This window comes from Solanum pennellii, chromosome 1 (assembly GCF_001406875.1).
Source record: "Solanum pennellii chromosome 1, SPENNV200".
Classification (NCBI taxonomy): domain Eukaryota; kingdom Viridiplantae; phylum Streptophyta; class Magnoliopsida; order Solanales; family Solanaceae; genus Solanum; species Solanum pennellii.
This window is the reverse complement of record NC_028637.1, coordinates 19,582,537-19,654,625: the sequence shown is the minus strand read 5'-3', so window position 1 is coordinate 19,654,625 and position 72,089 is coordinate 19,582,537. Positions and strand designations below refer to the sequence as shown.

The window sequence follows — 72,089 nt, the reverse complement described above, 5'->3', positions numbered from 1 at the left end:
AGAAATCTTCCTTCTTCTACTCTTTATCGTGCTGCTAGAGCTTTGACATTTTGTGTCATTGTAGGGTCTAATTTCCTTCTTGTGTGTGCGTGAACACAAGACAAAACACAGGCATGAGAGTTGGAGAAGCAGTTGTTGGGGGAAACCAAGCTCCTCCTCAAGCCCCAGCTGCTGGAGTGTGCGGTAAGTGTGGCCGTTTAAATGAAGGTGAGTGCATGGTAGGTTATTATGCATGATATGGGTGTTAATGAACAGGAGAAGGCTGAGTTGGCTCAAGGATGTGGCTAAGGTATGGTATAAGATATAGGTCAGGATGACTGAGTGGTCTAAGGCGCCAGACTTATGTTCTGGTCTTTGCAAGATGAGACAAAATTAGAGATGAAGGAGTGTATAGAGATTGCCAAATAATTATTCTTGATAGAGTCACCTATGCTGACTTAATAGAATTCACCATGCTTGATTTTGATAAAAATTCGGGTATGGATTGGCTACATAAGTGATATGCTACCATAGACTATTGAAACAGGGTAGTAAGGTTTTAGTTGCCAAATGAGTTAGAGTTGAAATGGGAAGGGCGTGGTTCAAATCCAACATGCCAAATAGTTCCAATCCTAAAGCCAACAAGATATTATATAAGGGGTTAGGAGCCGATGAGAACCTTTCTCACAAAGAGATTTCTGTTGAAATTTTAGATCGCCAAGTGAAACAATTGCGGAATAAGAATTTTGCCACCGTTAAGGTATTATGGAGGATCCACCTTTTTGAGGGAAAAACATGGGAGGCCGAGACCGACATGAGATCCCGTTACCCTCACTTGTTCAGTTCTTGAGGATTCGGTATACTCTTCCTAATTCTGGTTTTTGTTTAAGAAACTCTAAGAATTAGTGCATTAGTGAGTTTTGGTGTTTTAAGCCCATAATTGTGTGTCTTATTGCACTACATGAGTTAAAATGAGTTCATCATTGCATTTATGTTGCTGTTTTTATGTAGCGTAGACATGATTTTTGTGTTGCATGAGTTGTGATTTGCATTAAGTTAAGTGTGATCGAGAAGGAAGTTCCTCAATCTCAAATATGAATCTTCTAATAAGCTTTGAGTAATATGCATCATCCAGAGTAAGTGTGAATAAGATATTCACAAGGAGTAAAGTTTTAAGAATGTTAAAGTGTTTTCGAAAACCACCCTCTTTATTTTAAAAATGATGTGTAGTGTCATTCGGGGACGAATGTTCCTAGGGGGCGATAATGTATCATTCCAGAAAATTACATGTCTAGGGAAGAGCCCAGTATTTCTTTAAGAATGCGTATTGGGGGTACGTAGGCATCCCAATTCCAATATTGAGAAATGCTGGGCATAGTATAGAAAATTGGCTAAGGGGTACTATCCAATTTCTATATAATACCCAAATAAGCAAAATATTGGGTGTGTTAGAAAATATTGGCTTAAAGGGTGTTAGCCAATTTTCTAAAATCAGTAAGCTTGTTTGGGAAATGTACCTGCTATAACGACCTAAGATAAAAATCAAGTTGCATAATAGTAACACATTAGGTACTAGGCATCCAAGTGTCAATCCTAGTACCATATCACATGACCATTTAAAATGATAATGTAGATTAAGCAGTGCCCAAGGACATAGTGAGAATCCTTGGGACCATAAGTAAACATTCAAAATCAACTATCAAGAATAGTTAGTTAGGAAAGTACAACTAACACTTTTGTAAGCACATGTGCAAGACATGTGAAAATCGGCCAAGGGAGGGGACCAACCTAACCGAATTTGGTTAGGGTAGATAGGGGGCAGGTGTGCACATGGGTTCACCCCTAGGGGCCTAACTCTATAACTAACTCTAGACTCTAACTAACTTCTCTAACTATATAACTAACCTAGGACCAAAAGAAATAAACTAATTAGTGCACCCGACAACCTAATACTTAACCTGGTGACACTAACCTAGTAACTAGTTAAAGAGACAACCTAGTACAAAACCTAGGATGGTCCAAAAGGTTGGTTATGGTTCTAACAACGTAAGGATACTTTAGTAATTAACCTAGGTTAATTAATTAATTTATTTAGAAACTTATTTAATTAATTTAAATGGAAAAAACAAAAATCACAAACCAATTTCAAGATTTCGGTTAAGGCAAGCAAAAGACAACCTAGTACCTAACCTAGGATTGTTCAAAGGGTTGGTTATGATCATAAAAACTTAGACATACTTTATTAATTACCCTTGGTTACTTATTTAATTAATTTACCAGCATAATTTATAAATTTAAAAGGACAAAAACGAAATAACAAAGCAATTTCCAGATTTCGGTTTAGACAAGAAAAAGACAACCTAGTGCTTAACCTAGGATGGTTCAAAGGGTTAGTTATGGTCCTAACGACTTGAGGGTACTTTACTAATTACCCTATGTCACCTAATTAATTAAATTAGAAATTAAATTAAAGGGGCAAACAAAAATTCTTACACTAACCTAGTAAAACTCTAGAAACATCCTAGTACTTAACCTAGGATGGTCTAAAAGGGTTGATTATGGTTCCAATGACTTAGGGATACATTTGTAATTATACTAGATACTTTATTATTATACTAGGTCCCTTAATTAATTAATTTATTCATTTAACTAATTAATTTAAATGGTCAAAACGAAATCCTTAGGAAAAATTTTAGATTTGACTAAGCGTTACGTTTTCTTATTCCTAGTCAATATAGGAGGGGCTTTTTAGTAATTAATTAATTAATTTATTATTAACTTATTAAACCTAAGTAGAATGAGTAAATATCAGTTATTAAGACCTAAAAATTCACGATCATTCACTTAGAAACACGAGGCTAAAACAGTAAGTAAAAGACCGAAAGTTTCATCGACTCTCTTAGGAGAATTCAAGGTGTTCTTCAAGGTTTCGTGCAAGGTGATATCCATAGATTAAATTCTACATAAGTTATGAGTTTTATATCATGGAATTATTTCTCAAGGGGACTTTTCAAACGGTTGATTTCATGAACTTCCAAACTAGGGTTGTTCCCCAATGATATTGTTGAATGTCCATCTCCCTAGTTATCCTTGTTTTCGATTCTTTATGTATATAGATGTAATCTTAAACATGTTGTTGATATGTGGTGCTAAATGATTTTATATGTTCTTTATTTTTTAATGAATAATGAGGTCCATAGATTGGATTCGAATGATTTGAGTGTTAGTTACACGAATTAAAGAATGATACGATTCTTACTTGTATTTCGATAATATGAAGTTTGTTAAAAGTTGATTATGAAATTACTTACTGTTGAATTCGACTTGCTTCCTATTTAGGGAATCATTATACATTCATGGGATTAATTTATCTGGTTAGTAATAACGTAATGAAATTTGTTTAAGAGAAAGTTTTGTTTATGCCAATAAAATGACTAACAATGCATTGTCCAAAAAGTTTGAATGAAATTGGATTATAATATTGCTTTCAAAGAATGATGGAGAGAATGTCTAAAAATTTTATGCCTAATCTATGAAATAAGATTGACTACTAATGATTTCATGAAATTATACTTGAATGAATGTTTGTATTATGCCAATAAAATAGCTAACAATACATTGTCCAATAAGGTGATGGGAATTGGCTTATAATGTTATCTTTAAATAATTAAAAAATTGGCTAATGACTTATGTACCAAATTAAACATGAATGAATGTAACTTTAGCTTGTGCCAATAAATTGGCTATGAAGTCATTTCCAAATTGTTTAGGCCAATACTAATTTAATGCCAATCACATATAACAAAAATATTGTAATGACCACTTAAGTATTTCTAAGGAAATTCAATAAATCCATATCCAAGGGCATGCCAATCATTGGGACAAGTCCCAACATGCCCTAAACAAATGAACTATGAACATACGTAACTCATTGAATGAAGTTCTCATCGTCCATAAACGATGATATGAAGCTATCAATTGAACGTAAGCAAGTAAAGTGGGTAGTAACATAATTAAATATGTCTAAGTTAGGAAAGTGACCAGAATGAGGAGTTAAAGGAAGTGATACAAGCCTCACTTACACCTAAGATACTATGTTAAGATACTCATGAAAAAGGGTGTTAGAATGTGTGAGACAAGTCTCATTAACACCAAAGATGTTATGTAAGGATTATTCACATTTCATCAATGTAAAGAAAAGGATGATAATCATAAGTAAACCTCAATCTAGATGCAAGTTTCCATAATGTTTGAGTCAACTCTAGAAGATAAGAAGATAAATGAAGTGAGCAAAGCACCGATAGATTAGCTATGAGGTAGTGCTTGCCTGTGTAAGTCTCATGAGATGAGGCTATTACCGAGGTGGATAAGTAGTCTCCATATGTCTCCTAGGCTTCGAACTATGTATAGCCAACATGAGAAGTAGCTTGTGGTTTCCACGTAAGAGAGCTAGGTATGTTCTGATCTCACCTTGGATTGTGAGATCACCTCTTTTTGGTCTGGGGAACACACTGTATTTCATGTTTAGGTCACATGATCTATGTCGGTTAATGCTCAAAAGAATGTTCTTGGTTCACTTTAGCCGTGAGCCACCCCTTTTCTGTTTGGGGTAAACACTTGATATAGATTCACTTTAGCCGATGAATCACCCCTTTTTGGTGTAGGGCAGACATTGGATTTCATGTTAGCTCACATGAACTATATTCATTTTGATCGGTGAATCACCTCTTTTAGGTGTAGGGAAGACACTCGATTTCATTTTATCTCGCATGATCTTAAGTCAGAATATGTCTCTAAGAAATCAAGAAAGAAAGAGTAGGGAACGTATGTTCAAAGTGATCTATGAATGCAAAAGCTTAAGAATATCAATCGTCAGTGTTTGATACCAATGAAGTTTTCAGCTAATAATGGGCAAAGCCAAATAAAATTGGCTGATGATGACTTCTTATATTATGACAATAAAGGGGAGTTAAATGTAATGGCCAATCAATACCTCAAAACTTCCATAGTATGAAAATTATGAAATATGTGGCATAACCAATAAAGAATGGATTATAAAGTGTTCTTGCCAAACGAATCTACAATGTAAAGAATGAATTATTTACAAGATATTTGCTTGTGCCAAATCAAGATATATGCTTCATTATCTTCACGTTATGAAAATGATCAAAGCCAAATAAGATGGGCTTATAATGACTTCTTATATTATGCCAATAAAGGGGAGCAAAACATAATGGCTAATCAATGCCCTATAATCTTTATAGTATGCAAAGATCAAATAATGGTCATAGCCAACAATCTTTTATATCATGCAAATGATCAAATAATGTGCATAGCCAATAAGGAATTCAAATATTATCCAAGATGATCAAATAATGTATATAGCCAATAAAGATTGGCTTATAAAGACTTCGTGCCTAAAGTAAGCAAGATCATGTTGTTTAATTATATGCCCCATGAACTGTACATATTATGCAATCAATTAAAGAATTGTTATAGACAATAAATATTGGCTTATAAATACATTCATGCCCAATTTAACAAGAATGGAAATTTAAACTAGTGAGTAGGGTAGTCAAATAATTTTCTTAGTCCTTCGGATTACTTACTCGATTCATTGTAGGTATGAGACTACAATGAATCATTGCACTTGTAAGTAAAACTTAGGATATAAGGAGATCATCGAATTAAAGAACAAGAAGATGAAAAATACAAAAAAAAAAAAACTAAGTACAAAAGGAAGAGCTCTGGGGTTCAAGGGGATCAAATTTTCAAATCTTCGCTCGAGTTGTTCTAAAATTATGTTGATGAGTCTAATGTCCTCTGATCACATAGAAAATGAGTTGTGCGCTTTGAATGCATTAAAATAAATCTTATCCCTACCAAAATTCTCAACTAACGAATTAGGAAAGTCTAGTGACTTCACTTTCCAGAAATGGCATGTTGCATAGGAAGAGCTTTCCTTGATCATGCATAGCCTTATGTGTATGTGTGAATACACCCATACTTAGTACAAGTGTGTACTAACCCTATACAATTATATTTTTTATAGGTGCAGGTCAAAGAGAAGATTGAAGAGTCATTGCAGCGGTTTGGACTAAGCGATCTCCAGACCATTTGGTAGGTCCTCTCTAGTTCAAGGATACTAATTCTATCTTCATAGCCTAGTATTTAGACATAGCTAGAGGATGTTGTCCCTAGCGTTTCTTTTTGATTTTTTCATTTTGAAGCTTTTGTATTAATGACGTTTTGGCAAACTTATTATGATATATATTGATTCTCCTTTTTGAATTGCATAATCAATTGTAGATGGTTGTTTAGTTGAGATTATAGTATATTAATTCATGCAAGATTATATGAATTCTATGTACACTTCATTAATGTTTGAAAGTTTTAATCTTTCCGCAAATTTAACTATGAATGTGATAAATGCTAAGAAGAGGCTTGTCTGTGACATCTGAGAGGTTAATGACGCCGGTTGCTATCCAGATTCCAGAATCTGGGTCGTGACAATAAGAGCAAGTGTAAAATAAGCAAACAACGACCGTCTACTGGTAGGATCATGTAGATTCAAACTAGTGTAACATAAACAAATAATTACAACATTATAACGAATCAGTATCAATATATTCAATATTATCATAAAAATATTATCCTAAAGTCAAATAGTTAGTATGTAGGAACGTGACAATTCGATCTCATTTTTATACCGGAATGCGGCAACCGATCCCAGTTAGCATGTCGGAACGTGGCAATATGATCCAAATTAGTGTGCCGAAACTTGGCAGCCGATCCCTATTAAAAATTAATAACATAATAAGATCATACATTCAAGTTATGATTTCATGGTATTAATATTCATTTATCCTAATTCAAAATCTATGATCAATATTGCAACATGGATACATATATAAGTATCATAACGAAGCAAAGCAAGTGTATATCACATAATCATAGAATCAAAATCATCACCTACCTCGAAACAAGTTTGTAATACTAGAAAACTTGATCCTTCTCTTTCCGGATTCAATCTGTTTATTCGTGGTCTACAATAACAATTTATGTATAGATATGAGTAAAGAAACACTAAATTCCTGAAAAACTAACAATCTTTGAACCCTATGAAAACCCATGACCCAAACTAGTCAATTAGGGTTAATTCCACCATGAGATTCCTCAATAAATCCTTCCCCATCAATATTGACCCATTCTAAGATGTTCTACGGATTGAAAAACGAGTTCGGGGTGTCAAAATCTTACCTCAAGCTTCAATAATGGTGGAAAACAAACTGCAATAGAATAGGGGTCTTCTCTTAGCTCAAAAAGTTCAAAAAAAAAAAAAAAACAGGTCGTATTAGGTTTTTACCTACTAATTTTGTACCCGTCATCCTGCTACAGCAGCACATAGCGGTGTTGCTATAGCAGCACTAATCACGCTGCAACGGCATAAAGTGAACTAGTGAGCTTTCCTTTAAAAAATCTCAAAATACTTAATTCCATATCTGCCTCGCCCGCTATAGGGACACCCATCCCGCTATATCCGCATCACTGCACGTCCCGAGGTAGTAAGATCTTTAAGAGAATTTCACTTCTGCCTTTTCACAACACCCTCTTGACTCACTACGCTCAAAAAGTGCCCTTAACCCAAAGATCGATTCTCGATGATCTACTTATCAAAATCTGATTTCGTAAAGTCGTACGAATTTCTTAACGAGTTATCTAACCGATCATGTAAGTAAATCCACATTTAGTCCACCCAATTGCTACCAAATTTCCTCATACTTTGATGACTCTAAATTCCTCAAAATCTGAACAAGGTTGGAAAAATCCTAGTACTACGAAAAAGATTTTTCGGCTCCGATTTTTCCCCATTGACATTTATATAACGAAGAAATCCATTCATTACAAATAAATCCAAAATATTTAATTTATAATTAAAACACCTTAGGGTACTGCAACATTTTCTCTTTATAGATATGATCATTCTATTATTTCATATTTGAAATATATATATGTATATATATATATATATAAACCGACTTTTGAAATGAATGCAATTAAACGATAAGGGTTCAAAGAATTATGAATTGATTAATAGATTTATTGAATTCATATTTCATTTTTTGGTTATTAAAGATGTAAAAATGATGCTTGTATTGTATTACTTTCTCCTTCATTTATTTAATATATTTTCATGATAATTTTTTTTAGGTTTTTTCTCAAATTATTTATGTAATTGTTGCTATTAAGAGCATGTTTATGGTAATAAATTAACGCTCAAGCTATTTGACATATTTTTTCATCAAGAATTTCTTTGTACCCTTTTTCTTATTATAAAATGAAAAATATAACTTCTAAATTTTATGTTTTCCTAATTTAACATATTTATAAATATTAACTACTCATAACTATCATTAGCATGGTGAACTGAAATATCTTCCTCGAGTACATTAGCATAATCTCATGACGGTTATTGAGTAATAGGAACATAAATACTTCCATTCTTTGTATAGCCGAATTTGTCCTTGAGAATTTTCCACTTCAACCTCCAACGCTTTTCCATGGGGAGCCTAAAAAAACACGGGGTTAAACATGTTCTTGCAATATCTTTTGAAAAATACTACTAGAATCCTCTATGTGCAAAAGAAATGACAAATTTAGTTTCATACAAACATAAATAGTTCTTGGACTAAATCAATAATTAACAAGGACTAAAATTGCAATTGCACCAAAAAAAATTGGGAAACTGTGAGCAAAACTAAGATTGATATTAAAGAAAGCAATTATGAGACGACATAATTTATGTGAGGAAGTAATGATTTGGAATCGTACTCTAGTCTACACTTCACTTGGCCCTTGTGAGTTGGTCTTTCTTTTGCCTAGCTTTGTCCCGAACCAATGAGGCACTTAGAAAAAGCACGCAATGGGTACACCTTTCAGTTTTCATGCATTAAGCACGAGATATTTTTTCCATTTCATTAATATTTTCCGATTCCACGATAAGGGTTACAATTAATACAATTACCATAATAAGTTTCAGTCCCAGTATTAGTGACATAGGTTATAAAAATATCAAATAAAAAAACCTAGTAAAAGAAATACGGAATTATCAATCCAGTAGTACAACATTGAATCTTCTTTATTAAATTAAATTAAACAGTAATATAGATAGAATTGTTTTGATAGATATATCTGAGTTGTTTGTGCAATTAGTGTTGGGCAGCGAATCAGGCCTTTCATCAGCTAAAACAAGAAAGAGACGCATTTGAGAAAGTGTAAAATTTTCTTGCGTAAACAAGACAGAGATGCATTTTATTAGGTTTAACATATCTTATTTATTAATATAAAAAATTTGAAATACATGAAACAGACAGAGAGAGAGAGAGAGAGAGAGAGAGAGAGAGAGTAGAGCATGCTTAACTATTTGCAAAATAGAGTTACTTTGCAAAATAGATACTCCGTAGCTAAACAAGTGATCAAGCAATCTTTTTTTCTCATTATGATCAAGAAAGTCTGTCAATCAGAACCCTCTATCACTTCTGCAACTATATTATGCATTGTTGTGCTCCCAACTGCATGAAATATTATGACATCTACAAAGAGCTTTCCATTTATCACTTCAAATACACCAACATCGCCGACTTTTAACTTATTTTATAGCTCGAATGCCTTCCAACAAGAACCAACTTTAGCATTTACTTTTCCGATAGTGCATTTGATAGACCAAGGTCCACTTCCTGGAACACGAAGCACTACTTGCCATCTTTCTCAAGGAAATACTTTATAGCAAACTTTAGTGCTATAAACTACCAAAGGAGATAGGTAAGTAAATTGATTTTGATATAGTACAATAGAATATAGAAAGATGAATAAGAGCACTGCAAAGTACATAAATAATATAGCTTGTATCTTACCATATTAAATGGAGTAGAGACATATGATGGTTGCATAAAAGTGAGAATGAAAAGATTCTTAGATTTAAAAGCTTTTGCTTGTTGATATGTTATACTGCTCTCTTTGTCCCTTACTGTCTTTTTCTGATCGTAAACACTCTTGGATTGCTGCTTCTAAATCCTACGGTCTTCATTAAGATCATTATGTTATTACTATATGAATTTAAGTTATATACATCAACAATAAAATTTCTTTTTACCATTTCCAGAAAGCTACTTATTATAAAACTTTATGACCTAATAATTAACTTGATTGTGCAATTAGATTTACAATGTCGATGCACAAAACTTAATACTCATAGTACTAAATTAACACAGCCAAAAAGATCCTTACTTTGACCCTCTCTTGTGAAAGAAGGTGAAGATGCATCCTCTTCATGTCTTTTCCTTTTCCTGAACTTTCCCTCACCTAGGTTCTTAACATAATGATCAACTATATCAGGAAGTTTTCCTTTCAATTTCTGCCTACTTACAATATCCTCTAGGATATCTACATTATAATGTGATTCGGACGAGTCACTTGTTGCTACATGGTGTTTTGATACTCTCAAATTACACCTTCCTAAAAGAAGCATAAGTGATCGTTATCAAGTAGAGAACCCAACTAGTCATTTGGGTTTGATCCCACGAGGAAAATGATTTAGACTTGACTTCAATTCACAATTATGTCCATTTAGTCAATGTCTTTCAGAAAACAAGTAAATTAAAGGGTTTTCTTTTTTTGAAAAACAAGTTCCTTAAATAGTGTAAGTTAACAAGTAAACTAAAGCATATTTTGAGTTTTATCAAGTTTTGAGAGTAACTAGGGTATATGTGTTCTCCACAGGTTCATAACTCTGTCTTCCTAGCAAAAACATTCATTCCTAACGTTTTACATGCAAAGTGGTATGTTAAGTATCTCCAAATATTATGTTTGACATCTAGAGAATTTCACCCTGTTTCTTGAATCCGGCTACGTGTGTATATGTTACTGACCCTTATCTTTACCTCTTATTATACATCATAATCAATGTATTTCTTAGATACTACTTCACACCAATCGACACTATCCTATTAGATAGTATCACACTAAATCTATATTAATAATTCTTTTCTTATTACTAGCTCTTTGGTCCAGCAAGTAGCAACAAAATGAGTTCTAACGCGTGCGCTCGTTAAATAGACTTCTAAGCGAAAGAATTATCAATCCATGTAAAAATACTATTTGAGAATTGCTTAATTGCTAGTAATACCTTTGTAATTACCCATGATTGCCACAACCCTAGTTGTGGATTAAGTTTCCCATGCAAGAAAGATCACAATTCATAGTTGTGAATGAAGAGATCATGAACTTACTCAACAATAATAAGAAACCCATAAATTCAATTTGAAATTGCAAGAAAATCCTTCAAGCCAAATCCGAAAATTGATTAATGGCCTAAAGTTTGCAAAAGTCAATCTCCGAAAAGAAAATAAAACAATAACATGACTAGCTAACCCCAAAATGAGGGTTTAATGCCATATATATTGAAAACATAGTACTAAATAAAAAGCAATTGAAATAAAGAATGTTTTGTCCATGTACGCGGCTTTAATCGACGACTCCATCGATAGTCCGTCGATTGCCTCCGTCAGTCAGAACTTAGAAATATTTTGCTCCATGGGATAACACCTTCTCTTAATCAGACAATGTACCAGCAGTATAGTCTATCGATCCATCTACAGTCCGTCGATGCTCCTATGTAACTCCATACTTAGAATCTTGAAAAGTCAACTACTGGAACCTTCTCTAAGCCAATCGACGGTTTACCAGTACGGTCTGTTGATCAATCGACGGACCGTCGTTTACTCTTGTGGTTTCACACTTGGTCAAATTTCCTTGACTTCTCGTAAAGTCTGAACTGCACATCGAGGGTCAGCAACTACTGTTCGTAGATCAAATGAAGGGCCGTCGATGGCCTTCATAGGTCATCTTCTGCAGTTTTCAGCTGTCTTCTGCGCTTTCAACCTGGACATCTTTCCTGCAAAACAAAACATAAAACTTGTTAAAACTACTACAAAAAGGCTTTAGACACACAAATCTTAAGTAAAATTCATTGAAAATACCGTGAAACCATGGTACATCAACATCGTCAGCTTAAATTTGTTGTTCGTTCTCAAGCAATACACTATGACTCAAAATAACATTTGTACAGAAGTATACTCTTTTAAGCTCTAGCAATCACATAACTGTCAATCCCGACTCTTTCTTTAATTTAGTGCAGGCTTACACTCTCAGGTTCGACAATCTAACTCATGCGGATCACATCATGACAAAAACTGACCATACAACACACACTTCTACTGTTTTGCGTCTCACCACTAGTGCCCTTACTTCAAAAGAAATCCTAATTTTGACACAGTGATTATGAATATTGGGTACAAGGATCTTTGTTTCAACTCTTGCGCTCAAGAAAAAGTTCAAATACAGTTAGTACTCTTTGCCATAGGATTGACTTTATTTTCAGTGCTTAGGTTCACCACACTAGACTCTAGGATCATGTTAGGACTTTCTTGGCTTGTAACGCAAGCTCAGGGTCAGGTGTGGTACATTTGGATACATTTTTAGTGACTTTTTGCCCTTTTTGTATTACCGCTACGCTTCCTACCTCATTTCATTGCCTTAGACCCCCCTATTTCTCTTCTACTCTTTTCTTTGCCTTTTTCCCTTTATTTTGGATGTGACTTTTACTTCTTTCGAATGTTTTTCACTTAAAACTCTTTTATCTTTTATTTTTATTATTTTTATTCAAAACAATTGATAATTTCAACAAGTCACATCTTTCTCTCACTTAAGCTTTTCTTTTCAACATCAAACTCTTTCCATACCCATTTTTGAGTTCTCACTCATAATAGCAAACCTCAACTCTTGACTTTTCCATGAGTTGAGGTAATACTCGAAGTCAGATCAGGGCTGAAAAGAGGTCACCTACTACATTAACCACCCTCAAGTTAGTCTTTTGTCTTAAATCGAGGTGCACATGTCGAAGGAGGGACTAAGGCAAAAACATTATAACTTAAGAAGGTGAGTTGGTAAAATCAAAATAAAAATTGTTCTATTACAGGCTCAACATGTTTGGATAATAAAAAGGGATAATACTTCATTTGGTTCACTTCTTTTAGGCTAGATATTGCCTATTTCAACAAAGGTTATATGATCACTTCCTAGCTTCTAACAAAGATTTCCTTTGCAAGAATAACCGGGCAAGTTCTAGCTAGGTGCCAATTGTTTGAACACTCAAAATTTCCCCACAAACTCGTGACACATTATTGCACTATCAGATTATCAGATTTCCATGTTCAGGTTTTAATTGAAGGTCATGCAGTGGGTGCCTATTTTTGTCATGTTTAGAACCAACACATTCAACGTATCTTAACCTATTATCCAACCTCAACAATGGATATGATATCATTTTTATTCGTCATCATGCATTGCATTACATACTTCATAGTTCTTTACTTCGTACTTCATAAGACATGCCGCTTCAATAGAAAATTAAGCAGTCTCTTGGGGAAAAAGAACAAAAGCAACAAAACACCAAGAGAGGATTATGAAATGGGTTAGTCAGACTTCACCCTACCACTAACTTTCCATACCCCACCCCTAACAAATTTTTTTGGAAATTTTCCCCAATGCAATAAGAATAAAGAAACTGAGTGGTAGGTGAAGCAAACGTGTGGCGCATAGCACCGAACAACTATCTACACGTGGGTGGGTCCGATATCTCGGAATTCACTAGATCAACATTTGGGCCATTCTCAGTAGTATGAAAATCAACCTATGCACCATCAGTAGTTCTCCTCTCATCGATCGCCGGTATCAAATTGTATGCCCCAACAACTATCTCCAATGCTCTCTTCTGACGTATCTCCTCATCTACAAAGGAGGCCCTTTTAGCCCGCTCTAGCTCAGTCTTCTGTCTTTTTTCTCATGGGCCTCATCATCGGCCTCAGTGGTGTGGATGGAGCGGTGCCTCTTTGTATGGACACGATGCTCAGGATGTGGCTAAGCATGGACATAGAAGAAGTCATCAACCACCGAGTCCTCTGCTAGCTTGGTGGGAGCAGTCTCTGGCGCAGTCGTCCTCATCTCCAAGATGGTGTTGATGTTGGCTCGCAAGCTTGCCAACAAGTCTTGATGGCAGTGAGATCAGCAGTGGGGGCTGGGCGTGCTAGAACCCGTAGCTCAACAACATAGAGGCATTTGTGGACCACCTGAATATGCTGCTCATTCTTTTTGGCCACCCGCTTCTCTATGCGGTTCTCTTCCTCAGTAATGGGTTTCAACATCCAAGGCTGAATGTGCTGGAGCAGACTGGCCATCTGCGCGTCTAACTTGTGAACTTGAGCTATAGGTATTGTGGTGTAGATCTCGACAAGCTGGGGGCATGTGAAGAAGATGCCGAAGTGGGGATAGCAGGCTTTGGTGCGGGAGGGTCAGCCCCTTGGGCTAGCTTCACTGTGTCCACCAAGTTCTCGCTCATGGAGGTACCTCAATTTTGGGCCCTTTGCGAGGTGCTGCTACATTAGCCTCATCCTTGATGAGGCCTATATCCAAAACCCCTTTGGGGGATGAAGTGTATCACAATGCTAAATTGTCACTCCGGCGTCCTCGCACAGCCGGAAGATAAGACATAGAAATGGTAAGTGGAGAAGGTCTTGAAGGCCTTCTCATGGATTACCGCTAAAATCAGCCTCGCAAAATCTATCTCTAGCCCAGCTACCACTGCCAATACCATCACATCCCTATCCCATGTAACTACAATATCAACATATGTGGGAGATAACCGGTGATGAACCAATAGCCAGCAAAATTTAGCCACAAAAGAAAGGGTAGCCTTCTTGATCAGCCCTTGGGGATCTATTATCACCGCCTCACAGTTCTCCACACTTCTCTAAAACTCACCCCTCTTTACTATATTCAACATGTAGTTGAACTCTGAAGTATATTGGGTCCATTGTTACACGGTGGCGTCGTCGTATAGGAAGAGATAGATGGTAGACTCGGATATGTCATCCCGGTAGCCCTGGACTAGTGTAGAGGTAAGAGGGTCCTGTTTGGCAGGTATTGTCCGTCTGTCTATGGAACATTGGGGAGTAGCTACATAGGAGGCATAGTACTCCCGGACGATCTCTTTACTATAAGTGTCTAAATCCCATGACATCAAGCCAAATTTGAGCAGATTGAACAGTCTGTGCTCCTCAAGGATCGTGTGCAAACTCCTCGTGAGGACTCAACGTTTCGTTGTAACCTACTGGGTCATCATCAACTTTTCATTCAACATCTTTGCATCCCTATACACCTAGTATTGAGTTTTGACGCATCACGTGTTTGGTTTATCAGCAACAGGTGCGGGGTCATCTACTCAAAGTGCGGGTGAAGACTGGTTTGGTGGTCTTGGTTCTCTGATGTAGTGGTTCCCTAAGAGGTGGAACTGGAAGCATTGGCTGCTTTTGACTAGATTATTAGGCCATCCTTGAAACAAAAGCAAATTTGGAACAGGATGCTGAGCCTCCTTCAAAATTTTATAGTATTTTAGGCGAAACTCATCAAGCTCATTTAACCCATTTAGTCTTTGTTCTGCTGCTTCAATCCAATCCAACTTCAGTCTCTTCATTTCCCACATCGCCTTTGTGCTCTAGCTTGACCGGAAAGTGACACGTGTTTCTATATACAAATTTGGTATGGATACATACCTATGGGAGTCTTGTATGCAATGCGCTAGGCCCAAAGAGCATCATCAAGCCTTCTTGACCAATCCGTTCTATTAGCATTCACAGATTTCGCCAAAATTTTCTTGATCTCATGATTGGACACCTCAACTTGCCCGCTAGTTTGTGGGTGGTAAGGATTAGCCACATTATGGAGAATACCATATTTCTCCAATAGCCCTTTGAACAATTTATAATAGAAGTGACAGCTACCATCACTAATAATCGCACAAGGTGTACCAAATATGGAGAAGATATTTTTTTTCAAGAATACGGTGACACTCCTTCATTCATTGTTAGGAAGCACAATTGCTTCCACCCATTTTGATACATAGTCAACCGCCACAAGAATATACTTCATCCCTTCTGAACTAACAAATGGGACAATAAAGTCAACGCCCCATACATCAAATAGATCGATCACCTGAATAGGATTCAAGGGAAGTTCTTACCTCTTCGAATTCCTCCATCTCATTGGCAAAATCATGAGCATCTTGGTGAATGGTTGACCAATAATACCCACATTGCAAGATCTTATCCACAATACAGATACCACTATGGTTCCCACCCACAAGAGAGGAATGACACACCTCCAAAACACACATAATCTCCTCCTCGAGTATCAAACGATGAATTATCCATCAGGTACACCTCCGATATAAGTAAGTCTTATCCTAAAAGAATCTTTTTTTCACATCATGCATGAACTCTTTCCTCTAGTGGAACGTCAAGTCTAAAACTACTATATCACTTGCAAGATAGTTCACAATGTCTGCAAACCATGAGATCAAATCCTGAGACGCGGCTAATACATGTTCATCTGGGAATACATCATCAATTTCAGCCTTTCCTCCCAATTAAGACTTGGGTACATCCTCCAATCTATACAAGTGGTCAGCAACTTGATTCTAAATCCCCTTTCTATCTTTAACCTCGAAATCAAACTTTTGCAGCAACAATACCCATTTAGTCAACCTTGGCTTTGCATCCTTCTTTGCAATCAAGTACCTCAAAGCAGAATGGTCGGTACGCACTATGAATCTCGTGCCAAGCAAATGGGAGCGAAGTTTCTCGAATGCAAACATCACTGCAAAAATTTCTTGTTCTGTTACCATGTAGTTCTTTTGGGCTTCATTCAGGGCTTTACTCGCATAGTAGATAGTGTGAAGGATGTTATCCCTTCTCTGTCCCAATACCACACCAAGTGCTACCCCACTTGAATCACTCATCACCTTAAATGGCTCACTGCAATTTGGTGAAATAATAATGGGCATAGAGACATACTTCTCTTTCAACTCTCTAAATGCTTTCAAATATGATTCATCGAAATAGAACTTGCATTCCTTCTTGAGCAATTTGCACAAAGGGTGTGCAATTTTCGGAAAATCCTTTATGAACCTCCAATAAAAGCCAACATGCCCAAGGGAACTCCTATCACCTTTGACAGAGATGGGTGGAGGGAGTCTCTCTATTACCTCCACTTTGGCTCGATCAACCTCTATCCCCTTCTCTGAGATGCGATGACCCAAAACTATGCCTTCTTTCACCTTAAAGTGAAACTTTTCTCAATTAGTACCAAATTACAATCCTTACACCTCTTGAGCGGCTCATCCAAATTATTCAAACACCGCTCAAAGGAGTCCCCAACTAAAAAAAAGTCATCCATGAATACCTCAATAGTGTCCTCCACCATATTAGAGAATATCAAGATCCTAAACGTTGATAGGTAAATGGTGCATTACATACTCCAATGACATTCTTTTGAATGCAGAAGTCCCACAGGGACAAGGGAAATGGTCTTTTCTTGATCTTCTAAAGCAATAAAGATTTGATTGTATCCCTAATAGCCATAAAGGAAATAATACCAACCGTTGCCTGCAAGTATGTCTAACATCTGATCCATGAAGGGCATAGGGAAATGGTCCTTCTCAGTCCTACCATTCAACTTCCAGTAGTCCATGCAAGCTCTCCAGTCGGTCATTAGCCGCATCGGAACAAGCTCATTCCTTTCATTAGGTACTACAGTAATGCCACCTTTTTTAGGCACACACTGAATAAGACACGCCCAACTGTTGTCCGCAATAGGATAAATGATCCCCGTATCTAACCACTTGATGATCTCGTTTTTCACTTCTTCTTGCATAAGTGGGTTCAACCTTCTTTAGTTCTCAATACTCGGTTTATGATCTTGCATGAGTTGGATATTGTGGTAACAAATGCCGGGAGGATCCGAATATTATCCACAATAGTCCAACTAATGGTTCGCTTGAACCTCTTCAACACCGCCACTAAGCACTCTACTTGTTACCCATTCAACTCTAATGCAATTATTAGCGGCAAAGTGTCATCTCTACCCAAAAACACAAAACGCGGATGAGGTGGTAGGGCCTTAAGCTCTTATTTTGGGGTCTCCACAATAAATGGTCTCGCAGGCAGAGAATCGCGATGCTTCATAAGCAACTCCAATTTCTTCGGCTTTGACCGATACTCATTGCGTTCAAGTGTAGCCACCAAAGAATCTATCTTTTTTATATCATCACTGTCAAAATTAATGATGACTGCTGCTAGTGCCTCAACACCTAGTCGCTCTTCAATTTTCACTTCAGCTACACTATCAACCCAGTAAGATATAAGAAATATCGTTTAGATCTCACCACTCTTCATTATGGACCTACAAATATAGAGAGTTTCTTCTTCATTGTTCAACCTAAATTTCATCTGCCCCTTTTTCGTATCTACTAATGCACACCCAGTGGCAAGGAATGATCTTCCTAGAATAATGGGGACCTCGAAGTCAACCTCACAGTCAAGAATCACAAAATTTGCTGGAAATATGAATGACTCCACAAACACAAGCACATCATGAAGTATACCAATGGAAATCTTCATAGTTTTATCGGCCATCAGTAACCGCATCATAGTAGGCTTTGGGTCACCCAAGATTAATTTCTTGTAAATGGACAGAGGCATGAGATTGATGATCACCCCAATATTAGATAATGCCTTTGCAAAGTGTAGCAACCCTTTCGTACATGAAATAGTGAAGGCATCCAAATCTTCTTTCTTATCCACAAGAGATCTTTTAGCAATAACACTACAATGATGTATTCCGTCAACGTCCTCAAAACTCACCGAAATTTTCTTTGTCATCATATCATTCATAAACTTAGCATAACCAGACATTTGCTCCAAAGGTTCTATCAACGGAACATTGATGGAAAGTTGTTTCAACTTAGTGATAAAGCGCCAATCGTTACAATCTTCTGTTTTTTTCACTAATCTCTCTGGGAATGGTCGTGGAGGTCTAGGATTGGGGACCACTTCCTCAGATAACTTTGCTTCTTTTGGCGGTGCATCACCCAACTCTCCACTAGATTCTATTGCCTCATGTTCCTTTCTAATATCTTCTTCAACTACAGACGACATAGGTGGATCAATGGTCTGCTTACCACCTCGAGTAGTGACTGTCATGCAATGCCCATCGTTCTGAGGATTCTGGATAGTGTTTCTTGGAAGAGTGCCAGGCTTGCATGGGTTCATAGTAGTAGACATATCACGACTGGGGAGCACCTTCTAGATGCAACCGGCATTGCTGTACTCGAAAAGGACTAAGACTAGACTCTTAGCATTCATCATTACAATTCATAGGTAAAAAAATGCAGAAAAATTTGAAACATTATACATATTGAGGTGTACATAGACCTCTCTCATTCTAAACATATATACATATGGAGTATACTTAGACTCCTCACATAGGAAGCTTACATAGGCTTGTCGCATACCTAACATAATCAATATATACAGAGTTAGTCTTATAATACCGTCTGATATTAAACCATCTACACGAAGAACAATATTTGGGCATACCCCTTACAAAAGTATATATTTCCACTTAGGGATTACAATAATTGTCTTTAAGAATAAGGAAGCAATGATCGTATTTTAGACTATATCGATTGTACTAAGGTAGATGAAAAACACCATCCTCGAACTTTTATGACCCACCAGTACTTGGAGGAACAAGTCCAAGTATCCTTGCAAAGTGGCCTAGAAGCTCTTCAATGGTCGGAACCTACAATGTTGGGAAAAAATGGAAGAAATATGGTTTATTACAATATGCATGTACTAAGTATGATTCCAATGAATAAAAGCATCATTGCATGAGAAAAAGCACAATTTAGTCAAAACCATGATTTGTGTTTAATAACTGAACATGCAAATTTTTAGAACATTATAAGTCAACCAGACATGATACTAACCTAACACATCATCAACCTAAAACAATACTTGTGCAATGCCAAGAATAGAACCCCAAAACCTTATCCAAAACTAAGCATCACATTAAGTAACTTATCACATATATACAACATAATCTCATAGCTTATCACGACATGCTTGATACATAAGCTAGTATATACTTGATATACATAACATGAAATCAACTTACTCATACAAGAACACTAATATTACCATCCCTTAGTAAGACAAGTACCATACCCTACCTCACCCTATGTAATAACCTTTAAGACAATCCCTAATAACAATTCACATACTTGACTTATTCATTTAATATATTACATTAGGAAGATACTGAAATAACAAACATGAGACCATGTGAGGTCCATCGAATCCGATGTAGACCAAGTTTGTTTGTGTAATTGTTGAAATAAGGCATTAAGTGTGAGTTAATATCTATAATTTGGAACAAAACTGACCCACGACTCAAACCTTTCAGACAATAGGTCGGGGTCCGTGGGTAGTTGCACAGAAATTTTTGTACAAGTGTAGAACCACTTTGTGGACCACGATCTTTCATTCCATCGACACATCGTTATACACATCTATAATTCCTACTTTAGAGACCCAACTTTGAGTACTCTGACCTACGGAGGGGACCCACAGACTTTTGTTCCATCTACATATCGTAAGTACCTACCATGGATCAATAGTTCATCTCCTTGAAATTTTTTTCTAAGTTTGTGTTTGGGCCATATTCTTGTTCTAAATTAATTCATGAGTATTGTTGCACTATTTTGGTACTAACTAAGCTTCCACATGTACCATTGCCTCGAAACTAGTTCCAACCTATGCCCCCAAGGGAGAATAAAAATTATTTGTTCCCTTTGGAGGTCTAATCATGGACAATGCTGATAAAAACTGATATACCGTGAGTTTCGGTTACCATCGATTCATTTCACTTACTATTTGTGATAGTCCAACGCCATTTTGTGTTAGTTTATGTGTTTTTGTTGTGATTTCTGGAAATAAACTCAGGCATAAAGCTAAAGACGGTGCATAAATTGACACTTACAAAGGCATCCTACGGACCGTAGGATGAATCATGTTCCATAAGTAAAGGTCGTAGAAGGAACATGCATGGCAGTGTTGAAGCTCTAGGAAATCTTGACCAAGTGTAGAACCAGGATAGTGAATAACGTAGCGTAGAATGACATAGAGACCATATTATATCTCCTTAGAATTTATCAGAGAAGTTGTTCCACTCCCTGAAGCTGAAATAATTTAAGTGTGGAGCGATGGAGTAGACCTACGGACCATAATCTCAATAACGATTTGTGTTGTTGGATCGTAGAATCTGACTGTGAACTGGTCACATTTGAAGATTAAAAAAATTAGTTAAGTCCTAAACCACGGAAGGGACCTATGGATCGTCACTCGATTTATGGACCGTAGGTCTGCCTCGTAGAATGAAGAAGTGTCCTACATTTTTATTTCCTTAATTAATTTCCTTTTTAATTTAGGAGTTTTTTTCTATAAATAAGGGATGTAAAACCCCGTTTTGGGGTTGTTCAACATTATTCTGCTTTTAACTTTTTTTTTGAATTAAGATGGAAACACTTGGAAATTATTGATTCCGAAAGCTCATTAGTGAATGTCTTTTACTTTGAAATTCAAGTTGAGATTGTGGGTTTATTCATGTTATTAAGTAAGTTCATGAGTCCTTCATCTAATAATATGAATTGTGTTCTTAGTAATATGGGTACCTAAATCCATAACTAGGATTGTGTGAACAATGAACGATGAACAACATATGAATAATAATTAAGTAATCTTTGAATAGTGTTTTGCATGCATTGCTAATTCTTTCTTGTTGAAGTATTCTTAACGGTACGTAATGTTAGAACTCCCCTTCTTGCTACTTTTTTGACATAGAAGGTCGTTAATAAGAAAATAATTATCAACATAGATTTAGCATGATACTATTTAATAGTCTAGTGTTGATTGGTGAGATGTGAAAATTAAGTCATACATCGATGCAATGTCTAATATGAGGTAAAGGTAAGGGTTAGTAACTTAAACACACGTAGCAGGACCAAGGTGCGATGTGAATTCTCTAAATGCCGGACCTAGAATTTAGAGATACATAACTTATCACTTTGCATGTAATACACCAGGAGAGGGTCACTAGTACTAAGATTACAACATTATGAGCTTGTAGGGAACATATGTCACACCCGAAATCTAGACCCCAGACGATACCGGCATCCTTGACCTCTCAGAGGTCGAAGACAAGCCTACATACGTCATCCTTACTTCATCTAGGTTAATTTTAGCGAAAGATTTGAACTTTTCTTTTCGTAACATATATGCAAGTAATTCTACTTAAATTCATATACGTTCACCATCAACCATCTAACATTAAGAACATCAAATGAAAGAAACAATTCAATACATCATTAAGTGTATACTTGCCAAAATGCCACCAATACGATGTCTGAAATAAAACAGGAAAGAAACGGTAGTGGAACATACTCCTCTAGCTCAATCATATAATTAAGCTAGAATATAATGGGCAAGCGTCCTCGAATGCATGAGGGCCTACCTATTCTGGATGAATGCTCCACGTCGGATAGCTTCAGCGTCGATCTGTAAAATCTAACGTCGTCTTGTGCCTGCACCTAAAAATGTAGAGTTATATGGGATCAGTACACACTTGTACTAAGTATGGGTATATGCAAGCACACACCAAGGACATGCATTAGTAAGAATAGCTCTTTCCTAACAACATGATTTATGAAAAGTCAAGTAAGTGCACTTGCCAAATTGGGATTAGGAAAGTCAAGGAACTTGTCAAATTTGAATTAGGAAAGTCAGGGGACTTGCCAAATTTTGTTTAGGAAAGTCATGACATTAAAGTAACATGCATCATCATACTTATCATTTTGCAAACAGCACATAACATGTTGCACATATCATATCACATAGTTCATATCATTATTTCATATGCCATGAGACCTTGGGATCATGGACTTGACATTAGGACTTCCCAAAATGAGGTCTTAACATATGAGACCTCAACTAGGGAGCCTTCTTTAGCAAACGCAGAGTTTGATTCATTCATTCATGTGTACTTCATTTTGTTCATTCATATACTAGTGTAACTACTAGTCATAACTAGGATGTAGTTTAAGACTCTCATCGGGGTTGTTGTGCAATGATCAAGAATAACCAAGTGTCATTACTTAAGTCTATCTCACCTCTTGATTATCCTATCCTAACACCTTTGGTATCATTCATTTGAGTATGTGGATCATTTGAGGCTGGCCTCATTCAATTTTTGGGAATTTTAACTTTAACCGACACATATCATGTGAGCATCATGAAATCCAATGTGTCATCCCTACACCAAAAAGAGGTGGAATCACCGGCCAAGGTGAACCATAACATGCTAGCGTATATAGGGAATTGATCCTTGCTATATCCCTATATTGGTTGTATAGGTTCAAATACTAGGAGATATAAGAAGACCCATACCTGGCATGCCGGACAGTCTCATCTTATGAGAGTTATGTGAACCTCCGCCCTTCCCCCAAAGAAAACATCCCCTCTGATAGCTACCCTATCAGTGCTTAGAATAAAGTTCCATTACATTCAACTCATACATCATGGAAGCTAGCTTCTAGTATGAGGACATGATATCTCAATAGATGATTTCCCATCTCATCATTACTATTAAGTATACATTAATATCAATACTTTTGTTAGAGTGTTCATAGAGACTGGTCTCTTCTTTAGCTTTATTCTCCCATAGGTGAGTACGTTTTGGTAACATTTACTTAGGATCATTAGAGATTGTTCTAATCTTTCACATTAGCCTCTTATCAGGTTGTCACCACATTCATTATCTTTAGCACATTTGCTCTTTATAATTACTCACCCTTTTTTACGTGAATGTTCATTTCATCATATGCCAATGGACTTTGCCATTTAGTGTGTTCCACACTCTTACTTAACCCTTGTAGGAGTTCATCATTTCATTACATACATCTTATATTTAATTACTTTTAAACGTATGCTAGACTTTTGGGTAATACATAAAAGCCATGAGGCTTCATTCATAGTTGATTTAAGTGATTCATATCTTCCTATGATTTTGTGATAAAAGACATGCATTTTGTATTTATGCCAAGATCATCGATTTAGATATATGTAGGTAACAATATTTGAACATTTATTCACGTATGACTTATGTATCAATACGGAAATTGGGCAAGGGAACCCGATTTCGAATCCCTGGACAACACTTACATTTTTTATTTATTTTAGTTTAATCTACTCGGCTTGGGGACCCAAGATCGAGTCCCAACACCTACTCTTCATTTTCCCTTTTTTTCTTATTATTTTGTTCGTTTGGGACCAAGAGGATGTGGGATCTAACCCCCAAACCCCATTTTCTTTTATTCTCTTTTTCCTTAAACCATTTTCGTTTGACCGAGAGGGTGTGGGATCCAACCCCCACAACCCAACTTTATTTTTCTGCTTAATTCCTTTTATGCTGCCTAGAGTTCGTGGGTTCGATTCCCACATGCCTCAACTTTTATTTTTCTTTTAACTCTTCGTTAAGTCTGACCAAGAGGTTGTGGGTTCGATCCCCACACCTCTCATTTTTATTTTTTCATTATCTTTTTTATGTTTTGGTCAAGGCACACGGGTTCAAATCCCAGATGCGACATTCTTTTTCTATCACTTTATTTCTAATATTTTTAACATGGTGAGATCACGGGTTCAATTCTCCGTGACCTCACTTATTTTTAATTCATTTTATATATCATGATACACCACTTAGCTTGGCCGAAACTCATCAAAAAAATGCTGTAAATTATGTACGTTTTCAGCCATTTTCATCAACGTTTACATGTTAGTTCATAGGGTGATCCATGGATCATTTAGTACAGTTTTAGGTGCATTTTCATGGATTCATTTAGCTAATTGATTCCCTTCAAATAATCCACTTTATACTTCATATGAACATCACGATTTTGTACAAGTTTGTTCACGTAAGAATACAACCATAACATGTAATTTTCAAACTTCAAACCAAGAGTATATGTCACGGCTACACATTGCACACACATAAGCACATAATTTTGCACAACATGCTTAATATTCACATAACTCCGAAAATACATACGTGAACGTAATCATCACGAAAACACATTACATCCCTAATTTCTACCAGCAAACATACCCTACCTAAATAACGATGGGAGCTAATGACAAGGATATGCAACGGGGAACAACCCTAGTATTCGGAATAGATTCATCTTAGTCGTAAGGGTCTCTTGGGAAAGGGACCAAGACTAAGAAAACCCATACCTTTTCAGCCTTGACAACCAGCCACAATCACACGTCCTGACCACGCCCAAACCTTTCTTCCGAGCCTTGATTCTGGTTCACAAGTGTGTTCTTTACGTGTAATGCTAAGGCGTAGAACCAAGAACACGTTTAGACCTACACCTTCTACCATACAACGCCTCAAACGGTGCCATCCCAATGCTGGAGTGATAGATATTATTATACGACAACTCTATCAAGGGCAGATGGTCATCCCAGCTACCCCTAAAGTCAATCACACACGCCCTCAACATATCCTCCAATGTCTGAATGGTGCGCTCTGCGTGCCCATCAGTCAGAGGATGAAAGGCAGTACTAAGCTTTACCTGCGTGCCTAAGTTCTTCTGGAAGGATCTCGAGAATGTAAAGTGAACTGAGCTCCCCTCTCTAAAATAATAAAAAAATCCTATGCCATCTCACAATCTCTTCAATGAAGAGTCTGGCATAATCCTCGGCTTTGTAAGTAGATTTCACAATGATAAAGTGGGCAAACATAGTCATCCTGTCAATAATAATCCATATGGAGTCATGCTGTCTCCTAGTCTTTGGAAGACCAACCATGAAGTCCATATTAATGGCCTCCCATTTCCAAGTAAGAACCTCAATAATCTGAGTAATACCGATAGGCTTTAGATATTCTGCCTTAACCTGTTGAAAATTAGGACACTTGGCCACATATTCAGCAATGTCCTGCTTCATGCCCTCCCATCAATAAATCTGCTTAAGATCATGATACATCTTGGTGGAACCTGGATGTACTTAATATCTTGAACCATGGGCCACAGAAATGTTCCTGGTCCGCAAATTATCCATATCTGGTACACATAGCCTGTCCTGGTACCTAAGTATGTCATCATCTCCCAAAGCAAAAGATTCATTCATCTTAACCAACACTGAGTCCTTCAGCTCTATCTACACAGGATCAAGATGATGACCCTCCTTGAGTTCAACTACTAAGGATGATTTAGAACTAGGATGAACTGAAACACCCCCACTAGTAGAATCAAATAACCGCACACCCAGTCTGGCCAGTCTGTGTATATCTTTCACCAACTCATTCTTCTCATCCTTACGTGGGATGTACTTCCTATGCTCATCCTACTCAAAGCATCAGCTACAACATTAGCCTTACATGGATGGTAGTAACATTCATGTCATAGTCCTTGAACTGCTCCAACCACCTCCGCTAATGTAGATTCAACTCCCTCTGTGTAACACTTACTAGAGACTTTTGTGTTCTGTGAACACATTCACATGAACTCCATACAAGTAGTGCCTCTACAATTTCAGTGCAGACACCACAGCAGCCAACTCCAGGTCATGAATGGGATAATTTTTTTCATGAACCTTGAGTTGTTTGGACGCATAAGCTATCATCTTACCACCTTGCAAAAGAATACAACACAAACCAACCGTAGATGCATCATAATAAACTGTGTGGGAGTAAGAGGTTTTTGCCAGTTCTTAACAGCCTCTGTCTTCCTGGGATCTACCACCACACCTTTGTCGGACACAACATGACCGAGAAAGGTCACTAATTTAAGCCAGAATTCACACTTGCTGAATTTGGCATACAACTGATGTTGTCTAAGTACCTGCAAAGTTAGTCCCAAATGTTGTTCATGCTCTTCCTTTGTCTTAGAGTAGATGAAAATGCCATCAATGAATACTATGATGAAAGAGTCAAGGTATTCACGGAAGACCCTGTTCATCAGATCCATAAATGCAGCAGGTGCATTCGTGAGACCAAATAACATAACTAGGAATTCATAGTGTCCATAAAGGGTACGAAAGGTTGTCTTTGTGATATCTCCATCCCTTACCCTGACCTGATGGTACCCTGAACGAAGATCAATCTTCGAAAAAAACTAGACCCTTGGAGTTGGTCAAACATGTCATCTATTCTAGGAAATGGATATTTATTCTTGATAGTGACTTTGTTGAGCTGCCGATAATTGATACACATTCTAAGGGTTCCATCTTTCTTTTTCACAAACAACACTGGAGCGCCCCAAGGGGATATGATCGGCTGAATGAAAACCTTATCAGTGAGATATTTTAACTGCGGCTTCAACTCTTTGAGTTCAGCTGAAGCCATTCTGTAAGGAGGAACTGAAATTGGCTTAGTATCAGGTTCTAAGTCGATACCAAATTCAATCTCTCGAGGGGGAGGAACTCCATGCAAATCATCAGAAAATACATCTTGGAACTCATTCACTACAATAACTGAGTATATGAAAGGAATGTCATGATCTAAATTATTAACACCAACAAGATGACATAATAACCCCTTCGACATTATTTTATTGGCCTTAAGATTCGAAATCAAGGGATTAGGATGACTCGAGTTGTACCCCTCCCACACCAGCTATTCATTATTAGGGAAACAAAATCTCACAAACCTACTACGACAATCCATACAAGCATAACAACTATGAAGCCAGTCCATGCCAATAATAACATCAAAATCATGTATTGGTAACTCAACCAAGTCTGCACACATGGTCTTACCACATACAACTATTGGGCAATCCTTGTATACTCTATCAGTTCTTACATTTTCTCTTAAAGTTCTACTAACCACTATAGGCAATATCTCAAAAGTGAGGGCAAGTAAAGAAGATACAAAGGAAAGCTTAGACCCTGGATTAAGTAATTCACAAACAGAAGTTGAGAATGCTTGCAACATACCTGTGACCAAATCAGCAGACTTCTCCTGCTCCTCTCTTTCTTCAGGGCGTAGAACATGTTCCTCTAAGGAGGCTCGGCTACTACTACATCTTGTTGATTAGGCCTAGGCTTAGAATTACCTCCAGCGTGACCCCTGTTCTGTGGGCAGTCCTTAATAATGTGCCCCCTCTTACCGAAACTGAAACAGGCACTAGTGCTCTTTCTGAACTCTCCACTGTGAGCACGGCCACACTTAGCACACTTATTTTTGGGACGCTGCATATCACCTTAATTTCCCTTCTTGGTCTCGGGTATGTCTCCTCTAGGTGTTGTACTTCTCTGAAAGTAAGAGTTCCCTGAACTCATTTGCCACTTTTTGAATCTGGGCTGCTCACGGACGCAAAAATTATTTATGTTGCCTCCATTGCTAGGACTTGCCTGATTATGAGGCTTAGGCCTCCTAGCATCACGGACACCCCTCTTCTTCCGGATGTCCTCCACCTGCTAGACATGCACCATCAACCTGGAGAGGTCTATGTTATCGTGGAGCATCGCAGCCCGACACTCCTCCTCCACATCTCTGGTGATTCCTAAAAGGAACCTACTCATCTCATCCCTACTGTTAGATACAAGGGAAGTAGCATACCTGGATAGTTTAACAAACTTCAGGGAACACTACCTAACTGTCATTGATCCCTGCTTAAGGTTGATAAACTCCTCAACATAGGACTCCCTCATCTCCCTGGGGAAGAATCTCTCCAGGAAGGCTGTCTTGAAAAGCTCCCAAGTTAACGAAACTCCGCGCAACGCTCGGCTATCCTGCCACATCTTGCACCAAGTCTGTGCAACATTCTTAAGCTGAAAGGAAGCCAACTTAGCTTTATCTGTATCTGTGGCCCCCATGGCCATCAAAATCTTATGTACCTCGTCCACAAACTCCTGGGATCTTTTGAAGTCTTGGATCCCGTGAAAATAGGAGGATTCATCCTAGTGAAGTCTCGTAGCTTGTAAACCATGCTACGATCCGGTGGGTTTTCCCTTTGAATATTCTGCCAGTTGACCTGGTCACTCATGGCCTGGGCCTGCATAGTGATGGCATGTGCCATCTGGGCCAGAAATGCCCGCACCTCTGCATCAGTCAACCCATCAGGGATAACCGGCATAGCCACTACTTCAGCTAGAGCTTGGGGTGAAACCTAATTGTCCCCAGCAGCCGCTCCGCCTCTCCTCTGACCAATGTTTCTCCTAGTATTAATTCTCTGAAAACAACAAGGAATGATGTTAGACACGCTCATAACATCAAGAAATCAGACATTAGGAAAAGGCCAAATCAGGTCAAAAGAAGGGAATTTTCCAACGCATCATATAGTTTTTAATTGAGGATAGTGGTGTACTTAACTACCATGACTTAGAAACTATTCAATGTAGTTGATGTGAACTTATTATCTTCGGAATTTAACCTAGTGCTCGGATACCAACTTTTCATGCTCGGAATCTAGACCTCATACGAGAACGACATCGTCGACCTTTTAGAGGTCACAAACAAGCCTACGTACGTCATCCTTAGTTTATCTAGGTTAATTTTAGCGGAAAATTTGACATTTTTGTTTCGTAACATGAATGTATGTCATTCTACTTAAATTCAAATATGTTTACCATCAACCATCTAAACATTAAGAATATCAAATGAAAAAAATAGTTCAATACTGCATTAAGTGATGCTTGCAAAAATGGCACTAATACAATGTTTGAAATAAAACGGGTAAGAAATGCTAGTGGAATATACTCTCATATCTTAATCCTATATCTAAGCTAGAATATAATGGGCAAGTGTCCTCGAATGCATGAGGGACTACCAAATCCGGATGAATGCTCCACGTCCGCCTGCACCTGCACCCAATAATGTAGAGTTGTATGGGATTAGTACACACTTGTACTAAGTAAGGGTATATGCAAGCACACACGAAGGACATGCATGAGTAAGACTAGATCTTTCTTAACAACATTATTTATGGAAAATCATGTTAGTGGACTTGCCAAATAAGGTTTAGGAATGTCATGCCATGAGAGTAACATGCATCATCATACTTATCATTTTGCAAACATCACATAACATGTTGCACATATCATATCACATAGTTCGTATAATTCTTTGATATGGCATGAGACCTTGAGATCATGGACTTGACATTGGGACTTCCAAAAATGAGGGCTCAACATATGGGACCTCAACTACAAAGCCTTCTTTAGCAAACGCAGAGTCTGCTTCATTCATTCATACGTACTTCATTTCATTCATTCATATACTAGTTTAACTACTAGTCATACCTAGGATGCAGTTTAAGACTCTCATCGGGTTTGTTGTGCAATGATCAAGAATAACCTAGTGTCATTATTTGAGTCTAGCTCACCTCTTGATTATCCTATCCTAACACTTTTGGTAGCGTTCATTTCAGTATGTGCATCATTTGAGGCTGGCCTAATTCATTTTTTGGGAACTTTAACCTTGACCGACATAGATCATGTGAGCATCATGAAATCCAGTGTGTCATCCCCACACCAAAAAGAGGTGGAATCACCGGCCAAGGTGAACCAAAACATGCTAGTGTATATAGGGAATTGAACCCTGCTAGATCCCTATTTTTGTAGTATAGGTTCAAAGACAAGGAGATATAAGGAGACCGATACCCGGCATGCCAGACAGTCTCATCTCAAGAGAGTTACGTGAACCTTCTCCCTTCCCGAATGAAGCCATCGCCGCTCATATTTAGCCTATCGGTGCTCATTATAAAGTTCCATTACATTCAACTCATACAACATGCAAGATGGCTTCTATTATGAGGACATGATTGATCAATAGAAGATTTCTCATCTCATCGTTAGTATTAACTATACATTAATCTCAATACTTTTGTTAGAGTGTTCATAGAGACTGGTCTCTTTTTTAGCTTTACACTCTCATTGGTGAGTTCATTTCGGTAACATTTACTTAGACTCATTAGAGATTTCTCTAATCTTTCACATTAGCCTCTTATCATGTTGTCACCACATTCATTAGCTTTAGCACAATTGCTCTTCATAAATACTCACCCTTTTTTACGTGAATGTTCATTTCATCATATGCCAATGCACTTGGCCATTTAGTGGGTTACACACTCTTACATAACCCTTCTAGGAGGTCATCATTTCGTTACACACATCTTAGGTTCACTTACTTTTAAACGTATGCTAGACTTATGGGTCTATACATACAATCCATGAGGCTTCACTCATAGTTTGTTTAAGTAATTCGTATCTTCCTAAGATTTTGTGATACAAGACATATGCATCTTGTATGTATGCCAAGATCATCGATTTCGATCTATGTAGGCATCATTATTTGAACATTTTTCACGTATGACTTATGTATGAATACGGAAATTGGGCAAGGGAACCCGATTTTGAATCCCTTGGACAACACTTAAATTTTTTATTTATTTTAGTTTAATCCACTTGTCTTGGGGACCCAAGATCGAGCCCCAACACCTTCTCTTAATTTTCCCTTAATTTCTTTATTTTTTAGTTCGTTTGGGACAAAGAGGATGTGGGATCGAACCCTTACAACCTCATTTTCTTTTATTCTCTTTTTCCTTAAACCATTTTTGTTTGACCTAGAGGGTGTGGTATAAAACCCAAGAGCCCCACTTTATTTTTCTGCTTAATTCCTTTTATTCTACCTAGAGGTCGTAGGTTCGATCCCCACATGCCTCAACTTTTATTTTTCTTTTATTTTTTCCTTACTTCTGACCGAGAGGTTTTGGGTTCGAACCCCACACCTCTCATTTTTATTTTTTCATTATCTTTTTCATGTTTTGGTCAAGGCACATGGGTTCGAAACCCACTTGCCACATTCTTTTTCTATCACTTTATTTCTAAGATTTTTAACATGGTGAGGTCACGGGTTCGATTCTCAGTGACCTCACTTACTTTAATACATTTATATAGCATTTTATATCAACAAGATGCTGGAAATTATGTATGTTTTTCAGCCCATTTTCATCAACGTTACACATTAGTTCTTAGGGTGATTCATGGATCATTTAGTACATCTTTAGGTGCATTTTCATGGATTCATTTAGATAGGAGTTTCCATTCAAAACAGCCACCTTATACTTAATATGAACATCAAGATTTATACAAGTTTGTGCAAGTAAGAATACAACCATAACATGTCATTTATAAACTTCAAACCAAGAGTATATGTCACGGCTACATATTGCACACACATAAACACATAGTTTCGTACAACATTCTTAATATTCACATTACTCCGAACATACATTCATGAAAGTAATCATCACTAAAACAGATTAAATCCCTAATTTCTACCACCAAACATACCCAACCGACAAAACGATGGGAGCTAGTGACAGGAAGATGCAACGGGGACAACCCTAGTTTTCCGAATAGATTCATCTAAGTCCTAAGGTTCTCTTGGGAAAGGTACCAAGAGTAAGAACCTTTTCAGCCTTGACAACCAGCCACAATCACACGTCCTAACCCACACCCAAACCTCTCTTCCGAGCCTTGATTCTTGTTCACAAGTGAAGTTCTTTACGTGCAATGCTAAGACGTACGAATTTTTTATTTTTTATGGATGCGTCCAAGAACACGTTTATGACGGTAATATTATTTTATTTTTCTGTTTTTGAATGGTAAATTAAAGCTGAAAAAGGTTTTAGGATTAATAAAAAGAATTAAGAGTGGGCATGAAGCACACTCCTAGTGGCAGTCATGCGCCCCTTTTGTGAAAATTGTTGTTGACTTATTCAACACAACTAAAATGGTAAAACCAGATTAATAATATATATATTAAGTTGTTATTATGCCCATCCTTATTTTAATTAATTTTAATCAATTAATTTGTACCTCATTATGCCTCCAACTCGGCTCGAACCCGAATGTGGAGGTAAGGTTAATCTCGGGTTTGACCACCAAAATTTGACTTATTTTGACTAATTAATAACTTTATTTAATTAATTAAATATCAGCCTAGGGTAATTACTACACTACCCCTATTCCCAAAATTACCTTTATACCCCTAGAACCCTTAAAACCTAGGGTTAACCCTCTAAGTCTGGTTAAGACTCATCCGGGTGAATCCCAGTATTCGAGTACACTACATGGCAGGACCCAACCTTTCCTAGCTCAACTAACTCCCCAAGTTAGTTGGATTGGATGTCGCAAAGTTTCAGAGGTCTGGTTCTACGCGCATCAATCCTTGTGAACCCGGTCTAATCATATGCATTCTAGACACATTAAGCATTACTTAGCATATCCATATTTAGGGTTGTTACAACACATATTCCCTATTTCTTCTCTCATATTGTTAACTACTAAATTTAAATTAATACTCACTAATTAAGTACACAATATTACAAATTTGTTACACAAATACCCTCCTTTTTAACTACTTGATTTTGAAAATACTTTCACTAAACGAATATAATTGTTAGTTGAATTTTAAGTCTAAACCATTTTCCTCGTTGGATCAATTCCAACCTACAATTTGGGTTCTTTACTTGATAACGATTTCTTATACTTCTTTAGAGAGGTGTAATTGGAGCGCTTAAAATTTTGGCACCACTGCTGGAGAATTTGGCTTTTAGATTAAGTTTACTGACATTATTGAACTTTAGTAAACAATTTCCTAATTTAATTTTTCATTTTTTTTTTGTGTCTCTCAAGTTCTAACTTCAGTGTATGCCAAAAACATAGAGTCAAGGAGAACCACTCACTCCCTACGATCCAACCTCGACCGAACACTATAGCGAGTGAATAATTAGAGAATACATGTTAACCCCATCATAGCGGAATTTAAAGTTGATGATTAGAGACAAAATTGTATTGTGGTTGTTGATAATAATCATGCTAGAGGTGAGAATCAATTAGGAGATTCGTTGAGGTTACTAGCATCGCGCCAGCCACAGCCCCAAAACAACTATAGGGTAACTTTAACATTGCCGACTCTGATGGACCTCTTGTCATACCAATTCTAAAACTGGTTAACACCTTTGTGGTAACTAGTAGCTTGATACAGATGCTCACAATGAGAGGCTTATTTGAAGGGTGATGTCCGAAGGCCCTTATGATGTCCTAGTCAAGCTCAGGGTGGTTTGCAAAAGTTGTGTGAGGAAACCATATTGGGACATTCATTTTATCGGGCTGCGAGTATTTCCTCTATCACTGACCGACAATGCAGTGGTTTGGTTTAATCAACTTCCATACAACTCAATCTATACATGGAACCAATTGATTTAAGCATGCTTAGCAATGTTTTTCCCAATGTCAAAGAAGTTGACCAAGAAGGATAAGCTAAGTAACTTCATGGCATTACTTGTATAATTCATGAGTAATTCTTGGGATCGGTTCACTGATTTCATCAAAAGGATTCCAAGTCACCGCACCGTTGATGAATCATTAAAAGAGTATTTCTACCTAAGACAGGATGACAACAGTAAGGCGGTGCTCGACACTATTCCTAGGGGTTCTTATGGAGATTGTACCTTTAAGAAAATTGCAGAAATAGACAAAATCTCCCATAACAACAAATCTTGGAGCACTAGGAAGTCGGATACTTAGAGAAATGAATTCATAGTCCAAGCTACAGGTAACAAATCAGCAGAGTATATACATAAGAAGATTGCACAAATGAGAACAAAGTTGGGGTTGGTATTGAAGCATGTAGGCGGGAGTGCTGAGAAGGTAAGTGTTGTGAACTATTTGGCTAGAAGTCCACCACCCCCTGATGAGTATTATTATGAGAAAGATGCATATGCGGTAAATGACCAGACTAGGGGGTTTCTGATCTAACGCCCAAGTTTCCAACATGGATAATTGGAGCCAAGTTCAATGAAATAATGCTCGGAACTATGGAAATTACCACTGAAAGGGTCAATATGTCTGAGATAGAAGCTACAATTGCGATAACAACTACAACACGACCAACTATTAAAATATAAACCATGGGTTGAGCCTTATGTTCCTTCATAAAATAGAGACTCTGAACCTAGGGAAACTTGAGGTAACACATCGCATATTGAGGATATGATGCAAAAGATGATGAGAAAGTTCGACGCAACTGATGAAAATGTTAAGGATATGCGGAATGACTTTTTTGGTATAGGTTAAAAAGTTGACTCCCATGTAGTACCTATAAAGTATCTTGAGCAACAATTAAACATTTATCCACCACTGTCAGCCACGCCAACCTGTCACTCTTCCGAGCAACACTATCAAAAATCTAAAAAATAATGGACATTGTGTGGAAGTCACAACTCGTGCCTAAGCAAACCATGGATCCTCCAATGCCATCAGAGGTAGAAATTGGTGGTACTAAAGATGTAGATGTGATTGATAATGAGAGAGAGTTCGATAATGTGACCGAGAAAGTGTTTTTTGTAACTGAGAAAGTGGTGCCCATACCTTGACCTCCACCTCTTTTCCCAAAAAAATTAGCAAAGAAGACCAAAAAAGGAAAATATCGCAGGTACATTGCTATGCTAAAACAACTTTCCATCAATATTCTGTTGATAGAATCTCTAGATCAAAATCATGGTTATGCAAAGTTTATGAAACACATAGTTACAAAGAAGAGATCTGTGAGTTTTGAAGATGACAAGAAGTTGCAACATCGTAGTGCTATTGCTATAGTTTCTCTTGTGAAGAAAAAGAATAATCATGGTTCTTTCACTATCCCTTGCACCATCGAATTATTGTATTTTGACAAGGCATTGTGCGATCTTGGTGCTAGCATTAACCTCATCCCATTGTCAATTTACAAGAAGTTGGGATTGGGTGACGACGATGTGCCTATAAAAGTGGAGTCATATATCTTTTTGGCCAATTTTGTTATTATACGCTGTGAGGATCACTTTGAGGTTCCAATTATCCTTGGGAGATCATTCCTTTCCACGGGGCATGCTTTGGTTGACATGGAGAAAGTACATATGAAGTTAAGACTTAACAATGAGGAACCAATGTTTGATTATTTTAGATCCACAAAGAATAGTGGTGATCTATAATAGGTATCCGCTATAACTTATAGAGTTTAAAGTGGTTGTGAGGTGAAAATCAAGGAGAGATTGGGCGTTGAGGCATTAGAAATAGTAATAATGAACTTTTTGAGTGATTTTATTGAAGAGTATGATGAATTAGCGACAACACTTGATAGGTGTGAATATCGGGCAAAGGCAAAGAAATTGGACTTGGATATGAAAAATCAGGAGATTCCATTAGCAATGTAGTCTCTTGAAGAGGCACCTAATTTGGAACTCAAGGATCTATCCCCAGATTTGAGATATACATTCTCGGGTAAGGATGAGACACTCTTATGCATTATTGCGACGGATCGTAATTGGCCACAAGTCGAGTGTTTGGTATTAATCCTAACGAGGTTCAAGCAAGTTATTTGGTGGACTTTTGCAGATATTATCGGGATTCCTCAAAGTATTTCCTCTCACAAAACTCAACTCATGTCGGGTCATAGGCCTAGTATTGAGCATCTGAGAAGATTAAATCCACTTATGCAAAAGGTATTGAAGAAAGAAATTACCAAATGGTTGAAAGCTAGATCATCTACCTTATTGCAAGCAGTAGTTGGGCATGCCCTGTTTAATGCGTGCCTAAGAAGAGTTGTATTAGTGTGGGCCCATATTAAAGAAACAACCTTGTTCCAATGCGATTGGTGACCATATGGAGAATTTGCATGGATTACCAGAAGTTAAATGCTCGGACGGAGAAAGACCACTTCACTATGGCCTTTATGGATCAGATGGTGGATAGACTTGAAATAAAATGATCGTATTGCTTCCTTGATGGGTATTTGTGCTACAATGAAATTTCTATTTTTCGGAAGACCAAGAAAAAACCACCTTCACTTGCCCTTATAAGACATTCGCCTTCAAAAATATGTCATTTAGGTTATTCAATGCTACATCAACATTCTAGTGTTGCATGATGTTGATTTCCTCCGACATGATTGAGGACACTATTGAGGTATTCATGGATGATTTCTCGATGGTTGGTAACTCTTTTGATAGATACTTGGACAATCTGGCGGAGGTATTGACAAGGTGTGAAGATTGTAATTTGGTGCTAAATTGGGAGAAGTGTAACTTTATGCTGAAAGTAGGCATAACGTTGGGACACTCGATCACTAAGAAGGTACAAAAGTAGATTAGTCAAAAGGGGAGGTAATAAAAAATCTTCCTCCACCTATCCTGATAAAAGGCTTGAGAAGTTTCCTAGGGCATGCACGTTTTTATAGGAGAATCACAAAAGTTTTTTTTTGAAATTGCACATCCATTGTGCAAGCTGCTTGAAAGGAGAGTAAATTTGACTTTGATGATGCTTGTTTCATAGCGTTTGAAGAGTTGAAAAAGAAGTTGGTTTGTGCCCCCATCCACTACACCATTTTTGGCCTACAGCAACACCACGTAAGTGTAGACTAAACTAGCAAAAAGTGTGGCCTTTGATAAAAGGCTACACTTTTGGACATTCAGCAACACTTTTTAGGGGCTGCCCAAAAGAAGCGTAACCTTTGACATTAGGCAACACTTTTTAAATGTTGTCATCTTTGGCAACACTTATAAAGCGTAGCCAAATAGGTATAAGGGCACGCTTTGAAGACGTGCATTAGCAACATCTATTTTTTGTTCGACTACACTTAAAAGCGTTGCCTTTTCAGATTTATTGGTCACACTTAAAAAGTGTTGCCTTTTATTGGTCATCTATTGCAACATTTATAAAGTGTAACTTTATATCTCATCTATTGCAACACTTATAAGGTGTTACTTTATATGTCAGCTATAGCAACACTTAAAAATTGTTACTTTATATCTCATCTATAGCAACACTTATAAAGTGTTGATTTTATATCTCATCTAGAGCAACACTTACAAAGTGTAACTTTATATCTACCTAAAGCAACACTTACAAAGTGTAACTTCAACATTTATAAGCCTACATGTAGCACAAATATATATAATATATTTACATACATACAAGTGACCTAAAACACAAAATGAACTAATTAATCATTAAATTGAAGCTAAATATTTCAAATAAACTTCGAGAAATATTTCATGTACAACCAAAACATAGAAAGTGATTGCTTAAAGATCTCTAATATCAACAAGTTCCAAAAACCCAAAAGTGTCATTCAAACGTATATGACAACAATACAAAAATTTCTTCATCTTTTGCCACAATGGATCGAGTTTACTTCTGGCCAAATTCAAATTCAATTACCTGCATTTTCCTGCACATTTAAAATAAAATTATAAGTTTGTGAATTAATTGTGGAAGTGCATAATCAGATAGAATTCTCTGTAAGACAACCAATCCAAATCTAAATACAATTTCAATGTAAAAATTACACATTATAAGGACTACAACATTTGTGCAGTCTACTGTTGTTGGCTCTCAAAAATTAAACTTCAAAAGTTTAATTTGCAGTCTTCTGTTGTAAACTTCAATGTAAAAATTACACACAAGTAGTTCAAACAAACCAGTGATGACCACTGGAAACAAGGTTCATAACATAGTTTAGAAGTGTCCACAAAAATCAATACATAACAACATGACATGATATTTTCAAAGAACTGCAGCATAGTGCAGCTGCTGAAGGAAGATGGGGAAGTCTGACTAAGTGTGGGGTTACGGAGTCCACGACGGTCCGTCCTGCAGGTTCGTCATGAAGATCAGAGAAGTAATCCCAATACCCATATTCCAAGAGTTTAAGTGTTTTGGAAGGAAGACCCTCGACGGACCGTCGTGTCTGTGACGATCCTTCATACTTGCCGTCGAGGGTATTGAAGAGAGCAGCAGAAGAAATTGCACAAGTGTGGGACGACGAAGTCCATGACGGTCCGTCGTGACCACGACGATCCGTTGAAAAACCTCGTTTTTGAGGTTAGACTCCGCATTGTTAGACGCTGGATTATTAGTTAGACTCTGTAATATTATTAGGTTATCTTGAGACTTTTATCATTGAGTGTTGGTGATTTTTGTTGTTTAATCAAGCGAACTTTCGGTTCATCATCAGACTGCATCTCTAGTGCATACAAAAGAGGCACAAACATCATCATACTGCATCTCTAGGGCAAGGTTCATCATCAGACAGTGAACAAAAAAGACAAAAACAAAAAATACAGACAAGAGAAATGTTTAGTAAGAAGAGAAGGAATGCTATAAAAAGACACAAACAAAATCTTGAACAAGGTAAAGATTTAACAGACAGTGAACCAAAAATAGAGGACCAGGCTGCAAGAAAATCCCCTGCAGATTTTCCTCTCCAATTTTCTCTGCCTTGTCTGTAGTTTAAACAAGTAACCATTAAGGATCTATCAAACATAATAAATCTACCCACAAGATCTTCTATTAATGGTCAAGCTCTAGATGGTTTCTCTACCCTACAAAGGTAAAGGTTTGCAAACCATTAAACTCTATACTAATAACAATAGTATTATAATTGTGTAGCATGTAGACATTTTAATCACAGGCTGCAGTACATTAATACTAACATCCACAACCACCTAGCTAACAGACACCAATATTAATAAAATAGCAATAGCTTCATAAAGGTTCAGACAGACCATTAAAAGACCAACTACAATATCCTTTACAATGAGCTGGATTCAGAAGCTAAAGGTAGAAAATAGTGTCATCATTTTTTAATTGAACACCATTGGCATCTGCCATAAAACATAATGTGTTAGCCACATACTCCTCAATTGCACAATACTAGAAGAACAGTTATTCAACTAACGATTCGAATGCTTAAACCAAAAACAAAAACATTCTTAACAGTTATAAATTGGTGGACTAAACTTAGACAAGTAAAAATAAGTTTTGAATTTCATTACCAAGAACACCAACTAAACTAGAAGAAAAACAATATTGACACTATTAACAGAGAATTTGAAATACAAAATACCTTTTGAAGAACCGAATCTTGAGCTGACCCCGAAGAATATGGAAGATTTGTGCCTCTTACAGCTTGTGCACTACTTGCATCAATAGGTGAAGCAAGGTTAGATCCAACACACTCTGGTATATCTTGAAAATTCAATCCAGGGTTGTTTTGCAGCAATTGAGTGAATAAATGTTGCATTTCTTCTCTCAATTCTTCCTTTAGAGAAGTGATTTCATCGGCATGCTTTTGTTTTAGATTGTTAATTTCCTCATCTTTCTTCAAAGAACTTGTTGTCACTGATCTACCATAGCACCTAACTCGACCAGGCTGCTCCTTTCCAAACACTGCCCTAAATGCATCATCAGCTGTTTCCACAGAATTTTGGCGATTTTGAAGTTCAGCCTATTGAATAAAATTGGCACCCATAGTGGATTGTAAGTACTATTTCATTTCCAATCCTATGATAGCGATCAAGCATTAAAACATTATGAAAACTTTTCGTAAAAAATAATTAAACAATGTCGACAAATAATTGATATCTCCTCGAACTTGCACAAGAAGAAGAAGAAGAAGAAGGCATACGTGATTAAAATTTAATGTAGTCAAACTCCCCACAATATAAATGTTAAGTCTGAATAAAGTTCACTAATAATCCTCTTTGAAAAACTTACTATTGCAACTTGGGTATCAGCCTGGATTTCCTTTCCCGTCTTGGTACGAGTTGCAATAAATATTTCAGGCTTTGATGGTTCTTCGTTGTTGTCTTTGGCTGCACGCTACAGATTATATCAAAAGAAATTTTAAAAAATCAGTAAGTTCTTATAAAGTACAAAAAAATGAAAATCAAATTTTGTATGAAATGTCAGCTAAGTATTACCAATGCCACGCGTACTCTAGCAAAATTAATAGGTCCCATTCGATGCCTCCACTTTTGTTTTTTCCTGTTTTGAGAATTCATCTCGCATATAGCCTATTGTTGAAAACAAAGAGATAATTGAATTGATATGTATAAAAAGAATAGATATGACACATAATTAGTTGATGAGTGGAAATGCACCATTTTAACCTTACTTGAACAGTTGGGTGTTTCCAATACTCGATCAACTGGCGGAATTGATTATGTGGAACGCCATTAGGACATTTTGCTAGCATATCCTCAAGGGTACTGTTTTTATCTAAAAACTTATTTGTAATTTTTTGCTTGTGTCGCCTCCAAGCATCACGAAGACCAGTCATCACCCACTTCTTTCCTTCTACTGGAAGTAGAAATTTGGAATATGCAAAATAAAATAAATTTAGTTTCAGTAAGTAAAAAAAATATGAATTCTCAAGAGTGGTTGTTTTTACATTGACGTATTCCCACATGCGCTTTTTAGTATCATTTGGCACCACATGCCAACTAGTGTACATCAAGCTGATGAATCTAGGATTCCTTGCAATTGTTCCTATAAAGTTGCTTAATTGTGACACTATCTTATTAGTTGGTCCCACCGCTTGTCCTTTATCAAATGTCACCTCCTTTCTTTCTTACAAATTTCTTGCATGAATATACTTACATGTTGTATGTCCTCGAACTTTTTTTGGCTTCGACATTTCTAGATTGATGTAACAGACATGAAATAAAATATTTCTTTTATAATGAGTTCTAAATCTTACAAGGTTTAAAACATACCTTTTGTACTACAATCAATGTCAATTTCCTCTTCTTGTTCCACACGATCATCCAATCCTTTGTTATGTTCATTAATAATAGGAGTATGCATAAATTCGACATCACTTGTTGTGTTGTTGTCACGTTTTGTTTCATCATCTTTGTGTATACCTTGATCTTTTAGAAACTGATCAAGAGTACTAGCTGGTATGACCGGCTTCCTCTTTACCTATTTTCAATTCGGTAGATCAAGAATATCATGTCGTGCCTCTCCATTACCTAGTGTTGTTCCAGTCGCATGTGCTGAAGCAGTAACATCTTATTGAATGACTTATGGAACCTAGAATTATTCATAGGAAGTTTAGTTCCATTATCTTGAATGGACTCTTCAAATTGAAATAACCTCTGTTTAGTTTGTCCTTTCCCTGCAATCATACGTGAGGTTCTAAGCTCTTCCCTTGAAGACGATTGAATGACTGATTTGTGCCCAAGAAATTTACTCTTTCCTTGTTGTGGAATGAAATCCTCAAAATTCTTTCTTTTATGTGATATTGGAGCCTGCTCTTTCTTAGCTTTATCATTGCGTTCATTTGCAAGTTGTTCTCTCTTAATCTTGAATTTTTTGGCCAATTCAGCACTTGATTGGTATTGCATATCAACATCCAGATTCTTCAATGGACTTTGAGCTTTGTTTGGATTCAAACCCTTTTTCTTTAGCATTGTTGATTGATTCATTGTTTTTGCTTTGTTTAAATCTCTTCAATTTGTTTCCCAATAGTAAGTAAACCTAAAAAATAATAAGATTGTTTAAGTGAAAGAAGTAGAAGCAATGTAATTTTGATATAAGGTTCACAGATGGATAGCTTATTATAGTAGATTGCAACATTTGAGTTTCTAAAATTTTCAGAATTTCTATAATTTCCAGAACTTGGAAGAACTACCTGAACAAACAGTAAAACAGGATGGATTCAAATTGGAAGAACTACATGAACAAACAGAAAAAATTGATAACATATGAAACAAGATATTTCAAACAACTGCAGACGCGACTGTATGCCATTATTATTGTTCCCTAGTTGAACAAGTTTGTTAGCTATTCGCGTCACATGCCCAATGTTTCCAATCCTGGGTGGGCTTCTTCCCTCAACAGAGGCCGTTGGCTGCATCCACATTTAAAAACTAGAGAGCTTCTTATTACTTAAATTAATAAAAGGTAAAGAGTTGTACCTCTCTCGGAGCAACAAACTCGGGACAACGACCAAACCAGAAGCAACATCAAACTACAGAGTTGAATGCCTCTAATGCCAACTGCCTGATAATAAAATGAAACCAGAAAGTATATAAATAACAAACAACCAAATCAAGCAAAAATCAGCTAGAAGTATAGGTTCCTCAATAAAATAATAATCAGATAAGAAGGCAACATATTACATTCCACAGATTAGATATATTAATTCATTTTAGCAAAAAAACTATTATATTACAAAAACAGTGAGTGAGCACTATATGATCATCACAACAATAATAAAACTTATGGTGTGTCTTATTCAGACTCTTCTTCAGATTCGACTTCATCATAAGACTCATCTTCATACTCATTTTCAGACTCGTCTTCAAACGCATCTGAAAACTTATCTTCATACTCATTTTCAGACTCATCTTTGAATTCATCTTCAAACTCCTCTTCATACTCGACTTCAAGTTTTTGATTGACAAATTCTTCCACAGGCACATCAATGATTGTTTCTGGTAAATCAGTCCTTGTTAAGAGTACTTTACCATTATCTTTTGGTATAGATGGACCCTTCGAATGTTCAGATGGCTCATTTTCATAACTTTGTGGGAGATTAGATTCAACTTCATCACCCATGTTAAAAAAGTCTCTTGGAACAGTCTTTACAACATAACGTTTATCTTGATCATATGGATCTTGCACATAGAAGCATTGGTGTACTTGAGATGCAAGCACAAAAGGCTCTTCCTCAGAGCATCTCTTGTTAAAATAGACATAAGTAAGGCCATAAAAATCTTTTTCAACCTCATACCAATCACACTTAAATAAAACAACCTTAAAATGGCTGTAATAGTTTAATTTAACAATATCAACTATTCTACCATAAAAAGTCAAATCTGCAGCAATCGGATTTTTATCCTTTGAGCTTGCAAAGCTTGTAGTTGAGGCAATTAGTGTAACACCACTATTTTGTGTTTTACGCCTTGCATCACGCTGCCTAACATGGAATCTATATCCATTTATGAGATACCCAGAATATCTTTTTGCAACAGAATTTGGTCCTCTAGACAATTGTTTTATCAAATCAGGCACATCCTCTTGCAAAGCACGAGTTTCAAACCATTGAGAGAAGTTTTGACAATGATTCTTAGCTTTACTCCATTTAGATCTTCGTGACTGATTATTAACCTCTTGCTCATGCTCTCTACAAAATATTTACTATATTTGTTAAAATAATAAATTAAATAAGATAAAAATTAATTATACAAAAGGAATGCTATATTCAAATTAAGGTACCTAATATATTCTTGAACATCGTCACAATTTCCCAATAAGTATGCATGTGCCTGACTTAGTGACTTGTCATCTAAAATGATTGTATCAGTTTTCTTTCATCCTAAAGGAACTCCTTTTTTAGAAAACAAACTCACAGGTTCTGCGTCACTTGGGTCACATTCATCATTGTTTCGCGCTCTCCTATTAAATCTGGTATGCACACCCCGATGCAGATATTTTGAGAATAAATTCATGCAATCTATTCCCACTCGTGTCTATGCTATGCAACCTTCCTGAAAACGCCTATTGCGAATGTATGATTTTAATGTACCCATTTCTCTTTCAGTGGAATACATCCATCGATTTTGCACTGGGCCGCCTAATCTCACTTCATTCACCAAATGAATAGGCAAATGAATCATGATATCAAAAAATGAAGGAGGAAACATTCGCTCCAACTGATTTACTGTTTCTATGATCTCTACTTCTAAGCAATCCAGTTCCTCAATTGTGATTACTTTTTGGCACAAACGATGGAAGAAGGAACTTAGATGAATCAAAGGAATAGCCACATGATCAGGAAGAATGCTTTTAATTGGTATTGGAAGAAAGTAATGTAACATGAAATGAGCTTCATGGGTTTTATAATTAGACACCTTTCTTTCATCCAAGTGCACACACCTAGATATATTGGAGGCACTACCATCAGGTAGCTTGGCTGTCTTTAAAACTCCACAAAAGATGGATTTCTCTCCATTTGTCATTGAGAAGCACGCCTTTGTAAACTTTGTTCTCTTACTATCTTCTGTATCTTGTGGATGAAGGTTCTTCCTGATTCCCATATCTTTCAAATCATACCGTGCTTTTGCATGATCCTTTGTTTTTCCTGAAATATCCAAAAGAGTTCCAAGTATGCTATCAACTATGTTCTTCTCTATGTGCATTACATCAAGGTTGTGACGTAACAAGTTGTGCTGCCAGTAAGGTAATTCAAAAAAAATTGACCTTTTTTTCCATGGGCCATCATTTGATCTCTTTTTCTTCTTCCCAAACACATTTTCAAAATCACGTAAGCTATTAAGAACATCAATTCCCTTTAAAGGAGCTGGAGGAGGCCTAAATTCAGTTTTTCCATTGAATGATCTTTTGTTTGATCTCCATGGATGATCCATCGGTAGAAAAACACGATGATCCATATAGCACATTTTCCGACTATGTTTAAGATAGCGAGAATTAGTGCCATAGTTACAACAAGGGCAAGCAAACTTTCCTTTTGTACTCCAACCAGATAACATAGCATATGCAGGAAAATCACTGATTGTCCACATAAGAGCTGCCCGCATTTGAAAAGTTTCATTTCTGGAAGCATCATATGTTTCAACCCCAGAATCCCATAATAATTTTAACTCGTCTATCAATGGTTGTAAGTAAATATCAATGTCATTTCCAGGTGATCGCGGTCCAGGTATAAGTAAAGAAAGTATGGAATATTCAGATTTCATGCACATCCAAGGCGGCAGATTATAAATCATCAACATAACTGGCCATGTGCTATGTGATATACTCATGGTTCGAAATGGATTGAATCCATCACTTGACAAGCCAAGTCTCACATTGCGACAATCTTGTGCGAAATCTGGATGCACCCTATCAAAGTCTTTCCATGCTAGACCATCAGCGGGATGCCTTAACTTTCCATCTTTAGAACGTTCCTCTTCATGCCACCTCAAAGAATCTGCCGTCTTTGAGCACATAAATAGCCTTTTGAGTCTAGGAATTAATGGAAAGTGTCTCAAAGTCTTTGCAGAAACTCGATGTTGTTTTTTTGAAGACTCAAGCTCACTATCAACTTTAGGAGCTTGAATATATCGTGAAGCTCCACAAGTATGACAAAATTCGTCATCCTTATGATCATTCCTGAACAACATGCAATCATTTGGACATGCATCAATTTTATCATAATCCAGACCAAGATTCTTAACCATAGACTTGGTTTTATTGTAAGACTGAGGAATGTTCAACTCGGGCATCGCCTCTTTTAATAACTCTAGAAGAGAAGTGAATGATTCATTGCTCCATCCATGTAAACACTTCAACAAATATAAGCGAAGTGTGAATGATAATTTAGAGAAACCTATACAACCAGAATATAATTCTTGGTTTGCCTCTTCAAGTAAGCTATAGAATTTCTTGGCATCTTCATTTGGACCATCATAAACTCCTCCAGCCTGTGCAACATCTCTAAATTGATCATTCAACAACCCATCAATATCATCACACGAGTAATCCATATCATCATCAACATTCAACTTGATATCCCATTCCCCGTGATTGATCCATCTAGTATAGCCTTTAACGAATCCATGGCATATTAGATGATCATACACTACATTCCTTCGGTTCCAAAGAATATTACAACATTTCGCACATGGACACTGAATTTTCTCTCCATGAGGATCTCCGTAAGAGTAATCAAAATCTAGAAATGATTCAATGCCATCAATATACTCTTTGCTATACCTTGCTAAATTCATCCAATCCTTGGATGGGATATGTGAACTCCTAGAAGAATATATCAATATTTAGTCTTTCAGCAATAATCATTAACCAATTAACAAATAAGTTTTAAAAGTCACGAGTCATCTATCAGAATCATGTGTTATGAGATGATAAAAGTTTCTTACCTAGTCATGAGGCTTTCGCTATGTCAAATCAAACCATTAATCCTCCACAAATGTTTTTCAATGTTGATGATACTATAAATGAAAAATAAGTACAATTAATAGGATATACATAAATCTGTCCATAGATAAATGTGGAGATTTTGAGCGATGAAATGCAGAAGAGACTACCTACGGAGCTTGTGACGGTCCGTCGTGCCTGTGACGGTCCGTAGGTGGCAGCGTAGTGCAGCTGCTGAAGGAAGACGCGGAAGTCTTACCAAGTGTGGGGTTACGGAGCTTGTAACGGTCCGTCGTGATTGTGACGGTCCGTAGGTGGCAGCGTAGTGCAGCTGCTGAAGGAAGATGGGGAAGTCTGACTAAGTGCGGGGTTACGGAGACCACGATGGTCCGTCGAGTGTGTGACGGTCCGTCCTGCAGGTTCGTCATGAAGTTCAGAGAAGTAATCCCAGTACCCATATTCCAAGAGTTTAAGTGTTTTCGAGCGAAGACCCTCGACGGACCGTCGTGTCTGTGACGGTCCGTAGGTGGCAGCGTAGTGCAGCTGCTGAAGGAAGACGCGGAAGTCTTACCAAGTGTGGGGTTACGGAGCTTGTAACGGTCCGTCGTGATTGTGACGGTCCGTAGGGGGCAGCGTAGTGCAGCTGCTGAAGGAAGACGCGGAAGTCTTACCAAGTGTGGGGTTACGGAGCTTGTAACGGTCCGTCGTGATTGTGACGGTCCGTAGGGGGCAGCGTAGTGCAGCTGCTGAAGGAAGACGCGGAAGTCTTACCAAGTGTGGGGTTACGGAGCTTGTAACGGTCCGTCGTGATTGTGACGGTCCGTAGGGGGCAGCGTAGTGCAGCTGCTGAAGGAAGACGCGGAAGTCTTACCAAGTGTGGGGTTACGGAGCTTGTAACGGTCCGTCGTGATTGTGACGGTCCGTAGGGGGCAGCGTAGTGCAGCTGCTGAAGGAAGACGCGGAAGTCTTACCAAGTGTGGGGTTACGGAGCTTGTAACGGTCCGTCGTGATTGTGACGGTCCGTAGGGGGCAGCGTAGTGCAGCTGCTGAAGGAAGACGCGGAAGTCTTACCAAGTGTGGGGTTACGGAGCTTGTAACGGTCCGTCGTGATTGTGACGGTCCGTAGGGGGCAGCGTAGTGCAGCTGCTGAAGGAAGACGCGGAAGTCTTACCAAGTGTGGGGTTACGGAGCTTGTAACGGTCCGTCGTGATTGTGACGGTCCGTAGGGGGCAGCGTAGTGCAGCTGCTGAAGGAAGACGCGGAAGTCTTACCAAGTGTGGGGTTACGGAGCTTGTAACGGTCCGTCGTGATTGTGACGGTCCGTAGGGGGCAGCGTAGTGCAGCTGCTGAAGGAAGACGCGGAAGTCTTACCAAGTGTGGGGTTACGGAGCTTGTAACGGTCCGTCGTGATTGTGACGGTCCGTAGGGGGCAGCGTAGTGCAGCTGCTGAAGGAAGACGCGGAAGTCTTACCAAGTGTGGGGTTACGGAGCTTGTAACGGTCCGTCGTGATTGTGACGGTCCGTAGGGGGCAGCGTAGTGCAGCTGCTGAAGGAAGACGCGGAAGTCTTACCAAGTGTGGGGTTACGGAGCTTGTAACGGTCCGTCGTGATTGTGACGGTCCGTAGGGGGCAGCGTAGTGCAGCTGCTGAAGGAAGACGCGGAAGTCTTACCAAGTGTGGGGTTACGGAGCTTGTAACGGTCCGTCGTGATTGTGACGGTCCGTAGGGGGCAGCGTAGTGCAGCTGCTGAAGGAAGACGCGGAAGTCTTACCAAGTGTGGGGTTACGGAGCTTGTAACGGTCCGTCGTGATTGTGACGGTCCGTAGGGGGCAGCGTAGTGCAGCTGCTGAAGGAAGACGCGGAAGTCTTACCAAGTGTGGGGTTACGGAGCTTGTAACGGTCCGTCGTGATTGTGACGGTCCGTAGGGGGCAGCGTAGTGCAGCTGCTGAAGGAAGACGCGGAAGTCTTACCAAGTGTGGGGTTACGGAGCTTGTAACGGTCCGTCGTGATTGTGACGGTCCGTAGGGGGCAGCGTAGTGCAGCTGCTGAAGGAAGACGCGGAAGTCTTACCAAGTGTGGGGTTACGGAGCTTGTAACGGTCCGTCGTGATTGTGACGGTCCGTAGGGGGCAGCGTAGTGCAGCTGCTGAAGGAAGACGCGGAAGTCTTACCAAGTGTGGGGTTACGGAGCTTGTAACGGTCCGTCGTGATTGTGACGGTCCGTAGGGGGCAGCGTAGTGCAGCTGCTGAAGGAAGACGCGGAAGTCTTACCAAGTGTGGGGTTACGGAGCTTGTAACGGTCCGTCGTGATTGTGACGGTCCGTAGGGGGCAGCGTAGTGCAGCTGCTGAAGGAAGACGCGGAAGTCTTACCAAGTGTGGGGTTACGGAGCTTGTAACGGTCCGTCGTGATTGTGACGGTCCGTAGGTGGCAGCGTAGTGCAGCTGCTGAAGGAAGATGGGGAAGTCTAAGTGTGGGTTACGGAGTCCACGACGGTCCGTCGAGTCTATGACGGTCCGTCCTGCAGGTTCGTCATGAAGTTTAGAGAAGTAATCCCAGTACACATATTCAAAGAGTTTAAGTGTAATGGAACGAAGACCCTCGATGGACCGTCGTGACGATCCTTCATACTTGCCATCGAGGGTAATGAAGAGAGCAGAAGTGTGGGACAACGAAGTCCATGACGGTCCGTCGTGGCCACGACGATCCGTCGAAAAACCTCATTTTTGAGTTAGACTCCGCATTATTAGACGCTGGATTTTTAGTTAGACTCTGTAATATTATTAGGTTATCTTGAGACTTTTATCATTGAGTGTTGGTGATATTTGTTGATTAATCAAGCGAACTTTCGGATTTTACTCTTTCTCATAGAAGTAAGTTTGAGCGTATCACTCCCTCTCTACCCCTTCTAGACTTGAAAAATATATCCTATATCGTCTATCTCTAAGGCATATGATTTATTTTCTATGTAGTGCAACTCAAAATACAAAGAAAGTTTAGCAAATTCATACTACGAGGTGATCCCAAAACAACTAAGAAATATTCAACTAAATTTTCTAATGTACACTTGAAAATGCAATAGAGAAACAACAAAATGACTTCTAACACTTCAAGGCATGTAGTCGAAAAAAGAAACATTTTACAAGCAAATAGCTACAAGACATAATCAATGTGGTTAACAAAGGAACAAACCAAGCTTAAGGTGAGCACAACTATGAACTCAGGAAGACTAAAAAAACAATGACATTAAAACAGACAATGGAGATATGTGATTGCAGGAAACAACTTGTTGCAGTCTGGTTAGCAGGGATATTCAAGTTGTTGATAATCTCGGAACATAGATTGTTGTCATTGCATTCCAGCAGAGAATTGGTAAACAAAGTCACACACATGTCGCACAGTCATGCATTGAAAATGACCATATTATGAAGACTTGGAATGTAGGAGTACGACTTACATTTTGAGGATATATACTAAAATCAACATCCCACCAACAGAGCATTTCAGATGCCTATATCATTCCTATGCTGCAGAAAGACTGAAAGAGTCATATAATTTATATATTGTTCAAATTGACTATGTCTAACTTAGGAATAGTTGTTTGAATAGGTTTAGCTTCTTTAAATTTTTTCTTGTAAAGGGAGAATCTCCCTAATTTATGTAATCTCTCTATGTGCTTAGTCTTAAAATACAAACTCATTGTATAGGTTGAGTTGACTAACCTTAGGAGGTAGGTCAATTCGTATCAACAACACAACAATATCAAAACACTAAATTAAAATTTATGACATTCAAAGATACACAAGAATATCAAAACCTAAAAGCTATAATAAAGACTCTTAGAGATAAAATTTCATACCTTACAAACACTGTTGCAACAACCCAAGACGTGAGGCGTGTTCATGTGTGAAACATTTTGTTCATTTGTGAAATCCGACGGAACAGCTCGTTAACAAAGAATCTGTGATGAAAAGAGCAACTAATCAACAAAAAATATGCGACAAAAATCACTTTCTTCAGCTCTTCGATCTTCAACAAGGAATCTGTAAACAATTTTGACGGAAAACTGTAAAGGAAATCGTATTTTCGTATTTGGGGAAAAACCGTCTTACACTAACAAAGCTTGGAGCGTAGAATCAGTTTGTCAACATCTGCTCAGCTCAGCTCCTCTGATTTTCAGCTCCTCCGATTTTGGAGAGTAGAATCAGTTCAACTCCTTCGATTTTCAACTCTGCTTCAGTCTTCAGCTTCCTCTCTTCAGCTCCTCCGATTTTCAGCTTCCTCTCTTCGATTTTCAGCTCATTCAGTCTATTTGAAGTTCTTGAGAAAAGAAATCGTGCGTATGTTCTTGAGCGTAAAAATTCTCAGCTTCCTCTCTAAGCCCCAATTTGTTTTTCCTAATATTTTAACAATTATTTTTTTGGCCAATAAAAATGGGAGGGAGACTAGAAATGTTGGAGGGAATATAATATTTTGGTGAAATTTTTTTAGGCCACACTTCTAAAGTGTTGTATTTACAATTATAAAAATAGGACCCTTTAAAAGTGTGGCCATATATATAAATAATTGTTGCCATTAATTTCATACTATGACAACACTTAAAAAGTGTAACCTATACCATTAAAGGGTACACTTTACAATTGTTGCCAATATTATTGTTGCCAGAACATAAAAATTTAGGCTACATATTAAAAGTGTTCCCAAAAATTTTTTAGGCAACACTTTTCAAGCGTTACTCAGATTTAGTGTGGCCATAGGCCTAAAATGGGGTAGTGACCATTATTGCTTCAAATTGGGGGGAACCGTTTAATGTCATATGCGATGCAAGTGGGGTGACACTTGGTTTGATATTTGGTAAGAGGAGTGAGAAGATACTTCACCCCATTTACTACGCAAGCAAAGCTCTAAATTCAACACAACAAAAGTACACGGTTACAAAGTAAGAGCTTCGTGTTGTGGCATTTGAATTCGAGAAATATCGCTCCTATTTTTTTTTGGGACTGTGGTCATAGTGCAAAGAGACTATTGGCGTTTAGGTATTATATGGACAAAAAGGATGCAAAACCACGATTTATTAGGTGGGTGTTGTTATTTCAAGATTTTTATTTTTTGATAAAATACTGTAAGGGGACAAAGAACCAAATTATTGATAACTTTTCTACATTGGAGGATGAACCTTTACTCTATATTGGTGATAAGGGTAAGATCAATGATATGTTCCCAGATGAAAAGGTATTGGCAGCTTTCTACGACCTCATTCCTTGGTTTGCCAATTTTGCAAATTATTTGGCAAGTGATTTGGTACCTCCGGACTTGTTGTCTCACAAAAGGAACAAGTTTATGCATGATGTTAAAAAGTTCTTTTGAGATGAGCCATATTTGGTGAATACCATACTTATCAAGAAGGTTCTTAACAAGATGGTTAATGCAATGCTTACCTCCATCACTTATAATTTCTCTTGGAGTACCAAAACGAATAAAGATATGCTTCTTGATTAACTTGATCACAACCCTTGAGTCATTAGAAGGAGAGCGACATCCTCAACCCATTTACTCACATAATCTACTATTACAAGAATATATAGGTTTCCATTCAATGGTGGGAATGGACCTATAAATTCAATACCCTACACGTCAAAGATTTCCACCTCCAAAATATTTTCTAGGGACATCTCATGTCTTCTTGAAATCGTACCCAAACTTATGCACCTGTAACGACCCTTCACAAAAGCAATAGAATCTTTAAACAACAAGGTCCAAAAGAAACCAGATTGTAGTACCTTATGAGAAGTGTGCTCCCCTCTATGATAACTTCCATATGGGCTTCCATGAAAACTCTCAAGGACTTTGTGAACCTCAGCCTCAGGAATGCACCTTTTAACTACCCACTCGACACCTTGCTTGAACAAGAATAGTTCATCCCAAATGTAGAACTTTTCATCATGATTTAGTTTTTTCTTTTGTTTGGAAGTTGCACCCGGCGAGTAATCTTCACTCACTATTAAGTTCACAATGAACACATACCATGGCACTTGCGAGGTATCCAGAGCCATCAATTGTTCATCTACAAACTCTTCCCATATTTTCTCACCCTCATTGACCTGTGATAAGTCCTCCAACCAAGATAAGTGATGAGTTATCTAATTTACAGTACCATTTCTATCTTTGATCACAAGGTCAGATTTTTGAAGAAGAAATATCTAAGGAATCATCCTTGGTGTAGAATCCATCTTATTGAATAGGTACCTAATAACAGCATGGTCAATGAAAATAATTACATTAATGCCTACCAAATTTTCACACCCTCAAAATGAGCTAGGTTGAATTAGATCTCACATGTTGGTTATGAGTTATTAAGTCCTAAAATGAATAATTATGGTGTTTGAAGGTAGTGTCTAAAGTTTGGAGGTCAAACGTCCAAGACATTCGAAAGTTTAGCCTTGAAATGTGCTTCTGTGTCTTAGTTTGTCTTGGCTTGTTTTATGTGTTTTGGGGGTTCAAATTGATGTGAGAGGTTACTAACATGTAAACTTGTGTATTTGGGTTGGAAACATTTGGGCACGACTCCCCGTGGACCGACCTAAGGGTCCTTGAAGAGGACCCAATCCTTGGGCTAGCAAGCTGCCCAAGGCAGCAGAAATTGTTCATGGTGGGAACCAATCCGCGCCACGGACATGGTTCATCAAGGGCCAAAGGTTGATCTGCGTCGCGGACACAAGGCAGACTCCACAGTTTCGTAATTTAATTTCAAAAATCATGTGGGAAAAGCTCCGCGTCGCTGACTTGTTTCTTGACGATGATTCAATAAATTTAAGTTGAGTTTGACTTGGTTAAAAGTTCTTATAAGTGTAGGGTTTTTTGGTTATTTTAGAGACTAGTTGTTGGAAGTGATTTAACCTTTTTAAACCCTAATTCACCCTTCAAATCAAAACCCTCAAGTCAAAAACAAAACTTTGCCATCTCTTCTCTCCAAAAACCTCCATTGATGAAGCTTGAAGCTCCAAGGAAGAAGATAGATTTTCCATATTTTTCTCCATCAATCTTGTCGGCTTTTTTTTTTCACAATTAAGGTGTGGTGCTTCATCCTTGAATTCTCTTTCTTTAAGGATCCAATTTCAATGGTTTTCAAAGATGATCAAAAACATGAATTCTTCTATTTTGAATTCTAGCCATGGACTCTTGAATAAAATGATTTGAAACTGATTTATGATATAATTGAATGATTTTAGATCAAAATTCCTATGAATCCATGAAAGTCATGAAATTCTAATTTTTTCTATAATGTGGTTGATTTGATCAAGACTTAATAGTATTGAATTCTTATGTAGATTATGTTGGTCTATTGAAATATGTATGAATTATGGTAGAATTGTATATAGAATGTCGTAATTTGATGATTTTCACATTGGGTCTTGTTGTATCAATTATATATTGTGATTATTCGTTTGTATTGGTCACCATGGCTATAGGTAAGAGCTTTTATGGATTGAATTTGTTGAATTCGCCATGGATTGACGATGTTTTTGTCATAATGGTGGTATGTTGACCAAACCCTCTCTATATTGTGTAGTATAGGTATTGAATTGTGTTGATTGGTATGGTCATGGTATGGTCATCTTATAGTGTCGGTGCTTATATGTTACACTTGTGAAGAATATGGCCTTGTCGGTATTACTTTTAAAAAATATGATATTATCATGTTAGGACTTGTGAAGTTGATGAAGTGAAGTATGACTTTGATTATGTATATATGTAAAGACAAAGCATGTGTTTTATTATTTGATTATATGTGATCATGATAGGCTATAGTGATGTATTTAGGTGTGTATACTTGATGTTGAAGTATGATGCTTCCTAATTGGCTATAAGAGTATTGTGATGGATTATTTTGATGATTCTATAGAAGTGTGTACGGTTACATGCAAGTATACTTAGTTGACCGTATGTGCTACATGAATAAACTTGTACATGTGATAATATGTTAATGAAGTGTTTCTTGTGTTAATAGACCTATGTAGCTACTTGAAACATGAATAATATCAATATGACTCTTGACTTACTAGGCTAAAGAACCTTTGAAATGAATGTATACATATGAATGTAATATGATCTTGAATATAGTAAAGAAGGTCATTTATGTAACCTTTTAGAAAGAACGGTATGATATCCTTGAAGTTGAAAGTCGTAACAGTATCCTTCTTGTGTGAATGGTAGACTTAGTGTTGGATGACCGAAACGACATGAAATCATCCTTAGGAAAGTCAATGAGCTATCACAGTAACTAGTTTAAGGCATCCCTAGGGGACCCTCTCTGGTAAGGAGTATTATGATTTAGTTATGAACAATATAAAGTAAATCTTCATACAATTCTTGATTGAATTATTCTATGAGAGAAAAGGATAGAACTGATTGAGTATGCTTGGTAGTAGCTCTATTTAAGATCAGATTAGAGTACAAATAAACCCTCGATATTCCTTAACCATGTGCCTACATTTGTCCTAGTTCTATCATTGGCAAGTAAAACACCCTATATCGGAGTAGGGTTGAATCTGGATTCCATGCCTAGCTAGTATTTTCTATGTCGGTTATTTCCTATTCTCATCAAGTGGGATAAATGCTAGTGTTGGATAAGTTCTATGAAGTTTAGGAAGTTGAATGGAACAATATATAGACATCGCACGAGTAGGCTTTGAAGATGTTAGTATGTAGGTTCCCTAGGTCATCTCCAATACCATTATGTGAAACTCCTTAATTGTTGATTGTTGTAACAACCCTAAAAATGGATAAGATAAGAAATGCTTACTGTATCTAGATGACTGGGTTCACACGGATTGATGCGCGTAGAACCAGACCTCGGAACCCTTACTACAGCCAACCAAACTAACTTGGGGAGTTAGTTGAGCTTGTAAAGGTTGGGTCCAACCATGTACGGCTCTCGAATACAAAGATTTACTCGAATGACTCTTTACCGGACATAAAAAGGGAAAATCATAGTTTTTGAGGGTCTAGCGGTAAAATGTTCTTTTCCATGCTAAGGGTAGTATCGTAATTACCCTAAATATATAATTAATTATTTAATTAATAAGGTGGAGGGGCATTTTGGGGATAGAGAGCCGAAAATTGGCTCTTGTAGTGAAGTCTTGCTCCACCCGGGTTCGAACCTAGGTGGAAGCAATGAATTAATTTTTTTTAATTAAGTGGGTAATTTAATGAAATTAATTTACATTTATTATTTATTAGCTGATTTAAAATAAAAGGAAATCAAATTTTTTATAATTAAATAAAACCTTATTTGACTAAATCCTAAACTAGACTTCTAAGCCTAAGAAAACTCTTCTCCCACGCTCATCTCTCTCTCACGTCTCATTCACGCTCTCTCTCTGCCAAAGTAACTTTTAAGAACAGAAAAATAAACCAAGTTCTTCACACTTGAAGAACTCACACGAAATCACAAGAAAACAAACGTTAATCACACGTTAGGGAAAGGGAGGTTGTCCGTCGACTGGTGCTGACATTGAGAGGACTTGATCGTGATGTTGGGTGAAGTTTTTGGGCAACAAGTCGAGGTTTTAATGTCAAAAAGGTATGATTTCTCTTCTCCCTCGGTCCCTTTCCCAAGAGACCCTATGGTTTAGACGAATATATTCTGAAAACTAGGGTTGTTCCCCATTGCATGTCCCTGTCACTTGCTCCCATTGAATCATTGGTTGGTTATGTTTGGTGGTAGAAAACTTGGGATGAAACGTGTTTTCGTGATGATTATGTGTTTATACGTATGTTTGGAATTATGTGAATTATTATGATGCATTTCCGATATTATGTGTACGTGTGTGTGCAATGTGAACCGTATCTATGTGCCTCGGGTTAAGGCATTAAAAATGTGATGTTGTGGTTGTATTTCATGTACAAATGATTATGTAATTTGTGATGTTCCTATGAGTTGAAATGTGGCTGATTTGAGTGATAATCTCTTGACTAAACGAATCCATGAAAAATACACCTAAGAACGTATTAAATGATCTACGAATTACCCTATCAATTCACGTGTAAATGTTGAAGGAAGTGAGCTAAAAAACGTGAAAAAATTTCCAGCAAATTACAAGTTAGTTTCGGCTAAACATAGATGAACAAATATGGAATTTTAAATTAGTGTAAATTAGGTGAAGTTATTAGGGATCGAACCCGCGACCTCACCCGTGAAAAGCACTAAAAAGTGAATAAAGAAATGGGGTTGAGGGGGGTTCGAACTTGGGTACTCCTTGATGGAAATTAATATATGAAATTAAGAATTGAGAGAAGTGGGATTCGAACCCAGAAGCTCTCAATCAGAAGTTAAGGAAAAATGAAAAGAATATAATTGTGAGGCATGGGAATCGAACCCACGACCTCAAGGCAGTAGAGAAGAGTAAGAGAAAATGAAAAGAATGAAATGTGAGGCGTGGGAATTGAACCCACGACCTCAAGGAAGTAAAGGAGAGTTAAGAGAAAATGAAAAATAAAAGAAATTTGAGGCGTGGGAATTAAACCCACGACCTCTAGGCAGTTGAGTCGAATTAAAAGAAAAATAAAGAGAGGCTGTGGGGGTTTGATCCCACAACGTCATGGTCCACTTGAGATTGTCAAGGAAATGAATAAAAAAATATAAGTGGTTGTGGGGGTTCAAACCCACAATCCCTCGGCCAAGAAAGAGAATTTTCAAAGGATAGAAATAACAAGGAAATTGTGATGTTGGGGCTCGATCTATGGTCCCAATGTCATGTGGACTGGTATTAAATAAAAAGAAAAATGTGAAGTATTGTCCAAGGTATTTGAAATCAGGTTCCCTTGCCCGAATTCTGTATTGATACATAAGTAATACGTGAATTAAATATTCAAGAATAATGCTTCCTACTTAGGTCAAAATCGAGATCTTGGCATACATACAAGATGCATAAGTCTTGTACCACAAAATCATAGGAAGATATGAATCACTTAAACGAACGATGAATGAAGCCTCATGGCTTGTATATATAGACCCATAAGTCTAGCATACGTTAAAACATATGTAAATCTAAGATGTATGTAATGAAATGATGTAACCCTAGAAGGGTTAAGTAAGAGTGTAAAACACACTAAACGGCCAAGTGCATTGGCACATGATGAAATGAACAATGAAATGATGAATTGAACAATGAAATGATTAAATCAACAAAGAAATGATGAAATGAACAATGAAATGATGAAACACTAGAAAGGTTAAGTAAGAGTGTGAAACACACTAAATGACCAAGTGCATTGGCATATGATTAAATGAACATTCATGTAAAATGGGGCAAGCAATAATGAAGATCAAATGTGCTAATGTTAATGAATGTGGTGACAACATGATATTAGGCTAATGTAAAAGATGAGAGCAATCTCAAATGAGCCTAAGTAAATGTTACCAAAACGTACTCACCTATGGAGTGTAAAGGTAATGAAGAGACCAGTCTCTATGAATACTCTAATGAAAGTATTGAGATTAACACACTTAATACTAATGATGAGATGAGAAATCCTCTATTGATCTATGATGTCCTCATACTAGAAGCCAAATTCAATGACGTATGAGTTGAATCTAAGGGAATTTTATACTAGAGCACCGATAGACTAGCTATGAGCGGTGATGCCTTCTTTCGGGCATGGGTCTCCTTATATCTCCTAGTCTTTGAACCTATACTACCAATACAGGGATATAGCGGGGTTCAATTACCATGTACGCTAGCATAATTTTGGTCACTTTGGCCGGTGATTCCACCTCTTTTCGGTGTGGGGGAGACACTGGATTTTATGATACTAACATGATCTATGTTGGTGAAATTTAAAGTTCCCCATGAATGAATAAGATCAGCCTCAAAATGATACTTATAATGAAATGAATGATACCAAGGAAGTTAGGATAGGATAATCAAGAAGTGAGCTAAACTTAAGTAATGACACTAGCTCATTCTTCGTCATTGCACAGCGAACCCAATGAAAGTCTTAAACTACATCCTAGGTATAGCTGGTGTTTAAACTAGCCTATGAATGAAATGAAATGAAGTATGTATGAATAAATGAAGCAGACCTTTGTTTACTGAAGAAGGCTCCCTAGTTGAGGTCTCATATCTTTAGCCCTCATTTTTGGAAAGTCTTGATGTCAAGTCAATGATTCCAAGGTCTCATGGCTTGTGAACGAATGATATGAAAAATGTTATGTGCTATATGCAATATGTTATGTGGTATGTGCAAGATGTTATGTGTTGTGTGCAGTATGATAAGTATGATGGTGCAAGTTACTCTCATGGCATGACTTTCCTAATCCAAATTTGGAAAGTTCAGTCACTGTTCTAATTCAAATTTGGAAAGCTCACTAACTTTCCTAATCCCAATTTTGCAAGTCCATTGACTTGACTTTCCATAATAATGTTGTTAGGAAAGATCGATTCTTACTTATGCATGTCCTTGGTGTGTGCTTGCATATACCCATACTAGTACAAGTGTGTACTAACCCTATAAAACTCTACAATTTTAGGTGCAGGCACAGGTGGACGCTAGAGGTACAGGTTGACGCTGAAACTATCCGGACGTGGAGCATTCATCCGGACATGGTAGGCCCTCATGCATTCGAGGATTCTTGACCATTATATTCTATCTTAATTATAGTACTGAGCTAGTGAAGTATTTTCCACTAGAGTTTCTTTCTGTTTTTGTTCAGACATTGTATTGGTATCATTTTTGCAAGGATACATTTAATGTTATATTAAACTATTTCTTTCATTTGATGATCTTAATGTTAGATGGTTGATGGCGAACAATTATGAATCTACTAGAATGATTAGTATGTATGTTAAAAAACAAAAGATTTCAAATTTTCCGCTAAAATTTACCTAGACGAAGTAAGAATGACATAAGTAGGCTTGTCTGCAACCTATAAAGGTCAACGATGCCGGTCTCGTCTGGGGTCTAAACTTTAGTTGTGAAAAAATTGTATCAGATCACTAGGTTGAATTTCGAGGATATTAAGTTCACATCAACCACATTGAGTAGTTTCTAAGTCATGGTAGTGAAGTGCACCACTATCCTTAATTAGAGACTTCATGATGCGTAGGAAAATTCCTTTTTCTGATCTGATCGTGCCTTCTCTATTGTCTATCTCTTGGTATTAAGAGCATATCTAACATCAACTCTTAATATTATGATAATATGAATACGAGGAGAAAGACAGGATGAGAGATTGGAGGAGCAGCTGCTGGGGTAAACCAAGTTCCTCCCCAGGCCGCTGCTGCTGAAATAGAGATGTTTGTTAACCCAGCTGGGTTGACAGATGGAGAAGTAAGGACAGCCTTGGTACAGATGGCCCAAGCCATCACCTTACAAGCTCAAGTTGTGACAGCCCAGGTAGAGCAGCAAGGTGTTCCTAGGGAGAACCCACCTTCCAGCACCATGGCTAACAGGATAAGGGACTTCATAAGGATGAATCCTCCTGTTTACACTGGATCAAAGATTGTTGAGGATCTCAAGGAGGAGTGTAGGTCAGCTATGTTGCATGATAGCATGGACCTTTCTAGGCTTATGGTACATGTCCAACAAGTGAAAAAAAAGTAGGAAGAGGAAGCACACTAGGGCAGGGAATAGGTTAAGGCAAGCTGAGGAGAATCTTTCAAAGAAGAGTATAACTAAAATCAGAGATAACCCCAGTTTTATAAAGGGAATCTCCCACCAAGGGTAGTCAAGTTCATTCAAGGGTTGATATGATAGGGATTCCGAGCCCAGATTTTAGAGAAACAGTGTTGTTTGTGAAAAAGAAAGATGGAACCCTTAGAATGTGTATCGATTATCGGAAGCTCAACAAATTCACTAACAAGAATAAGTATTCACTTCCAAGAATAAATGACTTGTTCGACCAACTCCAAGGTCCTAGTTTCTTCTCGAAGATCGATCAGGGTACCATCAACTTAGGGTTAGGAATGGAGATATCCCAAAGACAGCCTTTCGTAGCCGTTATGGTAACTATGAGTTCCTAGTTATGTCATTTGGTCTCACGAATACACTTGCTGCATTTATGGATATCATGAATAGGGTCTTCCGTGAATACCTTGACTTTTTCGTCATAGTATTCATTGATGAAATTCTCATATACTCTAAGGCCAAGGAAGAGCATGAACAACATTTGAGACTAACCTTTTAGGTACTTAGACAACATCAACGGTATTCCAAATTTAGCAAGTGTGAATTCTTTTTGAGATTAATGACCTTCCTGGGCCATGTTGTGTCCGATAAATGTGTGGAGGTAGATCCCAGGAAGGCTGAGGCTGTTAGAAACTGGCCAAAACCTCTTACTCCCACAGATATTCATAGCTTTTAAAGATTGGTTGGTTATTATCGCAGGTTCGTGGAGGGGTTTTCTTCCATTGATGCTCCACTCACAACTTTGACGATGAAGAAAGTCAAGTTTGAATGGGCGGAGACTTGTGAGAAGAGTTTCCAGGATCTCAAGGACAGACTCACTTCAGCCCCGGTGCTTACTTTGTTTGGGTTGTATTCTTGTGCAGGGTGGTAAGGTTATAGCAAATGCGTCCAGACAACTCAAAGTTAATGAGAAGAATTATCCCACTCATGACCTGGAGTTGGCAGCTGTGGTGTCTGCACTAAATTAGTGGAGGCACTAGTTGTATGGAGTGAATGTGGATGTGTTCATAGACCACAAAAGTCTCCAGTACGTGTTCACACAGAGGGAGTTGAATCTACGTCAGCGAAGATGGTTGGAGCTGTTGAACGACTGACATGAATGTCCACTACCATCCAGGTAAGGCTAATGTTGTAGATAATAAGAGTAGGATGAGCACCGGAAGTACAGCCCACGTTGAGAATAAGAAGAAGGAATTGGTGAAATATATATATAGAGTGACCAGACTGGGTGTGCGGTTGGTTGACTCTACTAGTGGGGGTGTTTCAGTTAATCCTAGTTCTTAATCATCCTTATTAGTTTAAGTCAAGGAGGGTCAACATCTTGATTCTGTGTTGATGGAGCGGAAGGACTCAGTGTTGGTTAAGATAAATGAGTCTTTTGTTGAGGGAGATGACGACATACTTAGGTGCGAGGACAGGCTGTGTGTACCAGATGTGGATGATTTGCGGACCAGGATCATTGCAGAGGCCCATGGTTCAAGGTATTCCATACATACAGGTTCTACCAAGATGTATCATGATCTTAAACAGAACTATTGTTGGGATGGAATGAAGAAGGACATAGCAGATTATGTGGCCAAGTGTCCTAATTGCCAAAAGGATAAGGTAGAAGATCTTAAGCCTGGCGGTGTTACTCAGACTATTGATTTTCCGACTTGCAAATAGGAGGCCATTAATATGGACTTCGTGGTTGGTCTTCCGAGGACTAGGAGACAGCATGACTCCATATGGGTTATTGAGGACAGAATGGCTAAGTTTGCCCACTTTATCCCTGTGAAGTCTACTTATAGAGCCAAAGATTACGCGAAACTCTACATTAATGAGATTGTGAGATGGCATGGGATTCCTTTGTCTATCATTTCAGATAGAGGAGCTCAGTTCACTTCACATTTCTTGAGATCCTTCTAGAATATATTAGGCACGCAGGTGAAGCTTAGTAATGCCTTTAATCCTCAAACTGATGGGCAGGCAGAGCGCCCCATTCAGACATTGAAGGATATACTGAGGGCGTGTGTGATTGACTTGAATGGTAGTTGGGACGACCATCTGCCTTTGACAGAGTTTTGTATAATAATAGCTATCACTCAAGCATTGGGATGGCACCGTTTGAGGCACTGTATGGTAGGAGGTGTAGGTCTCAAGTTGGGTGGTTCGAGGTTTGACAGTCATCCATTTTAGGTATAGAGATCATTTAAGAGGCCTTAGAGAAGGTCAGGGTGATTAGGGATGGTTGGCTACTACTTATAGTCGGCATAAGTCTTATGCAGACAAAAGAAAACGGACCTTAGAGTTTTATGTTGGTGACCAGGTCTATTTGAAGATATCACCTATGAAAAGGGTGATGAGGTTTGGCAAGAAGGGGGAGTTTAGTCCGAGGAATGTTGGGCCATATGAGATCCTATAGCGTGTGGGTGAGGTGGCCTATGAGTTGGCATTGGCTACGGACCTAGCTTCTATTCGTACAGTCTTTCATGTCTCTATGTTGAAGAAGAGCCTAGGTAATCCAGCATCGATTCTACCTGTGGAAGGTTTAGGGGTCGATGAAGACTTGTCCTACGAGAAGTACCTGTTGAGATCTTAGACAGACAGGTCAAGCGGCTGAGGAAAAAGAAGATTGCCACAGTGAAGGTATTGTGGAGGAATCATCTTGTTGAGGGGGCTACGTGGGAGGCCGAGGCCGATATGAGGTCCCACTACTCTAATCTTTTCAGCTTTTGAGGTTAGATTTCCTACTCTTAAGTCTAAGTTTCCTTATCTCTCCATTCTTTATTGCTATTGATTGATTGTGTATAGTAACTATGTAATGATCTTATTGGAATTACGCGAAATAGTTAGTAGTGTCATTCGAGGACGACTGTTCCTAAGGGGGGAATAATGTAACAACCCTAAAAATGGATAAGATAAGAAATGCTTAATATGTCTAGAATGCCTACGATTAGATCGAGTTCACACGGATTGATGCGCGTAGAACCATACCTCGGAACCCTTGCTACAGCGAAGCTAACTAACTTGGGGAGTTAGTTGATCTTTTAAAGGTTGGGTCAAACCATGTAGGGCTCTCGAATACGAAGATTTACTCGAATGAGTCTTTTACAGTAGTTAAAAAGAGAAATCATAGTTTTGGAGGGTTAAGGGGTAAAATGGTCTTTTTCAAGGATAAGGGTAGTGTCATAATCTCCCTAACTATATAATTAATTATTTAATTAATAATGTAGAGGGTCATTTTGGGGAGAGAGGGCCAAAAATTAGCTCTTGAAGTGAAGTCCTTCTCCACCCGGTTTCAAACCTAGGTGGAAGCAATGCATGAAATTTGTTTTTAATTTAGGTTGGTAAAATAATGGAATTAATTTATATTTATTATTTATTATCAGATTTTAAATAAAATTAAATCATATTTTCAATAATTAAATAAAACCTAAATTGACTAAGTCCTAAACTAGACTTCTAAGCCTGAGAAAACTCTTCTTTCTCACACTCATCTCTCTCTATCACGTCTCTATCACCCTCATTCACGATCTCTCTCTGCCAAAGTAACTTTTAAGAACAGAAAAATAAACCAAGTTCTTCACACTTGAAGAACTCACACGAAATCACCAGAAAACCAACGTTAATCACACGATAGGCAAAAGGAGGATGTCCGTCGAGTGGTGTTGACATTCAGGGGACTTGGACGTGATCTTGGGTGATGTTTTTAAGAAGAAAGTCGAGGGTTTAACGTCAAAAAGGTATTGTTTCTCTTCTCTCTTGTTCCCTTTCCAAAGAGACCCCTAAGATTTAGAAGAATCTATTTCGAAAATTAGGGTTATTCCCCGTTGCATGTCCTTGTCACTAGCTCCCATTGAATCATAGGTTGGTTATGTTTGCTGGTAAAAAACTAGGGATTCTTGATGATTGTGTGTTTATATTTATGTTCGTAATTGTGTTACTTATGTTGATGCTTTTCCGAAATTATGTGTACGTTTGTGTGCAATGTGAACCGTATCTACGTGCCTTGGGTTAAGGCTTTAAAAATGTGATGTTGTGGTCGAATTTCATGTACAAATGATTATGTAATTTGTGATGTTATATGAGTTGAAATGTGGTTGACTTGACTGATAATCTCTTGGCTAAACGAATCTATGAAAAATGCACCTAAGAACGTATTAATGATCTACGAATTACCCTATGAATTTACGTGTAAATATTGAAGGAAGTGAGTTGTGACAAAATTTCCAGCAAATTACAAGTTAGTTTCGCCTAAAGATAGATGAACAAATCTGGAATTTTAAATGATTATAAATTAGTGAGGTCATTAGGAATCGAACCCGCGACCTCACCCGTCAAAAGCACTAAAAAGTGAATAAAGAAATTGGGTGAGGAGGGGTACGAACTTGAATACTCCTGGCTGGAAATTAATATATGAAATTAAGAATTGACAGGAGCGGGATTCGAACCCACAACCTTTCAATCAGAACTTAAGGAAAAATGAACAGAAAATAAATGTGAGGTGTGGGAATCGAACCACGACCTCAAGGCAGTAGAGGAGAGTAAGAGAAAATGAAAAGAAAGAAATGTGAGGTGTGGGAATTGAACCCACGACCTCAAGGAAGTAAAGGAGAGTTAACAGAAAATGAAAAATAAAAGAAATGTAGGTGTGGGAATTGAACCCACGACCTCTAGGGAGTAGAGGTGAATTAAAAGAAAAATAAAGAGAGGATGGGGGGTTTGATCCCACAACCTCATGGTCAACTCGAGATAGTCAATGAAAATAAATTTAAAATAATAAAAAGGGTTGTGGGGGTTCGAACCCACAACTCCTAGGCCAAGAAAAAGAATTTTTAAAGGATTGAAATAAAAAGGAAATGGTGATGTTGGGGCTCTATCTAGGGTCCCAATGTCATGTGGACTGGAATTAAATAAAAAGAAAAATGTAAAGTGTTGCCCAAGGGATTTGAAACTGGGTTCCCTTGCCAAAATTCTGTATTGATACATAATTCATACATAAGACATACGTGAATTAAATATTCAAGAATAATGCTTCCTACTTAGATCGAAATAGAGATCTTGGCATACATACAACATGCATAAGTCTTGTACCACATAATCTTAGGAAGATATGAATCACATAAATGAATGATGAATGAAGCCTCATGGCTTGTATGTATAGACCCATAAGTCTAGCATATGTTTAAAAATAAGTGAACCTAAGATGTATGTAATGAAATGATGTAACCCTAGTAGGTTTAAGTAAGAGTGTGAAACACACTAAATGGCCAAGGGCATTGGCACATGATGTAATCAACAATGAAATGATGAAATGAACGATAAATGATGAAATGAACAAAGAAATGATGAAATGACCAATGAAATGATGAAACCCTAGAAGGGTTAAGTAAGAGTGTGAAACACACTAAATGGCCAAGTGCATTGGCATATGATGAAATGAACATTCACGTAAAATGGGGTGAGTAATTATGAAAAGCAAATGTGCTAATGTTAATGAATGTGGTGACAACATGATATGAGGCTAATGTTAAATATAAGAGCAATCTCAAATGAGCCTAAGTAAATGTTACCAAAACATACTCACCTATGAGAGTGTAAAGCTAATGAAGATACTAGTATGTATGAACACTATAATGAAAGTATTGAGATTAACACACTTAATGCTAATGATGAGACGAGAAATCATCTATTGAGCTATGATGTCCTCATACTAGAAGCCAGCTTTCATGATGTATGAGTTGAATGTAATGGAACTTTATATCGAGCACCGATAGACTAGCTATGAGCGGTGATGTCTTCTTTCAAAAAGTTCGTAGGTTCACGTAAATCTCATGAGATGAGACTGTCCATCATGTCGGGTATGGGTCTCCTTATATCTCCTAGTCTTTGAAACTATAGTCCCAATATAAGGATCTGGCGGGGTTCAATTCCCATGTACGCTAGCATGTTTTGGGTTACTTTGTCTGGTGATTCCACCTCTTTTCGGTGTGGGGAGACACTGGATTTCATGATTCTCACATGATCTGTGTCGGTTAAAGTTAAAGTTCCCCATGAATGAATGAGGCCAGCCTCAAATGATGCACATAATAAAATGAATGATAACAAGGGTGTTAGGATAGGATAATCAAGAGGTGAGCTAAACTTAAGTAATGACACTGACTTTCCCAATTCATATTTGGAAATATCACTAACTTTCCTAATCTTTGGCAAGTCCACTGACTTGACATTCCATAATCATGTTGTTATGAAAGATCTATTCTTACTTATGCATGTACTTGGTGCGTGCTTTCATATACCCATACTTAGTACAAGTGTGTACTAACCCTATACAACTCTACAATTTTAGGTGCAGGCACTGGTGGACGCTAGACCTACAGGTTGATGCTGAAACTACCCGTACGTGGAGCATTCATCCGGACATGGTAGGCCCTCATGCTTTTGAGGATGCTTGCCCATTATATTCTAGCTTAGTTATAGGATTTAGCTAGTGGAGTATGTTCCACTAGCGTTTCTTTCCATTTTTGTTCAGACATTATATTGGTGCCGTTTTGGCAAGTATACATTAATGCTATATTAAACTAATTCTTTCATTTTATGATCTTAATGTTAGATGGTGATGATGAACAATTATGAATCTAATAGAATGATTAGTATGTATGTTAATAAATAAAAAGTTTCAAATTATCTGCTAAAAATTAACCTACACGAAGTAAGAATGACGTAAGTAGGCTTGTCTGCGACCTTTGAGAGGTCAACGACGCCGGTCTCGTCTGGGGTCTAGACTCCGGTCGTGACAATTTTCTCTTAAATGGGATAATTTAGTGCCTTAAGTTGAATGTATGTCAATGAAAAGGTATTTATCTAGAGTAGATTTAAGGATTGCTTAAGTAGGCTTGGAGAGGGTGTATGGGTGGTCTCTTCATGTCTTACTTAGGTGAGTCTTAGAGTAATTCTAGATAGAGATTTAAATAAAAGAAATAAGAATAATCTTATCTTAGGTAATCTAAACGATCTCTTGGTGTGTGTAAAGGGGTTGTATGGTCGGTCACTTCATAACTCACTCAAGTGAGCCTTAGAATAGCCTTTGATAGGATGGTATCATGTTATGCATTTGAAGTGATCTTGATGTTATATTGTGGAATTTGACTTTATGTAGTTGTGTTGACTTCATGTAATCTCTTATACCTATTTTATGAAGTTGTACTAAAAAAGAGGATGTTTTATACAAATGTCCTTTTAGCATGATTTTATGCATTACACCGTAGTTAGTACATACTAATGTACTTATTCGATATATTTTGCTTATCTCTAAAGGTGTAGGTTTAATTTGGGAGGAGTATGTGAAAAGAAGCTTTGACACTAGCATTCCATTCAAGTAAGTGTTGGTATGTCCTCACTAGATCTGAGGACGTAACTATTCTAAATGTTTTCTATGAAAGATACTTTGAAGTACTGTTTCGTATGAAAAGTTTTAGTTTTGAACTACTTTTCATACATATGTATGCAATGAATGATGTTAATGGGCTTTTACAAGACCTCCGAGAGGTCAAGTACACCGTGTTGCGACCCAAGAGTGTCATCTACGGTATACTTGTAGGTCGTGACAAGTTTTGTATCGGAGCATAGGTTGTGGAAGTAGTCTTAGGAATCCAAAAGTCTCAAAAAGTCACGTCTAGTAGAGTCTTGTTCATCGCTGTGAGTCGCGACACATCTATGAGCAAGAGGCTATAGAATGATAGAGTTCCGTTTTCTTCATCTATCTTGTGTCGTGCCTATAGAGTTGAAGTTATAAGTGTCCATTTCCTAATCTCTCCTCTTGTGTTTATAGGAGTATGACTATAAGTAGAATGGTTTAAGAAGCTTGGAAGGAGTGCAAAAGGAACCTCCCCAAGGTTGACTAGTTACACAAGGAGTTCAAGTTCCTCAAGATGCTCAAGTTCCTCCCTAAGGTGATCAAGTCCCTATTGGAAGTAAAGGTAATGAGGTTCCGGTGGTACACCGGAAATGACTAATGGGGATATTGTAGAAGTTCTCCTTACCCTAGCTCAAACTATGACAACTCATCTGACTAGAGACATTGGGCCAAAGGTGAATTCTTTGGAGAGTACCATGACCTCTAGGTTGAGAGACATTGTGAGGATGAATCCTCTTATATTTCTAGGCTCTAAGGTGGGAGAGAATTCCCAAGATTTTCTTCATGGTGTGTATAAGGTGTTGAGTGCTATTGGGATTACTTCTAGAGAGAAGGGAGTTAGCTTTAGACCAATTGAGGGAGGTTAATCAAGTATGTTACACTAAATGGAAAGATGATAGGTTGGGGAACATGAGTCGGAAGAGAACTCATTGAAGTTCACCATGTTGTATAGGTATGCTCCATCCTTTTTGTCTAACCCTACGGATGAGATGAGTAGGTTTATGACCGGTTGCCGACCTTGGGAAAGAAAAGTGTCATACGATCATGCTCCACAATGATATGAACCTTTCTAGGCTTATGGTATATCCTCAATCCATTGAAGAGTCCAAACTAAGTAGAATCTCATGGAATTTGAAGTGAGAAAAACTAACATAGCACTTTATGAAGTGTCTAGTTGGTTCCGGAAATTGCTTTGGTTGTGGAAAGTATGGTCATAAGGTGAGAGACTGTCCTAATATTGCAGCTAGAGGTAGGAAAATAAAGGAATTTATTCTCCTAGTGCTCTGGAAGGTGGTGCTCCAAAAATGAATCACTTCTATTCCCTCCGAGGTAAGAGAACAAGTATGATGAGGATGATGCTGGTAAGTTATACTTTTCTCTCTTTTTTTGTGATAGGTTACTTCTAAGTAGTTAAGTATGGTGAGTAGTGGAGTTTTGATTTGTTGTCTCTTCTCTTCTATTCAATTCAAGCATGAAAGATAGAATGTCATAGTAGCATCTTGCATGTTGCATTTTGTTTAGGAGTTTTGTTGAAATTGAATTTCATTAATTCCTTGCATTGTTTATTTTATGAAGTTACTATTAAGTTGTAAAATGAGTTTATGTAGTATTACTTCTCATATTGTTTTACTTTCATCATTACTTACCAGAATGTTGCGTTAGGTTGTTAATTAGCCTGTTTCACTGTAAGGTTTGGTACTTCACTGTCAGAAATTTGGAAAATTGACTAAATTGTTCTTTTATGAAAAATTGTTATAATGTTCATAAATTTGGTGCATATGAGCATTATAATGTGTGGATAAGGATTTCCACCTATATAAAATGAGGAATGTGAGTCTTATTTGCATGATGAGTTGTAGATTAGTTTCTATCTTCTTGTTGTGTTTCGAGTCTCTTGAATATTTGAAATTGGTGTTCCTCAATATGTGTATTGTTTATTGTGTGGTATGGTTATTTGCTACTAGTATTGAGTTTATTATCTCTTTAAAGTGCCTAAAGTGTAGCAAGTGTCATTCGAGGACGAATGTTGTCCAAGTGGGGGAGTATTGTTACACCCTCAAAATGAGCTAGGTTGGATTAGATACTAATTTGTTGGTTATGAGTTTATAAGTCCTAAAATTACTAATTATAGTGCTTTAAGGAAGTTTCTAAACTTTGGAGAAGTTTGGAGGTCAAACGTCCAAGACGTTCGAAACTTTATCTTTGAAATGTGCTTATGTGTCTTAGTGTTTCTTGGCATGTTTAATGTGTTTTTTAGGGTTAAAACTGATGTAAGAGGTTCCTAACATATATAAGAGTGTATTTGGGTTGGAAACATCTTGGCACGACTCCCCAAGGATAGACCTAGGGGTCCTTGAGGGGGACCTAAACCTTGCGCTAGCAAACTTCCCAAGAAAGCAGAAATTGTTCATAGTGGTAACTAGTCCGCGTTGAGGGCTATGTTCATCAAGGGACAAAAGTTTGTCCTTGTCGCGGACACAAAGCGTACTCCACTATTTTTGAATTTATTTTCAAAAATCATGTGGGAGCAGATCTGCGTCGCGGACTTGATTCCATCGATGATTTTGGAAATTTAAGTTGAGTTTTACTTGGTCAAAAGGTCTTACAAGTGCATAGGTATTTTGGGTATTTTAGGGAGTAGTTATTGGAGGTTATTGAACCTTTTTAAACCTCAATTCACCCTTCAAATCAAAACCCTCAAGTCCAAAACATCTCTTCTCTCTAAAAACCTCCATTGATGAAACTTTGAAACTCCAAGGAATAAGAAAGATTTTTCAAGTTTTTCTTCATCAATATATTAGGGTTTTGTTCACAATTAAGGTATGGTGGTTCATCCTTGAATTCTCTTTCTTCAAGGAGAAAATTTCAATGGTGTTCAAAGATGATCAAAAACATGAACTCTTCCATTTTGAATTTTAGCCATGGATTCTTCCATAAATGGATTTGGAAGAATGATTTATGATATAATTGATGTTAATTGAATGATTTTAGATAAAAATTCCTATGAACCCATGCAAATCATGAAATTCTAATTTTGGCTCTAATTTGGGTGATTTGATCATGGCTTAATAGTATTGAATTCTTGTGTAGATTATGTTGGACTATCAAAATATGTATATATTATGGTAGAATTGGATATAGGTTGTCCTAATTTGATGATTTTCACATTGGGTCTTGTTGGATCAAATTGCGATTATTTGTTTGAATTGGTGATCATGGTTATTGGTAAGAGCCTTTATGGATTGGAGTTGTTGTGGTTGGAATGGTGGCATGTTGACCTAAATATCTCTATATTGTATAGTTTAGGTATTGAATTGTGTTGATTGGTATGGTCCACTTATGGTGGTGTTGCTTATGTGTTATACTTGTGAAGAGCATGGCCTTGTTGGCATAACTTTTAAGAATCGTGATTTTATTGTATTATGACTTGTGAAGTTGATCAAGTGAAGTATGACTTTGTTTATGTATATTTGTAAACTGAAAGAATGTCTTCTTTTATTTGATTGTATGTGATCATTATAGGTTTAATGATGTCTTCTTGTGTGTATACTTGATGTTGAAGTATGATGCTTCCTAATTGAATATTTCAGTATTGTGATGGATTATGTTGATGATTATCTAGAAGTGTGTAGGGTGACATGCAAGTATACTCAGTTGACCTTATGTGCTACATGAATAATATTGTACATGTGATAAAATGTTAATGAAGTGTGTCTTGTGTTGGTAGACCTATGCCGCTTAATTGATACATGAAGAATATGAATATGACTCTTGCCTTAGTAGGCTAAAGCACCTTTATCATGAATGTATAAGTATGAATGGAATATGATTTTGAATATAGTAAAGAATGTCATTTATGTGGAATCTTTTAGAAATAAGGTTATGATATTGTTGGAGTTGAAAGTCATAATGGTATCCTTCTCGTGTGAATGGTAGACTTAGGGTTAGTTGTATTGAACAGCATGAAATCATCCTTATGAAAGTCATTGAGTTGTCCTAGTAACCATTGTAAGGCATCCCTAAGGGACCCTCTTTGGTTAGGTGTATTGTGGTTTAGTTCTAAATAAGATATCGTACCTCTTCATATGATCCTTGATTGGATTACTGTATGAGAGCAAAGGATAGAACGGAGTGAGTATTCTTGGGTAGTAGCTTTGTTTAAGATGATATTAGAACATAAAGAATACCTAGGTATTCCTTAACCATGTGCCTACATAGGATGTGTCCTAGTTATACCAT

General features: G+C 37.5%; 3 protein-coding genes across 3 annotated transcripts; 1 reads left to right on the top strand and 2 right to left on the bottom strand.

Moving 5' to 3' along the window:
• The first annotated feature begins 35,257 nt into the window (after window positions 1-35,257).
• On the top strand, window positions 35,258-36,250 carry LOC107018356. The gene is made up of 3 exons (XM_015218822.1): window positions 35,258-35,419; window positions 35,573-35,947; window positions 36,071-36,250. The coding sequence occupies exons 1-3, from the start codon at window positions 35,258-35,260 to the stop codon at window positions 36,248-36,250; spliced, it is 717 nt and encodes a 238-aa protein (XP_015074308.1).
• Window positions 36,251-38,043: 1,793 nt separating this feature from the next.
• On the bottom strand, window positions 38,044-41,041 carry LOC107018346. Its single transcript, XM_027915282.1, has 5 exons — window positions 40,993-41,041; window positions 40,799-40,891; window positions 40,593-40,697; window positions 39,943-40,323; window positions 38,044-38,265 (listed from the first exon to the last, which is right to left on the bottom strand). Exons 2-5 carry the CDS (start codon window positions 40,877-40,879, stop codon window positions 38,248-38,250), a joined length of 585 nt encoding a protein of 194 aa, XP_027771083.1. The 5' UTR covers window positions 40,880-40,891; window positions 40,993-41,041; the 3' UTR covers window positions 38,044-38,247.
• A 2,074-nt stretch (window positions 41,042-43,115) lies between these two features.
• LOC107018337 lies at window positions 43,116-46,615 on the bottom strand. Its single transcript, XM_015218802.1, has 4 exons — window positions 45,646-46,615; window positions 44,371-45,492; window positions 44,237-44,291; window positions 43,116-44,010 (listed from the first exon to the last, which is right to left on the bottom strand). Exons 1-4 carry the CDS (start codon window positions 46,613-46,615, stop codon window positions 43,116-43,118), a joined length of 3,042 nt encoding a protein of 1,013 aa, XP_015074288.1.
• Between the last annotated feature and the right edge of the window lie 25,474 nt (window positions 46,616-72,089).

Excerpts from the sequence above, each read along its gene's own strand:
- LOC107018356 (XM_015218822.1), top strand. The coding sequence starts at position 35,258 with ATGGACATTGTGTGGAAGTCACAACTCGTGCCTAAGCAAACCATGGAT. Across the intron at positions 35,420-35,572 it reads TTTTTGTAACTGAGAAAGTG|TTTATGAAACACATAGTTAC; the intron begins GTGCCCATACCT and ends GGTTATGCAAAG. Across the intron at positions 35,948-36,070 it reads CTTTGGTTGACATGGAGAAA|GTGAAAATCAAGGAGAGATT; the intron begins GTACATATGAAG and ends AGTGGTTGTGAG.
- LOC107018346 (XM_027915282.1), bottom strand. The coding sequence starts at position 40,879 with ATGAATTCTCAAAACAGGAAAAAACAAAAGTGGAGGCATCGAATGGGA. Across the intron at positions 40,698-40,798 it reads CTAGAGTACGCGTGGCATTG|CGTGCAGCCAAAGACAACAA; the intron begins GTAATACTTAGC and ends TATAATCTGTAG. Across the intron at positions 40,324-40,592 it reads CTGATACCCAAGTTGCAATA|GCTGAACTTCAAAATCGCCA; the intron begins GTAAGTTTTTCA and ends TTTATTCAATAG.
- LOC107018337 (XM_015218802.1), bottom strand. The coding sequence starts at position 46,615 with ATGAATTTAGCAAGGTATAGCAAAGAGTATATTGATGGCATTGAATCA. Across the intron at positions 45,493-45,645 it reads CAATCCATTTCGAACCATGA|ACGAGTTAAAATTATTATGG; the intron begins GTATATCACATA and ends AACCATTGATAG. Across the intron at positions 44,011-44,236 it reads ACCCAAGTGACGCAGAACCT|AGAGCATGAGCAAGAGGTTA; the intron begins GTGAGTTTGTTT and ends AATATTTTGTAG.